Source organism: Lepus europaeus, chromosome 5 (assembly GCF_033115175.1).
Source record: "Lepus europaeus isolate LE1 chromosome 5, mLepTim1.pri, whole genome shotgun sequence".
Classification (NCBI taxonomy): Eukaryota; Metazoa; Chordata; class Mammalia; order Lagomorpha; family Leporidae; genus Lepus; species Lepus europaeus.
The window spans coordinates 113,175,369-113,247,457 of NC_084831.1; the positions used below are offsets into that span (position 1 = coordinate 113,175,369).

Consider the following 72,089-nt stretch of genomic DNA (forward strand, 5'->3'; position numbering starts at 1 on the left):
TCCTTTCTTTCTCGTCCCTTCCCATTTCTCTCTCACTCTACCTTCCAATAAATAAATAATTTTTTAAAAAAAATCAAAGTGATTGTGTACTGACCACTTCAAACCTTGCCTTGGTAAATCCAAACAGCATTGGATTCACACACGCCCACACATACTGAATCCCCTGATATTCCCCTGCAATCCTTTTCTGTCACAGGCCCTCCCATCCCCTTCAGCAGGGGACATTAGGGAATCAGTGAATATCAGGTGGAAGGAAAGCAGCTCTCGTCTGAGCATCTCAGATTCCGTCAGTCCTGCTGCAGCTGCACACCTGGTACCAAGGCTTGGAACCGAACAGGAAGGACCATTGAACATGAGGAAGAGGCACCTCCCTGCCTCCTATGACTGCTCCATCACCCTAGTCTGAAAGGGAAATCTAGCTTGAGGGCTGGTCAGGCAGACAGATTTCCGGCTCTGCCACATATTTCCAACATTACTTATCTGCCATGATTTACCATCTGTGACTTGACATGTTCTACACACATGGGCATGTTGTACACATTAAGACATGCTTCCTGCATTAGGAGATTTTCCCAGATTGAGGGCATTTTCCCGGTGCAGAAGTGCATGCTGAATTGAAGCATTCGGCCTGACCTCAACCTCCATAGGTCTGGAGGGACTCTGGGGCACTGTCTTGCCTTTGGAGGTCAGCCCCTGCTCTGAAGAGTAGCAGTCAGCATAATGTAGGCCCAGGCCAAGCCAGAGGAAGAGCTCTCTCCTGTCTCCCTGATCAACGATGGGCGACACCCTGGCCGAAGCCTGCCTCTCTCCACTCACTTCCACATGGGGAGAGGCTGTGGGCTGTAACGCACAGCTCACCTGGAGTGCCTCTGGTTGCTGAAGGGCTGCGTGGAGACTCTGAGACAAGCTGATGGATCATCTCATAAACAGAGCCCGCAGGAAGGAAAAGAAAATTATGCCAGCAGAATGCACTTATGAGAAATAGATACGTGCGGTGCAGGGAGAAATGCTTTGATATTAAAATTTTTTGTAACTTAAAAAGGCATGAAAAATGATACCGACCACTAACTAATCAACATTCCTTTGTGAATGCAGCTTCAGTTCCTAACCAAAAACACATCTCTGCTATTGTCTTGTCTGGATCCAGATGCAAACATGATTAATTAAGTTTCGGGCGAGGAGCGGGAGGGGGATGGTGGGGATGGATGGCTTGCTGAGGATCCTTTCTCTCCCAGGCCTGGGGAGAGTTCCTGAGCCGGAGTGCCTGTTTTCCTCCACATGGTGGGACACAAGGGGCAGGGAGTGGACTGCACACAGACGCACAGGGTCGGCTGGGGAGAGACCAGACAGGTCGTAAGAAGAGGCTGTTTCTACTTCCTGTGGCCACAGCCCAGCAGAGCAGGGCGGAGAAGCAAAAGCCCGGAAGACATCTTGGCAAGGGACCTGGTTTCTGCTCCCACACTGCTGCCAAGACGCCTGGGGACCTTGGGCAAGCTTCCTCGGTTTCTGCACTTGGATGACGTGTTCCTTAAACTCTCTTTGACGTCTGGCTTTTGGATTCAAGGTGCCTGAGTTTCCTCACACGTAGCAGGTGTTTATCAGTTGAGTGCCAGGTGTGGCAGCCAGTGTTGACCTTGGGGGAAGAGGGGGCCTGGTGATGGAGGAGTGAGCAGTGTGCTGGGTGAGTGTCTCTGGCACAGATGGTTGAACAGCACATCCCCACCTGACATGGCAGGGGCCAGCAGATCTCCTTATTGGTCCTTGCTTAGTGACCATGGCTGAGACCCCTGACTGCTGTACGCTCAGTGTTCCCATTAGAGAACAGAAATACTAGCTTATACCCCCAGAGAGGCAGGGACACAGGGCACAGAACAGTCTCTTCTCCAGGAGCCTGCTTCCCGAGTAGGAGTACTGTCACTGAAGTACACTGTAACTGAGTGGTTAAGGAGGGTGCATGCTGAATCAGACTGGCTGCATTCAGCTCGCCCAGTATCCTAACCATGAGGCGAGTTACAAACCTCCTTTGGGCCTCACTGACTTCATCTGTAAATTGGGAATAATAGTCACAGAGGGTTGTTGTAAAGGTTTAAGAAGTTAAAAGGTATAAAATGCAACTAATTGTACTGGCATGTTCAGCAAGGGCTAAATAAATATTGGTAGTGTTACTGGTAACCCCCTCCAGCTTTGGGTGGCCACTAAGTGTCTCTTTCATGTGCATAGGGTTGTGTCTTTGCACAGGAGAGCGTAAGGAGAGCTACAGGGCAACCACATGCATTCATTCGGTTGACAGATATCACTAGGTGGTCACAGTGTCCCAGGCCTTTAGCTACACTTTGGGAAGAAGACAACATTTCCTGGAGTTTCCAGTTTGGCTGAGCCCTGGACTCACCACAGGAGCCTGCAGTGGGGCCCTCCCTGCACACTCAGCAGGAACAGGTGCCTGGGTGCAGAGGGTCCCAGGGTGGTGCTGGGTATCACACCAAAAGCTTGCCTTAGTGCGAAGATTTAAGCAAGAGCAAGACGAGGGTGGAGTGAGCCATTTTATGTCGTTGGGAGTCCTATCACCTTCTTCTAAAGCCAGCTGATTCCAGTAGTGTTGACCTCTCCTTGACATGAACTGTGAATGGTGATTTTTTTAGATCACGGGCAATACCCCCTCAACCTGCAGAACAACGAATTGCCTAGTTCAAGTTCTGCATTTCTTCTCAATTCCTAAGCAAAGAAGATGACTTTTACATGTGTGCGATTTCATCCCTGGGAGCATCTAGGAAATATGCAGCATTCTCTTTCTTAGCTGGAAAACCACTTTTACAATGCCACTTCTAATCCATCTTCATGATTTCCAAGAGGGAGTTTGTTATTCCCATTTCCCAGGTGGAGTAACTGAGAGCAGAGTCAAGAGACAACTTGCTCAGGGACCCAGAACCGCAGAACGATTTGTTCGTGGGGCCAAGAACCAATCCATATTTCCTGCTTCATAATCCATTGCAACCCGGGAATGACCTTTGTGGATAAAGTTAGAAGCATGAATGGATGAAACAGAGGATTCTGATTGCAACCCCCTAGACCAAGTCCAGGACACTAAAATGTGTGTGCTGCTGCTGCCGTGAAACATAGGTTAAGGCTTGTTTACTGTTCTGGATGCCACTTAAGGTGAAGCCAATCTCCCATGGAGCAGGGCCCTCTTCTCCTTCTGGAGCTCACACGGCCCGATTTCAGGCTGCTTCTCCCACCCTAGACTTGGCCTTGGTCTTTGTGCTTTGCTTTCCTCTGCCTTTTGTTCTCAAAGCCTCGAGTTTGGACCCATCCCTCTGGCACACCCTCCTCTGCTCCACTCCCAGGAATCTGTGCCCTGTTTTCCTCCCTCATGACTCAAGTCCCAGCACTGAACCATGGGTCACAGGGAACAGACACAGGCTCTGGGGTACAGAGCTCTGAGAGAACCGGCCTGGCTCTCTGGCACATAAGGCCCTATGGAAGAACCAGATGAAAACCTCAGGCCCCTCCTCTTGTTTATGGCCCTGACTTGAATCCAGGTCCTGCTGGTCCTGAGACATCCTGGACACCTCTTGGCTGTTCTGAGCACATCTAGGTCTGGGTTTGAAAAGGCTCTGGGCCTCCCCAACCCTGGGAGAGTCCAATGACAGCTCTACAGCTGCACCGTCTGAGCCAGGCCCTCCCTGCTGTGGAGGCTCTGTTTCCTTCTAGGTGAATGAGAGATACCATCCCTTAGGTGGTGCACAGAGAATCAGCCACTGCTAAAGGCCTCCCCACACACCCCTGCATGCTCACAGCAACCCTGCACGGTTGGTACGTTTCCTATTTGGTGGATGGCTCAGAAGTTACGCAAAAACTCAACTCACGCAGCTGGTCAGTGACCGAATGGCAGGCAACAGAAAGCCTGGAATGAAAACCCCAGGCCTGTCTGATTCCAGATCCAAAGTTCTGGGAGCAAAGGTTGGAAACAGAGCCCTCCTTGGGGATGCCTGCAGTCTAAAGCAGGGTTGGCCAGCGCTGTCTATAAAAGGCCCTGCAGAAGGGATATGTTAAGCTTTGCAAGCTGCATCAGGTGTTTGTGGCATAGACGTTTTGTCAATGTTTCTTGCATCTCATTTTTGTGTGAAACACCTTTTAAGAAGGTAAAAGCCATGATTCCTTCTTGGACCATAGCTTGCTTGGCCCTAGTCTAGAGGAATGGACACAGGATTTGGACTTGGAGAAGAATTTGGGGTGAGGCTGGGACATCGGAATATTAATTGCAGGTCTTGCCACAGAGGCTGTGCTCATATGTCAGTGACTGCTGGGCCCTGGCCATCAGGATAGACTTCTGAACCGTTGCTTTTTGTTAAGCTTTGCAATAAGAAACCAATCAGCATATGTCTCTAATAAAAGTGCAGTCTTGTACTTTTAAAAAATCACTCATAAAGACCTTCACATACACTTATGAATGTGAATAGTTTGCGATATAATGAAGTTTAGTGATTTCAGCTTCAGTAAATAATGAGAATTCTATAAACTTTTCAAAGGGGCTTCAAAAAGTTAATGGAAAATCAACATTAGCTTTTAATTCCATTTCCCCACAGACTCCTTGGAGCTCTCTAGGGGTGTGTGTGTGTGCGCGCGTGTGTGTGTGACATAAATTCTGTCATATTTAGGGTATATGTCATAATGTGGTTTTTGAAGGCAAACATTTTTTAAAAATCATGAAAATTGTATCCCTACACCACACATCCCTAGAACAGAGATTAACAATCTGCATTATTGTTATTATGTGGGCATTTACGTAGCAGGAATGTAAGTCCTTATGCCTCCTAAATGAAAATTGCTAAGTCAGCTGGAGGATGCGTCCTTGGGGCAATAACAGAGATTCCCAATTCGTCTGTTTTTTCTTCACCCAGCCTAATCTTTGGTCCCTACACTAACTTTTCTTAAAATTCAGCATAGTTTAACAAGTGTGTGTTGGGTGTCAAAAACAAGAATTAGATTGGGGCTGTTTTCAAGGAATTTAAAACTCAGTAGAGAGGATAAAAAGAATTGACTGAATTTCTCTCAAAAATATGGAGGAAAATATTCCACCTGCATATTAGAATACTGGCAGAGACTTGCCCAAATTCTTTCTAGAAAGAACTGAATTGGTTGAAGGTGGATTTAAAAGAGGGTAAAGGTGTGGTAAGCATTTGACAGATTTTACTTCCAAGAGAATAAAAATGTTTACAGATGTTGATACATTTGTTTGCCTTTTCCATGTAAGAGAGAGAAAGCTCTATAAATAGATTTTGCCTGGGGCAGAAGAGAGAGGCCAAATGGAGACAGGAAAGATTTGCAAGAGTATTGTATTCATCACCCTGGGCTGTCATAGCCAATATCGTAGACCGGTCGCCTAAACCACTACATGTATTTTCACACAGTTGTAGAGGCTGAGAGCCCAGGAGCAAGGGCCAGCATGGTCTCTCTTCCGGTGAGAGCTCTTCTCTGATTTGTAAATTGATCACGTTTTCTCTGTGTCATCACAAGGCAGGGAGAAAAGTAAATTCACTGCTGTTTCTTCTTGTCAGGTCATGGAGCCCATCCTGAGTCCCACCCTTATGGCCTCCTCTAGATCAAAGTCTCTCCCAGAGAGTCCATCTGCAAACACCATCACAATGGGACTCAGGGACCCATTTCAGAGGGACACAATTCAGCCTATAGCAGGTATATATAACCACTTTGCCAAATGTCAGTTCAAAGCTAAGTTTGTGTTAGATTGTATTTCTTGACCTGAAATTAAATGAGTTAATACATGTTAAGCACTCACAACAGTGTCAGATCCTTTATATGCACTGCATCATGGTGTGTTATGATCATTGTAATACTATTTCCTATAGCTTTAAACACTGGAAATTCATAGGACTATTTACCTGGTAAATTATCTATTTATCTGGGCAACATTGCCAGCTTTTGTTTCAGCTTCTATAATCCTATAATCATCTGAGGCATCTTACCAAGATGTTTTCAGAAACAATTCTCTCTTTCCATTTTATTTGCCTGATCTTTGATAACAAAATAATTAGTTATGTTGGGGGTGGGGGGTGGGAACTATGCCTAAGATTTTAATGGCTTTTGCTGTGGTTTAATCACTTTCACAAACATTACTTGGCTTAATTTTTGTAGCAACCTTGAGATAAAGGTATTATTGTGACCCTTTTCCTTAATTCCAAGTAAGAAAATCTTGTCTCAAAGGGAATAAGTGCTCAAAATCACTTAGAAATGAAATAGCAATGTCTCGACTCTGCCCAGGTCATTTTGCATCAAGGCCAAAGCTCCTCTTAATCTGTCATTGCCTTATTAAACTGAACCAAAGCTCTCCTCTAAGGATTCTGGACATACACTGCCTACTGGACAGAGACCAAACAGATGCACAGGTAGTGATAATAAACTGGGTATGGGGTGGAGTGCAGCATTAATGGCCATGTTCTCCACATGTATCCTCACATACATCGGTCACTTGTGCCCTTAGGAGCTGCCGTATCCAAACAATGTATGAACATTGAATAAGGATGGCAGACTGCTTGGTTTCAGAAGGCATTAGCCATAAATGGGACAGAAAACAGAAAAGAAACTGTAAGCAGGAGGTTGTGTCCTACCCTCCCTCCATCTGTATCCTCCTCAATTCCAAGCTAACAGATGAGCCCCTAAGCTGTGTAAAGAGAAGATAGTTGAAGAGGAAATAGAGGGTCAGGTGGTACAGGGTGGAACTTGGGCATCTTTCCAATGCCCCCTGCAGTGAAATGAGATACAGGTATGTCTGGTGGGAGCATATAAGACTGGAGAGGACCTGTGTCTTGCTGCCTGCATAATGTCCAGAGATGCAAGTCTGGCCAATTGTTATGTATCAACAGTGGAATAGAAACGTTGGCATGATCTAATGGAGCCAGGGGGGTTATATGAAGTTTCCTGTGTTTTAAAGGAAAAAATGTTTCTTGAAGCATCATCAGTGTGTCGGAGGAATCTGGAGTGGACACAGGATGGGATGCATCTGAAGAAGCAGGTCAACACAGCACCAGGGCTGAGAAGTGGGGGGTCCAGTCCTTACCCTCTCACACCATCCAACACTACGTGGCTAAGTGTGGGATTAACCACGTGGAAGTGCTGAACAGCACTCTCCCTACAGGAACAAAGACCAACCAAGCACAAAGAAAAGACGGGAGAAGAAAATCTTGACTGTGACTTGGTTATCATAATGGTAATGATAACTTCCCACAATGACTGGGAAATTAAGGAGTTTAACTGGGGCCTGGCACTGTGGTACAGCACTGTGGCACTGTGCCACAGCCCGCAGCACTGGCATCCAGTATAGGCCGGTTCAAGTCCTGGCTGCTCCACTTCTGGCCCAGGTCCCTGCTAATATGCATGGGAAAGGAGTAGAAGATGGTCCCTGCACCCACATGGGAGACCCAGAAGAATCTTTTGGCTCCTGGCTTCGGACTGGCACAGCTCCAGTCATTGCAACCATTTGAGGAGTGAACCAGTGGCTGGAAGATTCTCTCTTTCTCTCTCTCTCTTTGTAACTGTAACTTTCAAATAAATAAATAAATAAATCTTTAAATAAAAGGTGTTTAACTGGGTTTACCCAAAAGTAATTGGATTAATTTCTCTGTATCAGATCAAATGAAGACTCCAGATAGAAAGTAAAGTCAGACAGAAAGATAAAAGAAGAGCTTTCTTCACCCATCTGTCTGTTTTGTGGAACAGAAAGTTTTGCACTATCTACTGTTTTAAGTGACAACTCTATGCCGAGTACTGTATTCATATACAATCTCATTTAATCATGTTAACTTTACGATGTATATATTCCTGTTCCCACAGTACAAAACCAGGGAGAATAAGTTACCTACTCAAGGTGACTCTGCTAATCATCATTATAGCCAGAATTTGTATCTGACTCTAAAACATACATTGTTGGCATGGGAGGGAAGAATTTATCCACTACATCATTTGTACCTATGACTTCTATTTTTTTTTAAAGATCAATTAATTTATTTGAAAGGATGAGTGACAGAGAGGAAGAGAGACAGAAAGAGAAAGACATTTTCCACCCACTGGTTCATTCCCCAAACAGCCTTAACAGCTGGGATTGGGCCAAGCTGAAGCCAGTAGCCTGGAACTTCAGCCAGTTTGCCTGTGTGGGTGGTGGGGGCCCAAGCACTCGGGCTATCTTCTGCTGTTTTCCTAGGCACAGGAGCAGGCAGCTGGATCAGAGAGGGCAGTCAGGGCTTGAACCAGCTCTGCAACATGGGATGCCACTGTCACAGGCGCCAGCTCACCCTGCTGCACCCAAACGCCAGCCCCTATGCCTATGACTTATAAACTATACAACTATGTTGTCACTTACACAGCAATAAATATAATTAAAATAGCAAAAATACAGCTCATTTTCTGACACGCTGTCCAAATTCTCCCTTGACAAAACCAGCAGATTCCTTTCCTATGTCCTGTTTACTGGAGTCCATAAAGCGCTGGGCCCTGAGAACTAGACGTCAGCTGAGGAACAGAGCTGCCCTTTCCTTTAATAAGCAGGAACGGGCAGTGGAGGCTGAGATGCTTTGTGCCCTGGTGAGCAGCAAGGATTCTGCAGCTGAAGGCTTGGGTCCCTCAAAATGTCTGAAGTATCTGTAGTCTTTCCTTGCTCATTGTCTATGTCACTCCACACTTTGCATGGGTGGGGACACAGAAGTGGCACTGGCAGACCCCCTGTACTGGGATGAAAAAGGGAAAAAGCGAAGTCAAGGCCACAGGATATTCTTTGTGAGGCCAGCGCTGCAGTGCAGCAGAGTTAGCTTCGGTCTGCAGTGCCGGCATCTCATGTGGGTGTCAGGCCAAGCCCCGGCTGCACCACTTGCAATCCAGCTTCCTGCTAATGTGCCTGGGAAAGCAATAGAAGATGGCCCAAAGGCTCGGGCCCCTGCACCCAAGGGGGAGACCCAGAAGAAACTCCTGGCTCCTGGTTTTGGCCTGGCCCAGTCCCAACCGTGACAGCCATTTGGGGAGTGAAGCAGAGGATGGAAGCTCACTTGCTCTCTCTCTCTCTCTCTCTCTCTCTCTCTCTCTCTTTCTCTCTCCCTCCATCCCTCTCTGTAACTCTGACTTTCAAATAAATAAATACATTCTTAAAAATAAATAAAAAATAGAAAGAATATTCTTTGCTTTCAGATCTCTGCTCTCCTGTTCACAGCCAGTACCACAGGTTTCTTATCAGATTCCCTATGGGCTTGTAGGAGAAAGGGATTCTCCAACTGAACAAGAGACAGGAAAAATATCCGTATCCTGATTATACAAACCCCCGAGGGTTAGATTTTTCATTTCATATCCAATCATAGGAAGTAGGGGAGCAAGTATATTCCAAAACTGATTTTCAAGGAGGGAAGAAATAGAAAGATATTTCTAATCCCTGTGATCCAAAACACTGACCTCTTTCCAAATAGAAATCCTGAGGGTCTGGTGCTGTGGTGTAGCGGGTAAAGCCACTGCCTGCAGTGCTGCTATCCTGTATGGTCACCGGTTCGAGTCCCAGCCGCTCCACTTCCTATTCAGCTCCCTACTATGGCCTGGGAAAGCAGTGGAAGATGGCCCAAGTCCTTGGGCCTCTGCACCCCTGTGGGAGATGCGAAGGAAGCTCCAGGCTCCTGGATTCAGATCAGCACAGTTCCAGCCATTACAGCCAATTGGAGAGTGAACCGGTGGTTAGAAGGCCTCTCTCTCTCTCTTTGCTTCTCCTTCTCTTTCTGTGTAACTTTGACTTTCAAATAAATAAATAAATAAATCTTTTTTTTTTAAAGAAAGAAATCATGACCCTTTTCTCATTATCTTTAATTATAAACTTTAAAAATTAGGAAAAGAAAGAAGAAGGAGAATGAAAGGAGGAAAAAGAGAATGGCAACCAAAAATGAGGTGAGTGATTTTCAACTGACCATGAAGTTATTTGTGTTATCAACTCAAGGTGCACATAAGACTATACCTCTGTTAATTTTCTAATTGCATTCTATCCCACGTATGTTTTGTTCTCAAGGTCACCCAGAATCTCATTTTGGAATCCTTCCAGCATCTCGGCCACTGGTCTGAGAGTTCCAGGAGCTTACATAGTGCAATAAGGTTTACAATGAACTTCCAGGAGGGGACTGAGCGCCCACCACAATCCCTGCAGGCCTTGTGTGAATTGACAACTGCTCTTGATTTCTGATGTTATTATGGCCTCAGCTGGTTCATCATAGCCCTCCTTGCAAAGATTATAACTTGTTTTTTCAGTATCCTTCCTTCCTCCCTTCCTCCCTTCCTCCCTTCCTTCCTTCCTCCCTCCCTCCTTCCTTCCTTCCTTCTTTCCTTCCTTCCTTCCTTCTCCCTATTCCTCTCTTTTTCTCCCCCCTCCCCCATTGTCACAACCGATAGGGCTTTGCCAAGCCAAGGAACTCCATCTAGATCTCCCGTGTGAGTGGCAGAAACTCTAGTACCTGAGCCATCATCCCCTTCCTACCCAGGCACATTAGCAGGGCTCTGGACTGGAAGTGCAAGGAGTTGAATTGGTACTCCAATGTGGGATGCCAGTGTTGCAAACAATGGCTTAACCCACCACACCACAACATGAGCCCCAAGATTATAATTCTTTTGAGTTCACATTTCCTTAATAGCCATCATTCTCCAGAACACAAAAATTAGGCCTAGATACTTACATCTGGAGCTGCTCCCACCATACTGTGCATCCCCAGACCTACCCTCCCTCACTCTCATATATTGCATCTTTAGCCCAGTTCTTTCCTCTGTATATCCATGCCCTTTACCATGTGACTTTGGAGTTTCCCCTCTAAAGGGGCAGAGTATATTTCCTTACCCCTTAAATTCAGATGAGCAATATGACTTGCATTGATCAAAAGAAACAGGAAGAAATGACAACGTGTCGGTTTCTTTTTTCTAATAATATTAGCTATGTTTAAAAAAAGGATTTATTGGCTGGCGCTGCAGCTCAATAAGCTAATCCTCCACCTGCGGTGCCGGCACCCTGGGTTCTAATCCCGGTCCGGGTGCCAGATTCTGTCCCGGTTGCCCCTCTTCTAGTCCAGCTCTCTGCTGTAGCCCGGGAGTGCAGTGGAGGATGGCCCAAGTGCTTGGGCCCTGCACCCCATGGGAGACCAGGAGGAAGCACCTGGCTCCTGGCTTCAGATCAGCATGGTGCACCAGCCACAGCGGCCATTGAGGGGTGAACCAACGGCAAAGGAAGACCTTTCTCTCTGTCTCTATCTCTCACTGTCCACTCTGCCTGTCAAAAAAAAAAGGATTTATTGTATTTTTATTTGAAAAGGCAGAGTTAGAGAGAGAGAAGAAGAGGCAGAGACAGAGACAGAGACAGAGACAGAGAGAGACTGTAAGATCTTCCATCTGCTTATTCATCCCCCCAAATTGCCACAAAGGCTAGAATAGGGTGCAACCAGGATCCAGGTGCTTCATCAGGGTCTCCTATGTTGGTTCAGGGGCCCAAGTACTTGGATCATACTCGGCTACTTTCTCAGGCACATCATCAGGGAGCTGGATTGGAAGTGGAGCAGCTGGGATTCAACCAGTGCCTATTTGGAATGGCGGCATTGCAGGTCATGGTTTACCCAGCTGCACTACAACACTGGTCCCAGCGTGTCTGTTCTAAGGCTGCATTTTAAGAAGCCTTTTGTAGGGCTGGCATTATGGCATAGTGGGTAAAGCTGCTGCCTTCAGTGCCGGCATCCCATATGGGCACCAGTTCATGTCCCAGCTGCTCCACTTCCGATCCAACGCTCTGCCATGGCCTGAAAAAGCAGTGGAAGTTGGCCCAAGTCCTTGGTCCCTGCACCCACATGGGAGACCTGGAGGAAGCTCCTGGCTCCTGGCTTTGGATTGGCACACCTCTGGCCGTTGCAGCCATCTGGGGAATGAACCATCGGAGGGAAGACCTCTCTCTCTCTCTCTCTCTCTCTCTCTCTCTCTCTCTCTCTCTCTCTCTGCCTCTCATCTCTCTGTGTAACTTTGACTTTCAAACAAATAAATCTTTTTTAAAAATGAAGCTTTTTGCATCTTTGGAGAACAGTGTTGAGCCACCCCCCTCGCCAAGGTCAGTCTAGATAAGCTGAACTCCAGCAGACCCACATCCAGCAGCTTCAGCAAGCCTACTGGAAGCCAGCAGATTCATGCGCTGAGCCCAGCATAGATCAGCCAGTCCTCAGTCATCCAGCAGATTCCTGAACTAAATAGTGCTTACAGGTTTTTCCACTGAAATCTCATGGTTCCTTGTTCTGCAGAATTCTCATGGTCATTGCTAACTCATCCAGGGACTCTCAGCCCTGCATTGACCTCAGGCCATCAGCCTTGATTTCCTTTTTCCTCCAGATGCTGTCATTTTCAGACTTTTATAGATGTGCCCACCCATGGCTTTGGTTTAGAGCTACCCTGTTCTACCTCCAATGGCTCACTGTAAGTGATCTTTGTGACAAAGGTTGAGATCTCAGCTCGTGTTTTTCCAGAAGGCCCCTGGAATCCTTTAGTTTAAAAAAAAAAATCATAGCCCATTGCCAGAGCTTCCCTTCCCAAGAAATAGGCAAGTTTGTGAGGAAATCCACCCATATCCTTCTCCCAGAAAATCATAACCTAATCAGCCAACTCTTGTGTAACAGATTTTTCTGAGAACTTCTTTGGCTAGAAAAAAACCTTTTGACATTACACTGTATTATATAAGTCTTGGTGTGGTGCCCAATTATGCCTATACAACTAGGGCTAGAATTCATTTTATGAACTAATTTAATTTTTAAAAAACTGAAGTGTCGAAAGGTTATGTGCTTCCCCCAAGATTCAAACATCTAAGGGAATACATAGTCAAGATCAGAACCAAGATATTTAAGTCCTCCATTCAATGTTCTTGACACTTAAGAATTTGATGTCTGAGGAAACACAAAATTCAGCTCCCCTCTTTGCCCATGTTCTGTAAAAATTGACAAGTCAGACAAAGGACTCAGGGATGGAGTATAAAAATACCCTTTATTTTTGATAGAGGCCAGGGTAGAGCATGTGGCCATTAGCCAAGTGGATCTGCCAACACTGGACCCCAATGAGAAAAAAAAGAACCCTACCCAAAGCTGAAAAGAAGAAAATAAAATGTTTTCTCTCTGTGGGCAACTCACTCCCAAGAGGAGAAATAGTGGAGCTAAGCTCAGCATGCCACATGTATCACCCAGTATGATGCCCCATCCTACACTTGGTAAGAGGCCAGGAGTTACTCTGAGTTCCCTCTACCAGGAGGAAACATCATGAGATGGATAAAACTATTCCCACCATATACTAGATTTATTTAATATCAACCTAAGTTAGGTTCCATTAGAAAAGTCCACATCTCAGCAGCTGGCACTGTGGTGCAGCAGGTAAAGCCGCCACCTGTGACACCAGCATCCCGTATGGGCACCGGTTCATGTCCCAGCTGCTCCACTTCTGATCCAGATCCCTGCTAATAGCTTAGGAAAAGCAGCAGATGACCCACCTGTGAGACCCAGATGAAGCTCCTGGCTCCTGGCTCCTGGCTTTGGCCTGGCCCAGTCCTGGTCATTGCAGCTTCTGAGGAGTGAATCAGTAGTTGGAAGATCTCTCTATCTCTCTGTGTAACTCTGCCTTTCAAATAAATAAGTAAATCTTTTAAAAAAATCCACATCTCACTTATTCCACATGTGCAAAGCCAGATATATAAGTGTTCAGTGTCTCCATTGACAAAGACTATAGCAATTTGTCAAGCCTTACATCCTGAGTGCTTGAGATGGAGTAGGACAGGGGGTATATGTGGAACTATCCTGAAGTCACACCTTCATGTTCAGCCATCAATTCTGCCTCTGTACAAAGCTGATCAGGCTGAACCTGACACAAAAGAAAACTCTGCATTTGATCAATTTGTTAACTAACAAGAGACTATGTTAATTCAAATACATTTGTCATTTCCCACCCCACTCCCACCTTGAGATGTAGTGATTTCTTTTAGGCTCAAATGTAGTCATCGTTTTTCTCAAAAAATCATCTGTTAAAGAGAATCTGGATCTTGCAGATTGCCATTTAGCATATTCCCAGCCTATTACCAAGTCCAGCTGCTTATTAGCTTCTTACAGCCTGTGCACAATGAACATTTAAAGAATAAGAATTGATAGATGGATTCCCCCAAACCATGGCAGCAAAGATTACTGATTGCCAGAGCCTTTTATAAAGTAGGTGGAAAGCAGGAATGGTTCTCATCATATCCTGTCTCCACCATCTTGATTCATCTACAGTGAAAAAGAGGGAGGGTGTGGGTGTGGAAATGTGTGTGCATGAGTATGCATGTGTGTGTGTGTGTGTGTGTTTCAAATTGCATTTTTTGGCTACATCTCCAGCAAGATGATTAAAGAACTTTAGCTCTTTGCAACCAGCTCAGCCAAAAGTTTGACTATGCTTCGCTTTCCCAATATGGTTCTCATTTGCTTTCAACCTCATTCATTTCTTATTATTTGTCTTTCAGAGAAAAAGGCAGCAAGAAAAATCAACCTTGGGCTTCCTTAATTAAGGCCTGCATTCTTGCTTGTATATTTCAGGAAGACAATCGTGCTTTTGCCCCACTCTCTGGAGAACCTTGCAATGTGGTTCTCTTCGTTCATCAGGGCTCCATGCAGCTTTGGGGCCCACATCTCAGATTGGTGATACTTGAATTTGTTTTCATATGGAATTGTGGACATCACTTTAGTTTGTAAAACTAGTATTTCTCATTGCAGAGCTCCAATAAGCAACCAATGAGTTAACCTCATAGATCGTCACTGGGAAGAAAGAAGCAAGGGTTTTCTGACTTTGTGTTTTCGTAATTAAAAAAAGACGAAAGGTAAGCACTAGCGCTCTCATTCCTATCAGTCCCATATATCAAGAATCCTAATTGTGATTTTCTGTTTACTTGGTATATGACAGCCTGACCCATCTTAAGCTCAGTCTCATTTTTCAGGATTAAAAAAGTAAATCCAGGGAACTTTGGTGTTATTTACACAAATGTGGAACCAGATAGAGTGGAGAGCAGAAGCCATCTGTCCGCTCTGCCTTCTGGCCTCCCTCCCTCTTCGTGTTCATGCCTCTGGAAAGAAGGCTGTTCCGTTTAGTCACTCTACCCAAGACCCTGTTGCCATTGCCACCAAAATAAAACACTCCAGTTGAGATTCCTTAGGTAGGAATGGACTCTTACCAAAAGTTATCCAGCTATGTACTCACTGTCCTGCTCAAGTCATTAGCATGGCTATTGAAGATATTTAGCGATAAACTCACAACGCATATAACAGGAGTCCCATATACAAGACAGATATAAAGCAGAAAACGGAGAAGTAAAAAGAGATATGGAAGAGAGGTCATTAAATACAGTCCTCTGGCAACATTGATGTTACTGTTCCTGACTTCAGTTGACTCTTTCTGTGTACACCATCATAATTCTCAACCATTTTTCCTGTAGTACTGTAGCCAGGTGCAGTGCCATCAGGATGAACAGCCACAAACAAGTTCCATGCAACTTGAGAGCACATATAGGACAGGGTCAACTCCTCTTGCTTTCACTGGGTGTTGGGACGGGCCTGATGAAAGTGTTCTGAACAACTGGGAACAGAAAATGTCCATCTGATGAAGAAATAAGCAGGGTTGAGTTCTGAGGCATGGTAATGTTTGGAAAAAGCTGATGGATCAGCAGGGGAGACTGAGAAAGAGCAGCAGGTGATGCAAGAGGAAAACCAGTGGAGAATTACATCTTAAAGGTGGGCTGCAGAAAGAATTTAGGACAGACAATGATCTGATATATAAGATGTTACTGACAACTCCAGAAGAAATCTGTGAATCAAACCCTGGTCTTGGCAGTGACTTTGAGCCACAAGTATAGAAATGAAAGCCTGATTGTAGTAGAAAAAGAGGAGACAATGACTGTAGACATTACTTATCTTAAAAATATTGAAAAAGTCTTTGAAAATAAAATCAAAGAAGGCTTTCAGTATTGAAAAAGTTAAATTCTTGGTCCTATGGGCATTTGAATGCTACAGAAGCATAGCCTCCCTCCACTGCTATCGGTTTCCAGTTTTCTGGAACAATAACCAACACTGATGAAGCTCCAATTCATTGTCAGTCATTCATGTAATCTTGTAGACATATCTGTCATTTATTTAGTCTTCATAAAAATCTTTAAGGTGGTTGCTATCATTAAACCCATTCCACAGACAAGGAAACTGAAGCACAAAGAGCTTCCATAATGTAGCCAAGATACTACAGCCATACTAGGAGTTGGAAGCACAATCAGCTACTGAGACTAGTTTTAGAGCCCAAAGCTCTCATCCCTATGACACTCTGTCCATGAGTCTCAGTTCTCTGGCAGCACCAGCTTTTGAAACTACAGGGCTGTTCCCTCTAATGGTTGTCATTGTAGCAATGGAGGGTAAATAAATCAGGAAGTTCATCAAAGCTCTGATTTATTCTTTCTCAACACTCCTGTGAATTTTCATGCACAGGTCTTCTGCTGTCTGCTCTCTCCTTTCTGGTAGCCATGGCTACCAGAGATTTGATAAAACTGGATCCATGATGTGGGCAAGGCCATGAGGGCCAGGACAGGCCTAAGGTAATGTTAGGTTGCTGGGAGAGGAAATTCATAGTGCCCTTTGAACCTTGTTGGAACCAGGGAAACCATTCCTCTCCTTCCTGCTTTACTCTTACCAAGAAAACACAGAACCAGAGACCAGCATTATGGTGTAGCAGGTAAAGTTACCACCTGTACTGCCAGCATCCCATATGGGCACCAGTTCCAGTCCCAGGTGCTTCACTTCCAATCCAGCTCTCTTGCTATGACCTAGGAAAGCAGTAGAAGATGGCCCAAGTGCTTGAGTCCTTGCACCCATGTGGGAGACCTGGAAGAAGCTCCTGGCTTCAGATTAGCTCAGCTCTGGCCATTGCGGCCATCGGGGAGTGAATCAGTGGATGGAAGACCTCTCTCTCTCTCCCCCCCCCTCCCTCTTTCTCTCTCTGCCTCTGTCTCTCCATAACTCTGCCTTTCAAATAAATAAATAAATCTTCAAAAAAGAAAAAGAAAACAGAACCAGGAAGAGAAGATCTTAGCCAAGGGGGTAGGTGCTTGGAGAACAGAGCATGGATTTAGAGTGACTTGGCAGGAACAAAATCTGCCTTCCCTCTACCTTGCTCCAACTGCCCCACCACTGGCTACATGCCACATTCAGAGCATGAAGACCCACACTACGGTGCCATTGCTTCACTTGTCAGAAAGCTCACTAATTTTCAATGGACTTAATACACCTATGATTAATTCTATTATAAATGAAGAGTTCAACCAATAGTATTAAGTAGAAAAAAAGAATAAAAAAATAAAACGAAATGAAATAATAAACTGTTCCTCGACAGTCAAGACAAAGGCTGTTCAATTGAAAATAGATCTGAGTTAAAAATAAGAGTGGAAATGAGAGAGGGAGGAGCTGTATAGATTGGCACACCTTCCCACAGACTTAACCCTAAGAGTGAAGCTAAAAACTTGCCATGGGACTCCAAATCCTATTAAGCTGAGTGGCACTAATCCCATCTTATGTGATTAAATGATCATATTAAGTGTGGAATTGATCATATAGATAGGACCAAAAGTCAAAGGGATCACATAAATAAGACCAAGTGTCTGCTAATAACAATAGATGGAATTACAAAGGAGATGAAGTTCCAACATGGGAAGCAGTCCACACAGCAGACTCAGAATGACGAATGCCCTAAACAGCAGTCTGACCTTAAGGCATTTGGATCTGGCTGAAAATCCCATGAGAGCATTTCAGGCATGGAAAGCCAAGACATAGTAGCAAAAATTGTTCTGCATGAGAGATCTCTATGAGAGAGACCCCAGTGGAAAGAAGGGGCCATCCAAGAAGGATGTACTTTTCTCTGAAGGGAGGAGAGAACTTCCACTTTGCTTTTGACATTGTCTAAATACTGACAGAGACTGTGGACTCAAAAGGTTTCCATAGCCTTGTCAGCTCATGTCAAGAGCATTGGATGGTCACTGACTTCAAAAATAAGAATATTAATTGTTAAATCAACAACAGGAGTCACTGTGCACTTAATCCCCATGTTGGACCTCTGTCCTTAATGAGGTATACTATGAGAATTAACAGTAAAACTTGTCTTCAAACTGTATTTTATATTTTGTGTGTCTGTGTGGGTGCAAACTGTTGAAATCGCTACTTAGTATGGAGTTGATCTTCTGAATATAAAGTCAATTAAAAATGAATCTTAATGAAAAACGGAATGGGAGAGGGAGTAGCAGAGGGTATGAGTGGGCAGGAATGGGGGTAATAAACACTATATTCCTAAAAGCAGTACATATGATATTTGTATTCATTAAATAAAAACCTTAAAAAAAGAAAGCTCACTAAGCTGTGTCACTTTGGAAAGAAAGATGATGGGTCTGCATGTTCTTTCTGTGACTGAATTATATCCACCTCAACTCTGTCTGCTCCCATTCTACTTTTCCATCCTTTTATTTCAACACTTCTCAAAATCTTTTTTAAAGATTTATTTATATATTTGAAAGGCACAATGACTCATTAGAGGGAGAGACCCAGAGAGAGACACAGAGATCATCCATCTGCCGCTTCACTCCCACAATGGCCAGGGATGGGCCAAGCTGAAGCCAGGAGCCTGGAACTTCATCTGGGTCTTCCACTTGGGTGGCAAGGGTCCAAGCACTCAGGCCATCTATCGTTACCTTCCCAGGCACATTAGCAGGAAATTAGGTCAGAAGTAGAGCAGCTGGGAATAGAAACGGCACTCTTATGAGATGCTGGTGTAACAGGTGGCAGCTTAACCCACTGACCTTCTCAGAGTTTTTAAAAAGCATTCTCTGCTTTTTATGTAGATTTTATACTCACTAGGAACCAATATTCTGTTATGTCCATCTGTTTCACACCTAACCTGTATCAGCCAGGAGGTATCTAGCCAAACTACAGAAAATCTGGCTCAAATAGATGGAAAGGACTCTTTATTTCCTTCAATAGAATTTTTATTAAAAAAAAAAAGTCCCAACTTACAGTGTCTCCAGGATCACCTAACAGCCCTTCAATGACATCATAGAGGGCCCAGGTCTCTATGTATTTTTCTTCTGCCATTCTCAGTTTGTTCTTGACTGAGCCAGCTTTCCTCACAGTCACAAGATTGCTGCTTCTTACACACGTGCAATGGCAGCTCTTTGTAAGAGTGGGAAACCTTCTATGGAAGCTCCAGGCACACCTCCCTTCAACTTCCTTGACTGCAACAGAAGAACATGACCATCTTAGACCAAGCACTGGTGTGGAAAATGGGCTTCCCAGGATTAAACCAATCAGCTTTTCCCCTGAGTAAAGGGATTGGCTTGTCGAAGCACTGGGTCACATCAAGAGGAAAGACTTCTGAACAAAATCAGAGCTCTGCTTGCAAAAAAGCAGTGGACAGAGCAGGGATGAATTTGGTGAGCGCAGCCTACAGTGTATGCAACCTCTAGTGCCGTGAGTGCCGGCAGCAGGGTGTGTACCATAGAACACGGGAGCAGTGTTTGTTGAATTTCACCTCACCCTAGCGTGGATCATTTCATCAGTTCTGGGTACAGAGCTGTGAGGAGATGAGACCCAGCTCAGAAAGGCTTTGATAAGGAGAGGAAGGAGAACACTTAGGAAAGGTTGGAAGCGTGATGCCTTGTCCTGCTGAAGAGCACCTTGGGTCAAGTCTGGGGCAGGGGGCAGGAAGAGGGAGCCAGCCTGAAGGGCTGCTACATGGCAAGCACCACACCCTGCACACATGATCCTACTTAGTCCTCAAAATCCTTCAACAAACCGCTGTTCTCCTATTAAAGATGAAGACATAAGGCTCAGAGGCTTTGGGTAATTTGGCGAGGGCCACATGGCTAGTGAGTAGCAGAGAACTGCTGGCAACCATCCCCTGAGATATGAACCTTCAAGGAAGGGGCAGGTTTGGCTTAGTGGTTAAGGCACCAGTTAAGATGCCCTTGTCTCACGTTGGAGTGCTTGGATTTGACACTGGGCTCTGGCTTCTGAGTCCAGCTTCCTGAAAGGTATACCTGGGGAGGCAGCAGTGGTGCCTCTAGTGGTAGTTTCCTTCACCTACGTGGGAGATCCGGATTGAGTTCCTGGCTCCCAACTTTGACTCTGCCTTCCCCAGCCTAGCCTGGCCACAGCCACTGCGACCATTTAGTGAGTGAACCAGAAGATGATATCTCTCTCTCCATCTCTTTCTCTCTCTGTGTCCTCTCTCTCTCTCCATCTCTCTTTCTCTCTCTCTTTCCCTCTCTAATAAATAATTAAGTTTTTAAGAAATAAATAAGGGGCCAGGGCTGTGGTGCAGCAGGTTCATGTCCTGGCCTGAAGTGCCAGCATCCCATATGGGCACTGGTTTGAGTCCCGGCTGCTCCTCTTCCCATCCAGCTCTCTGCTGTGGCCTGGGAAAGCAGTAGAAGATGGCCCAAGTCCTTGGGCCTCTGCACCCATGTGGGAGACCTGGAAGAAGCTCCCAGCTCCTGGCTTCAGATAGGCGCAGCTCCAGCCGTTGTGGCCATCTGGGGAGTGAACCAGTGGATGAAAGATCTCTCTCTCTGTCTCTACCTCTCTCTGTAACTCTGCCTGTCAAATAAATAAAATAAATCTTAAAAAAAAAAGATATAAATAAAAGACATGTTTATTTTGGTGCAAAACTTTTTAAAATATATGCATAAATTTCCACCATTTGTATTTTTCATAAGCTTTTTTAAGAACTTTCATAAGCATAGACTTAAAACTGTTTACACCAAAATATACTTAGCTTCTAATTCTTCTTTCTACAGACTCTTTGAAATGCCCTCCTACATCCAGCACCAACACTTGACCTTGGAGGACCTTGACTGGTGCTTTTTTTCTCCTACTCTACATCTGCCTGTTGAACACAGTCACCATCAGCCACCTGTGGCTATTTACATCTAAATTTAAATAAAATTTGTAATTCAGTTCGTCAACCACACTAGCCACATTTCGGTAGCCATGTGCAGCTAGTGGCTTTTGCATTCCCTGGGAACTTCACTAAAGTTTTATTAAGCAGCACCGCACTATATTATTTGTGGTGACTTTCTGCATCTCTGTATTATTGTCAAATCCTCGGAAACCCAGAGAAGACCTATTTTTACTTCTAGAAAGTGCTAGTTCTGTTTCCACTCTGTTTAGCGAAGCCAAGTTGCAGAGCCTCAGCACAGACGAGGCTTCTCGGGGTCTCTGGACAGGGCAGCACTGGAAAACGCTGTTTTCCAGGAGTTAGAAGAAACCACGGGTTCACTGTTTCCCTGTCGCCTGAGCTCCAGCCCTTGGCTTCTGTGTGGGCGCTCTTGGGACTGAGTGAATGACAGTGATGACATGTTTAATGAAAGGTAAATATTTACGGTCAGTCTCTAGCAGATGTACTCTGTGGGTGGGTGGGTGGGTGAGTAGGTGGGTGAGTGCAAGAGCTAAGATCTCCTGGTTATGCTCTGGATCTCACCTGATAGGTTGCTGTGTTCCTAAACCTTACCATGCTGTTCTGAAACCAGGAGAGGTGGGGATCCAAGGATGGAGAGGCTATCAGCAGCCCTCTAGATCCAGAGCTGCAGTGTGCCTGTAGCTGGAACTCCCACAGAGACACCCGAGAGTGTCCTGGGCCACTGCTGGCATCTAGTGTAGAAACAGGGGAATGGCTGGCATGGAACTGCTCGGTGCTCACAAAAGGGAGGTCCCAGCCAGACCTTGCTCCGCACTGCCGGGCTCCCGTTGGACACCTCCTGATCCAGCAAGGGTGGTTGCCAGCAAAGAGAGAAACCACGGGAATGAGAAGATGTTTCCCAATTCACCCTCAATACCATAACTCTGCTTCTCTGTGTGATCAGACTCAATGCTTTCTTTTTATATATTTAGGTATGGCTCCTGTACCATCCTAAAATCAATTAAAGTTTTACTTTAAAAATCAATATAAACTTTCTAAAAAAATAAAAAAAAACCCAAATCAATATAGTATGCTCACTGTAATAGAAAGGTGAAAATATAGAATTATATGGTAAATAAATGTATTTCAATATGTACATATTGAGCACACGAGCACACATGAGCAGACGAGAACACTTAACCACATGCTTGCACCTACAGAAAACAATTAAGCTTGAATGAAAGAAAAGAAAATCAGAAGCTAATCTATACAAAAAGTTCAGGAAAATAAAAAATATACTGTAGACACTAGAATAAAAACTTATATTCAAAATAAATAATAATACTAGCCTGATTATTTCTATGTGATAAGAAGTAACAGGAAATAACTTTCATGCAAGAGAAATTATGTGGACTTTTTTAAAGATTTATCTATTTATTTGAAAGGCAGAGTTACAGAGAGGTAGAGGCAAAGACAGAGATGGAAGTCTTCCACCCGCTGGTTCACTCCCCAGATGACTGCAATGGCTAGACTGCACCAATCCGCAGCCAGGAGCCAGGAGCTTCTTCTGGGTCTCCCATATGAGTGCAGGGTCCCAAGGACTTGGGCCATCTTCTGCTGCTTTCCCAACCACAGCAGAGAGCTGGATCAGAAGTTGAGCAGCCGGGACTCAAACCAGCGCCCATAAGGGATGCTGACACTGCAGGCTGCAGCTTTACTCACTACACCACAGTGCTGGGCCCCGGATGATGTGTTTTACATTTGGGTCAATGGCAAGTGGAGAAACAAGAACAGCCACAGAGAGTAAGATATAAAGTTAAATCAGAAATCCAACAGAAGCAGGAACTTAAGGAGTGTCTAGAAGAAATGCAGGCCCTCTGAGAATCTAGCTATGTATGGGGATGGAAGGAGGGATGGGAATTTCCCACTCTATATGAGATGGGAGCTAGAATCCATTTATTGGCATTTAATATTGAAGAGAGGCATGGCCCCATGTGACTGGAGGCCCAGGGACATCTGGGAGGCTGCCACTCAGGTAATAAATTGCAGCCCATGAAGTGTTGCTGTCACCCTGTGAGCTTAATTAGCAGGATAAACTGTGTGCCCAGCAGGTAGTACATGTCCCTCAAAGGTTGGCTACCCACTGAGTGAACCACTTAACAGAGCCTTTCATTTCCAAGCATTCATCGTGATGGTGCTCTATATGCATTACCTAATTTAATTCTTACAACAACTCTGCAAGGTACTTATTATTATCTTCACTTCAAGATGGAAATCCAGATGTGGCAAGTTAAACCCAGATTTGGACAAGATCATGGTAGCATGTGGCAGAGTCAGGATTTGAATGCAACTCTACCATATTGGAATCTCATGCCCCCACATCCTGTGAATGGGAAGAGAAATCATCCTGCTGACTTTGGCTTTGAATCACCAGAGGCCAAAGGCCAGATGCTGAGCGACTGGTGTGCAATGTCCCTCTCCTGACTGCTGTCCCTATCTTTTCAGAATTGACATCATATCTTGTGATATTTACTTCATATTTTGTTTTATGGACTTCCAAAATCATCTACAATCTTAAGAAAATTAAATTAACCTCAAGTGGCAGGATATGAGTGAGGCAGTTTATCAACTGTTTCATAATAGAGACCAGAAATTTCAATGTCACTTAGGGCACTGAGGTATGATCTGAACTCAGTATGGGAACAATTAGCTAACAGACGGCAAATAAATTCACTGATTACTCTCAGGGATGGGAGAATGACTTGGTAAGTAACTCTTAGGTATGATGGGGATCTGGCTTGAAGATCTGTCATCAAACTATTGTTGGGTTTGATCCTGCATGGTGGGCTCTGCCTGCCTTCCTTGTTGCTCCTGGGATAACCTTCCTGAATTTGCACGCTGGGCTTAAGGTCCAACAAGGGAGAAATCCTTCTTCTGCCAAGGATGTTCAATGCAAACCATCTCCTGGGGACAGAATGCCTCGTGCAATCAGTTTATAAGAACAATTTTATGGTTATGGGATCTGTTCTCTCTAATTAGTGACTATGAGCTATTAGAATAATACCTAAGTGAAATGAAATAACTGAAGATCAGAGTGGGAGTGTAAAATAACACAACGACTCTTGAGAACTTAATCTTACAAAATAAAAAATATACTTACTCTGTTAGTGATTTTACTTTTAGGCATTTATTCATGAGAAATGAAAATATGTGTAAGAATGTTCATGGTAGTTTTATTAATAATAGCCCCCTAAACTGAAAATAACCCAAATGCACAGCAACAGGCAAATGGATAAACATTGTTATATTATATTTATACAATGGACTAGTAGTATGCATTAAAGAGAATGACCTATTCCCACAAGCATTTTCTGAATGCTTTTGAATCTCAAAAGCATTTTGTTGAGTGAAAGAAGCCAGACAGAAATATTTCACAGATTCCAATCATTTTAAGTTTCAGAACAGGCATAACGAAGCTATGGTGGTGGAAACCAGAATAGTGATCACCCCTGTATATGAGAGAGCATTGACTGGAAAGAGACAAGGAAATTTTCTGGACTGATGAAAATGTCAAAACTCATCAAATTATACATTAAAAATGGGCTTGTTTCTCATGTTTAAGTTATATGCCAAGTTAAAAAGGGAAATTAACAATCATTTAAGCTACTGGGAGACCATAATTATGTTCTGTTTCCATTCCTGCCTTATCTTCTACTTCTTTAGTTCTTTAGGCCTTAAATGATCAGTAGCCATGCATTCTCCCTTAGTGGGCTTGGGGTAATGATGTCAGCTATAACTTCATGCATAAGATGATACTTAAACCATGACTCTGGGAAGTGGATTAAGCAGTAAGCAGCCTATGGATCAAACAGACTTGAAGCATGATCAATGGTTGCTGCCACTTCCCACCAAAGTAGAAGAAGAGCAGCTAAGGTAACACAGGGCGGTGGGATTCAAGGATGCAGGGCAGTGGGATTCAAGGATGAATGAGGGGCCAGTGCTGTGGCACAGCAGGTTAATGCCCTGGCCTGAAGCGCCAGCATCCCATATGGGCACCGGTTCGAGACCTGGCTGCTCCATTTCCAATCCAGCTCTCTGCTATGGCCTGGGAAAGCAGTAGAGGATGACCCAAGTCCTTGGGCCCCTGTACCCACATGGGAGTCACGGAAAAAGCTCCTGGCTCCTGGCTTCAGATCGGCGAGGCTCCGGCTGCTGTGGCCAATTGAGGAGTGAACCATCAGGTGGAAGACTTCTCTCTCTCTCTCTCTTCCTCTCTCTCTCTCTCTCTCTTCCTCTCTCTCTCTCTCTGCCTCTCTTCTCTCTGTGTAACTCTGACTTGCAAATAATTAATCTTTTTTTTTTTAAAAAAAAGAATGAATGAAACCCAGTTCCTAGCCTCAAGGAACTCAGTGTCTAAAGTCACCACCATAATAGAGCAACTGAAATACAGTGTGACAGGCTTCACACACACAGCCAGCTGTGCCCAACACTGTGGAAGGCTTCATGGGCAGAAAGGCACATCCACTCAACCTGAAGCAGATGTAGGATGTGTAAAGTGATAAGAATATTCCAGGAAGAAAGAATAGCTGGTACAAGGCACAGAGACCTGAAAACAAAGTGTATTGATGCAAGCAGAGGCTAAACTCAGCATATCATATGGTTTGGGTATGGTTTGAGTGACCTCCAAGACTCCATCATGGAATAAGTGAGTGGAAACAATTCAACTATAGTGTTTAGAGGTGGGATTCCTAGTTAGGTTTAGATCAGATCATCAGCTCTGAGCTCCCACCACTGGGTAAGAAAAGGAAGACAGATGGGAAGACATACATAGACAATCCCTGGCTCGTGATAAGTAGTGTCCTGCAATGCCTTGGGACTCTGTGAGCAAGAAGGGAATCTCCAGGTATGGCCCCTTGACCTTAAACAAGAGCCATAAATCCAAATCAACATCCTTTCGTGGTTAAGTTCCCCAGCAGAGTGCACTGGTATCCTGTATCAAGGCGCTGGCTTACGTCCTGGCTGCTCTGCTTCTGTTCCAGCTCCCTGCAAATGTGCCTGGGAACACAGTGGAAGATGGCCCAAGTATTTGGGCCATTACCTCCCATGCGGGAGAACCAGATGGAACTCCTGGCTTTGGCCTGGCCCAGCCCCAGTCTTTGAAGTCATTTGGAGAGTGAACCAGTGGAGGAAAGATCTTTTCTCTATCTCTTTGTCTCTCCCCAACCTTCTCTATCACTCTGCCTTTCAAATAAATAAAATAAACCTTTTTAAATAAAGTTACCAAACCTCAAGTATTTCATTTGTTGTTGTTATTCTTTTTTCTATCTTCTTTTTAAAATTTCTTTGTTTGTTTAAAAGGCAGAGACAGAGAGAGGCAGACAGATCTTCCACCACTGGTTCACTCCCCAAATGATTACAATCTTGGAACTTGGCCAGGCCAAAGCTAGGAGCTGGGAATTCAATCTGGGCTTCCCACATGGGCAAGGCTTCAACTACTTCAACCATCAGCTGTGCCCACCAGAGTGTGCCTCAGCTGGGAGTTGAAATTGAGACTAGAGCCAGTACTTGAACATAAGCACTCTAATATGGAATGTGGGTATTCCAAGTAGTGTCTTAACCATTGTGCCAAATGCCTGTCCCAGCCTCATGTATCCATTATAGAAATACAAAATTAAATAATATAGTCAGTGAGCTACTAGACCTCTCCTGAAGACATGGGCAGTCGCTAAGAGTTCCTCACGAGCTCAGCCACTGGTCACCCACTCTCTGCAGGTCCCCAGCTCAGCAGGACTGAGACCCCTGCTGAACACTTGTACCCCAGGTCATGTTGGTATAGGACTGTGGACTCAGTCACTGAAGGATCAGGCATGGGAGTAGACAAAGGAGTTTGATTTATGGTAGAGGCCAGGGAATCAGCTGCTTTTTTGGGCATCTTCCATAGCCATGCCAGCCAGAAGTGCTCTCTCACTTCTCCAGGGTCTCTCCTTGGTATTATTTGAAAAGATAGTTAGGACCAGAGTGCCTGGCTTTTGATTCAAGCTCTACTACTTATTAGCTATGAGATCTTGGACAACTTATTCTTTGTACACCTCAGTTTCCTCATCTATAAAAGGGGGATAAGCTCCTAGAATATGCCTGACAAAGAGTAAATGCACTTTAAATGTTATTACCTGTTTTTACTGAGGATAGTACCACCTACCACTTACTTTGGGTTTGTTGGTACTTAGCACAACACCGGCTCTTTTGCACACCTTACCATTGCTCATCTGTGAGCACCTTAGTGCCTGAATACAGTATATACTCAATACAGTAATACAATATTATGTGACTAAGGGAGCATGCTGCTGCTTCTTCAATAGAAAGAACTGCGTCTCCGGCTCCAGCTGTCCATCCCCTGCCATCTAACTCACATATAAGTTATGCTTGACAGTTCAGGCATGGAGAACCAAGACACTGTGGCAAAAAAAGGTCTTACCTGAAAGATTTCTGTGAGTAAAACTCCAGGGGAAAGAAGTGGCCATCAAAGAAGGATGTACTTTTCTCTGAAGGGAGGAGAGAACTTCCACTTTGCTTATGGCCTTGTCTAAATAATGATGGAGATGTGGACTCAAAAGGCTTCCATTGCCTTGGCAGCTCATGTCAAGAGCCTCAGGTGATCACTGACATCATACATAAGAGTGTTAATTGTTAAATTAACAACAGGAGTCACTGTGCACTTACTTCCCATGAAGGACTGAGTTGTACTGTGAGAATTAACTGTAAAACTTGTTCTAAAACCATTTTCTTTTTGTGCATGTGTGTGCAAATAGTTGAAATCTTTATTTAGTATAGAGTTGGTCTGTGTACAAAGATAATTGAAAATGAATCTTAATGGAGAATGAGACTGGGAAGGGGAGAGGGAGGAGGTAGAGGTGTAGCAGTGGGTGTGAGAGGGCAAGTATAATGGGAAGACTCACTGTTTTCCTAAAGTTGTACTTATGAAACATGTACTCATTAAATAAAAGATTTCTTGGGAAAAAATAATAAGGGAAATGGGGTGTGGGTATATGGAAACTCTGTCTTATCTTTGTAACTTTTCTTAAATCTATTTCAAAATAAAAAACTATTTTTTTAAAAAAATAAGTGATGCTTGATCTTAGATCAGCACAAACATTTCCAAGACTACTAAGCATCTGTGCGACACTGCTGACTCACATCAACAGGCTCTTGATGGTGGGCCCCACAACACCTCACACGAGGACAACCATTGCTGGTGAGCTCAGCACCCAGGGGATCCTGGCATGCCGATCTCTAGCTCTGCACCTAGCACTTGACTTTCTCCATGGTCCTGGGAAGATTCACAGTCCCAGTTCTTGCTACCTGCTTTGCCTCCAGGTCCAGAAACTTCAACCATTTCTGCTAGAGGACACATGACCCATCTGTAAAGACTCAGACAAACCCTAAAAACAGGACAAGCAACACAACCCGTGACAAAAGTCACTGGCCCAATAACAAGGCCTCCAAAAGGCTTTTCTTTTTTCCTTCTCCCCATCGCTCCTCATGACTCACTCCTTACAGCTTCCTGCCCATGGAACAGCCACCCCAGAGGGGCTAGGGGGCTGCAGAAAGATGCAGACTGCTCCCGTTTTGTCTTAGCTTTGTCCATGGCTGGTTTGTCCTCAGATTTAAGCAACTCACAGTTAATATTAACCTGCTCATGGATCAAAAGAGTCAGGTAGGACTTTAACCCTGATGGACTTGATTCAGACCCCAAAGTCCATGATTCAACCTGAGTACCTCAAGTGATGTGAATGCCCAGGTGAGGGCAGGACGGCAGGCCCCAGGAGGGACACAGTGCCCTCCACCTCCTCCATCATGGTGGATCTGGGCATCCTCTCCTGCTCGTGGAACTACCCATGCTCTCCAGGAGACTACTAGGTTCGGACTACCAGTTATGATCCATCATTCATCCTCACCAAAGTTAAGCAGGTGTAGTGTTCAACAGGCACTCCATGGCCACCTGTATAAAGCCTGCATCTCTTCACAACCTCATCCTAAAACATCCTCCAAGTTGGTGGCACTGTGCTATTGAACTCAGTGCCAGGACCATGGCTGGTTCATCTTTCCCATGAGATGTCAAAGTCCCTAAAATAGCTCTGCTTGTGGCCCTGTATCCTTCCATTGAGATTAACTCAGACTAAGCCACTGAAGGCTAACACTACAGCGAAGAAAGAATATTCCTTAGCTCATAGCAATGATCAGATTCAGAAAGCCCTCAGGATGGGAATTCATTCAAACCTGAGACCTCCACTGTCCTGTCGACTGCCAGTACCTTATAGGTATTAACTCGCCTCCTTCTCATGACTGTGGGAGATGCTTGGAGAAAATTCATCCATAGAGAAATGATAGAGTAATATAGAACAAGGAAGTGACTTCAGAGTGGAGCTCTGGCTTTGTGTTCTGTGTCTCTTCTTCGTCAGCACACTGTACTGTCCTCTGGAAGAGAGGGTTATGGTCCAAACTTGGAAGCCAGCAATGGAAGATCTGCACCCAGGGCAGGCCAGGAGCAGGCTGGGTGATGTCAGAGCTGAGTGTGGACATGGCCTGGAGGCTGATGGCTGTGGAAAAGGAAATTTCCTGATTATGGTCTTTTGTAAAGCAACTTTGAGGTAATTCTGCCATCTAGTGTCAAGACTACAGGTAGCAGTGACTCCAAGCCCGGAGTGGGGAAGCTATGACAAATCAGGGGGAGTTATTCTCACTCCAGTGACGGCTCTAAAAGGCAGGCAAATCCTGCTGCCATGGTCACCAAGCAGCCTGAGAGCCATAAGCGAGGTTCTAATGCCAATTCTGCTCATTACTGTTAAAGGGCTTTTGACAACTTTGGTCACTGCATTTTCTCTTAAGAGGAGAAAATTTCATCTCGCCATTTGTCTGTTGAGAGGATCAAATGAAATAATGTACATAATGTGCCTTGTATGTGATAAACACTTAATAAACACTCGCTGCTGTTGTAACATGGACAGGTGGCCAGTGCTGGGCTAGGAGAAGAGAGCAAAGGGTCTGGTCAAATTCACTTGTGACCATCTTAATGAACCCCCACAGGACTCTTCTTGCAGAATCAAATCTGTGTACTTTTTTTCATGTGCTTTTACGTCTGCTTTTCTCAGGGTTCATCCTACATTGCTAAACCATTTCTCCACTGTGCCTACTGTATCATCATGGATTGCCTGGTCAGGCACAGGCAGGGTGGTGCTGGCCTGAGTCCCCACTGCTCCCCTGCCTGTGGGCTCACAGGCTGTGGCTGCCCTCCTCCCACCCTGTACCAGCTCCAAGACAAGCCCTTGAAGTTCCAACACTGGGGCTTTGGTCATTCACCTGCTCCCAGCCCTCTTTAATGGACAGTAGCTAAGATACTGTTGGGGAGAGAATGAGAAACTCGCTTATTTAGATGTGTAATTTTGTAATGAACCTCACTTTGAGGTAGATTTGAAAGCCAAAAAGTCCATTTCAAAGTTAACCTTGCTCTGGCCTGGTTGTCCATTTACTACCCTACCGCATATTCTCATGAAAAGATTAACTTTTAGTCTTGAACTTCTCATTTACTCCTAAGCTCTGAGTAGTCACCTGCTGTTTCCTAGCCCATCCAGCAGCGACCCAGGCCTTTAAGGAGCTGTCTGTAGACGCCTGAAGACGTTAGATTCAGGTTTGTTGTTGGGTGTCTTCTGGGTGCCTGGGGCTGGGCAAGGAGACAGAGCAGTAGACAAGGGAGAAGAGAGAAACTTGAGACTGAGCAAGGCATTATGGGAGCTGAGTGTGAGTTTACAGGTGAGAACATTGGCAAAGAGGGGTCACATAGAGACCAGCAGCAGGGGACACTCAGGCACTGGCAAAGAAATATTTGGTGTCAGAAAGACCACAGACAGTGCGGTCTAGTGAAGTTAAGTCATGGAACCAGCCAGAGGAATGTCAGCAGACTTCAAAATGTTCATGGACGGATAGAATGAAAAGATAAACATGAATTGTTTGAAGAGTCCTGCTCATATTTCTGAGTATGCTTAGGAGGGAGAAATGGGTCAAAATGTGTTCACTAGAAAGGATTCTGAAAATCTAAAAGGCAAAATCCTGTATTTGAAAATTGTGTTTAGTACTTTGACCAATGCTCCCTGGTCACAGGGAGAGGAAAACAGTGGCAGGGCTGCAGCTTCTAAAGAGCAAAGAAGTTAATATTTCTCAAACAATTGGACTGCTGCAGTTTATTTGGAGAAAAAGCTTCTTAGTAAAAATTCCTTCAAACAAGAGTCTCCTGGGATTGTGACTGAGTCACGTTGAATCTATAGATCCAGTTGGGAAGCACTACCCTAGAGCAGTGATCAAGACAAGGTAGTATTGGTATAAACAATAGAACCATTGTACAGAATAGAGAATGTGAAAATAAGATCAAAGGAGAAATGCCTTTTTAAGATCTACCTCCTAACAGGAAGCAAAACTCGCAAATCCTTCACTCTTCACTCACTGGTATTGTTCAATTTATAAGAACCTTTGATTCTTAGAGATAAAAGAGAATTTGGACTTAACTAGAATAGAAGAAGCGGACATCATCTATGGAATATTATTTGAGAGGCAATTGGAATATTCCCAATTATACTTAGTATAAAGTTAATTGAAAATAAATCTTAGTAAAAGTTAAGACTGGGAATAAGAGAGGGAGGAGGAAGAGGGGTGTGACTGTGAGTGGGAGGGCAGGTATGGTGGGAAGAATCACTATATTCCTGAAGTTGTATTTATGAAATGCATGAAGTTTGTATTCCTTAAATAAAAGGTTTCTTTGGGAAAGAAAATAATTAAGTTAGATATCCTATAATAGAGTTAAATTAGATGTCAATAACAGGAAGATATCTGGAAAATCCCCAAATATTTAGAAGTTAGGCAATTTCTTTTTAAATAACCTCTGGTTCAAAGAAAAAAAAAATCACTAGAGAATATTTTGAGTTGAATTAAAATAAAAATATAACACATCAAAAAAAAAAAAAGAGGTGGTGTGAGAGAACTTTCTCTCTCTCTCTCTCTCTCTCTCTCTCTTTCTTTCTCCCGTTTTAAGGTTTATTTATTTGGAAGGCTGTGACCAAGAGAGAAGGAGAGACAGAAACAGAGATCTCTCATCTGATGGTTTACACCCAAACAGCTGCCAAGATCCAGGCCCGGGTCAGGCTGAACCCAGTTAAGCTACTGCTTGGCATCCCCTCTATCCCATAGCAGAGTGCAACTCCAAGTCCCAGTGGCTCTGCTTCAGATCCACACACTCCTACAAAGGGAATGGTACAACGGTAGTCAAACAGTTCCCCAAGGAAGCTGTAGGTGGCAGCACAGGAGCAGCCAGTGAACGCCCAGCTCTTCAGGGCTCACAGAGAAGCCTGAAAGGACGGGCTGGCTCCCTGCTCTCCGCTTTCTCAGGATGAAGTTCTACTGCGCTGGAATGTTACTGCAATCAGAAATCTTTGTATTTATGGTCAAGCGAAATGGATTAAGAGGACCTAGAGATGTAGCTCAGCTCCATCTGATTTCTGGTGGCTTCAAATCTACTGTGGATTCAAATGAAACAGACAAAATACTTTGGTGTTTCAAACAAGCAAACTGAGGCCCATAGAGAAGCAGTTTGCTTCTTTTCTCGTCATAAAGATCTCCCTGAAGACCTTCTCCCTGAAGCAGGCTGCCTTCCATTGCTGCAAACACTACTCCACCAATGTGACGAAGCAAGCGTTTATTCTGTGCTTACAATGTCAAGAGCAGCCCCCTTGGGCGATACTGGCTAAGCAGGATCAGAAGAGTGGGGACAATGAAACCTGGTGTGAGTGAGTTGAGTCACCAGAAATTTTCGGTCTATGCTGCAAAGCTAACTCTCAAGTCAGGAGGGACCAATTCGAGGTTGTGCTGTCAGGTTACTCAGCAAGAGTCATGTAATACAGAGAGAACACCGAATGTAGATGCTGGAGGCCAGCGTTCATTTTTGAATTTCTGCTGTGGAACTCATGCTTCTCTCTCCATCTCTCCAAGGTCCCTCTCAGCTCCAACAAGTGCAACTGTTCTAATTGCCTTCCAGTCCCAGACAGGCAGCATTTCTGGTTGTTATGGCCTAGGGAGGTAGCTAATGGCCTACTTAGGTTATGGAGCTCCAGGATGAGCAGGTCCCTGATGCAAATGTACCTGCACCCCAAACCTCAAGAACTCTTTCAGCAACCCCTAAAGTTCCAAGAGGGAAACAGAGATAGGAGTCATGCCCCCATCACAACCAAGGGGGCAGACCTGAGGCAATGTTATGTTCCTTGGGATGTGTGGACATGTCCACAGATCAAGAGGGAAAGAATCCTTTCTGGGAAAGAAAACAGGCCCATGAGAGTGGTTGAGGGGCTGGTGGGCTGAAGAAGAGAGATTGTTATTACACACAAGAGAATAAGACAAACCTGGCCATAATAGCTTTGGAAAGGGCCTGAGTCTTTTACTCACTGATCCTATGCAGACATAAACTGCAATTATGTGAACAACTGAACCTGCCAGACCCCACCTTGGCCCCCTTTCTCCCTCACTCCCATTCAGACAGGATCCTTGGATCCTCAGGCCACTCCTGGGCTAGGAACAGGCTGGTCCCATGTTTACTCTGTGGCTTAAACCTGTTACTTGGAGTCCTTTCCCCTTACATTGGGGTGGCTCTGGAGGCTCATGTGCCTCAGCCGTTCCTGGACCTGGCACCACTGTCACTTGTGGGCTTACACTGGGCTTCTTCTCCCTCTGCCACCATTCCTGTTGCTGGGAAAGCCTATACTTGCTCCAGGCTCTCCCTGGACATGGTCAGTTGCTACGGTGATGCCTCTACCCTTTGTATCCACATTCCTTGAGGCTAGGGAAGTCAGCAACATACAGTGAATAAAGTGTTTTCAGCCAACCTTAAAGAGTTCCACCTGTCAATCCAGGCCCCGAAAGTGTAGCCTTGGATGTTATCTCTGCCATTCTGTTGGGAAACTTGGCATAAGTTCCTAGGGAACCCAGGCCAGAAGAACTTGAAGGACACCACCCTGTGGCACCAAGCAGGTGCAGCCTAAAGGAGTCAGGAGAAGCAGACTTGTTTACTCCTTATTTTCCACAGCCCACTGTGAGATTTTACCCCAAGACTGCCTGCAGAATGGGTAGGCAGTTTTCCATACAAGCATATGCTCTGATAACCCAGAGAGTTCCTACCATGACACCAACATGAATCATATGACAAACAGGAAATCTTCAGAGGAAAACATCACCTTATTGACACTAACTGAATCAACTTGGATTGCGATATTGGAGAAAGCAAAGTCTTCCTCAAAGTGCCTACCAGCTCTAGTCTGTGCCCTTCCCTTTCCCTCCTGGGTCAGAGGAGAGAATTTGGGCTCTGGATTGTGAGCAACAGGTTCTTCTGAATAGCCTTGCTCTTAGATTTTCACCTCCTTGTCACTGGTGTGCCAATTGTATCTCACCATTTTTTTTTCATTTATTAAACTTTTATTTAATGAATATAAATTTCCAAAGTACAGCTTATGGGTTACAATGGCTTCCCCCCTCCCGTAACTTCCCTCCCGCCCGCAACCCTCCCCTTTCCCGCTCCCTCTCCCCTTCCATTCACATAAAGATTCATTTTCAATTCTCTTTATATACAGAAGATCAGTTTAGTATATATTAGGTAAAGATTTCAACAGTTTGCCCCCATATAGCAACATAAAGTGAAAAAACTACCATTGTAGTACTAATTATAGCATTAAATAACAATGTACAGCACATTAAAGACAGAGATCCTACATAATATTTTTTTAATTAATTAATTTTCTATGCCATTTCCAATTTAACACCAGGTTGTTTTTTTTCATTTCCAATTCTCTTTATATACAGAAGATCAATTCAGTATATAATTAGTAAAGACCTCATCAGTTTGTACCCACACAGAAACACAAAGTATAAAATGGACACTATAAGAAACAATGAACTGATCAGCTCTTGTCCTGAATTTAGATGTACAATGTAATACTTTATCCTTTTTAGTATTTGTTGTTGTTGTTGTTGTTCTAGTACTAGTGGTGTATCTCACCATTTTTAACCAAGGGACGAGAGCTGTGACTACAATGCACAGTAGTGTGTTATAGACTGGTTAGTTGGAAGGCTCCAAACACAAGGTAAGGATAACAAGAATGACAGGCTGGTTGTCAGGCTTGATTGGTTTATGCTGTCTGTATGCAGAGAGGTACTGCATTGTACCCCATGGAAATATACAAGTGTTAGATGTTAGTCCGGAATTTTAAATAGCAAAAAGTCTAATGAGGTTAAAAGAGCTGAAGTTTTTAGAACAATATCTAGCACTTGAACAGCGTAAAATAGAGTTTCATTATTTTATCTCTGTCTCCTCCTCTAGGGCAATTGGAGCAGAAGAGACAGGAGAAAAATATTGTCATAGAGATAAAATAAAATGGGAATATAGGGTGAGCACCTAGCAGAGTGGTTAAGATGCTGCCTGGAACACCTGCATCTCCTATCAGAATACCTGGGTTGGAGTCTGAGCGCCCCAGTTCCTCTTTTGAGTTCAGCATCCTGCAAATGTGTATCCTGGGAGGCAGCAGATAATGGTGCAACAACTTGGGTACTGCTCCAGTGTAGGAGACTGAGATTGAAGTACAGGCCCCTGCTTGGCCTGGCCTGTGTCTAGGTTGTTATAGACATTTGGGGAGTGAACAGTGATGGAATCTCTTTCTCTTTCTTTCTCTCTCTCTGTTTTTCAAATAAATAAATATAAAGAAAAATTGTAAAGAAAAATGGAAATAGAAGAAAACCACTAGATAACTTGAATGCACCTTTTATTTTCAGGTGGCTTCAAGTATGGTGTGGATCAAACTGAAATATACAAAAAGATATTGTGCTAAATTCTTCTCACCCAAATTGGGGGGGAGCTTTGAACAAAAAGTCATCCTTCTCTTCTACTCTGAGTCTTATATTGACCCTCTAATAAAAATAACGCATTGGATACCCCACTAAGCTTTATATAACTGTACTTTTAACCATACATAGTTCTTTTAAATTTAATATAACATGTCATTAATGTGTACCAAATCTTTTGCTCTTTTCTATGAAATTGAACGTGGAGAATATCTGTGTTCAAAGGATACCAGGAGCTGGCGCTGCGGCTCAATAGCCTAATCCTCTGTCTAGCGGCGCCGGCACACCGGGTTCTAGTCCCAGTCAGGGCGCCAGATTCTGTCCCGGTTGCCCCTCTTCCAGGCCAGCTCTCTGCTATGGCCCGGGAGTGCAGTGGAGGATGGCCCAAGTGCTTGGGCCCTGCACCCCATGGGAGACCAGGATAAGCACCTGGCTCCTGCCTTCGGGTCAGCGCCGTGCGCCGGCCACAGCAGCCACTGGGGGCTAACCAACGGCAAAGGAAGACCTTTCTTTTTTTTTTTATCTTTTATTTAATGAATATAAATTTCTAAAGTACAGCTTATGGATTACAATGGCTTCTCCCCCATAACTTCCCTCCCACCCGCAACCCTCCCCTTTCCCGCTCCCTCTCCCCTTCCATTCACATCAAGATTCATTTTCAATTCTCTTTATATACAGAAAATCAGTTTAGTATATAAAAGATTTCAACAGTTTGCCCTCACATAGCAACACAAAGTGAAAAAATACTGTTGGAGTACTAGTTATAGCATTAAATAACATTGTACAGCACATTAATGACAGAGATCCTACATGATATTTTTTTAAAAAATTGATTAATTTTCTATGTAATTTCCAATTTAACATCAAGTTTTTTTTTCATTTTCAATTATCTTTATATACAGAAGATCGATTCAGTATATACTAAGTAAAGATTTCATCAGTTTGCACCCACACGTAAACACGAAGTGTAAAAATACTGTTTCAGTACTAGCTATAGCATTACTTCACATTGGACAACCCATTAAGGATAGATCTCACATGAGACATAAGTACACAGTGACTCTTGATGTTGATTTAACAATTTGACACTCTTGTTTATGGCGTCAGTAATCTCCCTAGGCTCTATTCATGAGTTGCCGAGGCTATGGAAGCCTTTAGTGTTCGCCAACTTCGATCTTATTCCGACAGGGTCATAGTCAAAGTGGAAGTTCTCTTCTCCCTTCAGAGAAAGGCACCTCCTACCTTGATGGCCCCATTCTTTCCACTGGGATCACACTCGCTGAGATCCTTCATTTAGGTCTTCTTCTTCTTCTTCTTCTTTTTTTCCAGAGTTCTTGGCTTTCCATGAAAGGAAGACCTTTCCCTCTGTCTCTCTCTCACTGTCCACTCTGCCTGTAAAAAATCAATCAATCAATCAATCAATCAAAGGATACCAGGAAACTCAATTCAAGAGCCCTCCCGTATAATAACTTAACTATCTCATCTTTCACAATTTTCTCATTCCTAGGCCTTCTCTTCAATGAACAATGGAGAGAATAAGACTTTCTCTGCCTGCTTCACAAGGAAATTGAGAGGAACTAGTAGATAGAAGAGAGGCTAAGGAAAAACTAGAAGATATATAGAAATGTGATACAATTATGTTTGTTCTATATTAGAGTGCTAAGGTTATATAAAGGGTTTGTTATATAAAGCCATATGGTTATTTCCAAGTAGCTTTGTTGCATAATTCTCACTATTCTAGGCAAGTTATTCTGAGTAAGTCTGAGCCACTTCTGTCATACCAGACATAAGCTTCACATAATTTCTTTTTTTTAAGATTTATTTATTTATTTGAAAGGTGAAGTTAGAGAGAGGGAGAGGCAGAGGTGGAGAGAGAGAAGTCTTCCATCTGCTGGTTCACTCTCCAAATGCTTGCAACAGCCAGGGCTTGGCCAGGCCAAAGCCAGGAGCCAGGAGTTTCATTCACATCTCCCATGTGAGTGCAGGGGCCTAAGGAGTTGGGCCATCTTCCACTGATTTCCCAGGTATATTAGCAGGGAGCTGGTTCAGAAGTGGAGCAGCCAGGACTTGAACCCATGCCCATATAGGATGCTGGCACTGCAGGCGGTGACTTCACCCACTGTACCACAGTACCTGCCCCTTCATATAGTTTCTATGCCAGAAATCTGTAGAAGAGCATTTCTATATATATATGCTGTATAGGATATGTAGATTTGTTGAGATATCAGGATTTGAAACCTGGCAGAGAGTTCTCATCCAATAAGGCAGACAGACAGATGACTGATGCAGGAATGTTGAATTTATAAACAACATCTCAGTGTCATGTGCTATCCTAATGCCTGGGGATATAGAGTGTGTTGGGAGTACGGGGCTCATGGCTCATTAGGAGGAATCACAGGACTCAGCACACAGTTGAGGCTATGACTTTTTTTTTTTTTTTGACAGGCAGAGTGGACAGTGAGAGAGAGAGAGATAGAGAGAAAGGTCTTCCTTTGCTGTTGGTTCACCCTCCAATGGCCACTGTGGCCAGCACACTGTGGTCAGCACACCGCGCTGAACTGAAGCCAGGAGCCAGGTGCTTCTCCTGGTCTCCCATGCGGGTGCAGGGCCCAAGGACTTGGGCCATCCTCCACTGCACTCCCGGGCCATAGCAGAGAGCTGGCCTGGAAGAGGAGCAACCGGGACAGAATCCGGTGCCCCGACCGGGACTAGAACTCGGTGTGCCAGCGCCGCAGGTGAAGGATTAGCTTATTGAGCCGCAGTGCCAGCCAAGGCTATGACTTCTTGTGGTGAAAGGATACAACACCAAGCTGGCAAAGGGAAAAGACTCATGATACAAAATTTGGAGGAAGCCAAGTATAAGCTTCTGGGAGTCCAGTGGACTCATGCAGCCTGCACTTAATTCTCACAGCACCAAGATGTGAGAACACGCCTCTTCTATTATCTACCAAGGAAACTCACTGAGACTCATGGCCCAGAGGTTTACGTTGAGAGCTGGACATAAAGTCACCCCTTGTCTCCCTCTACCAAAATTCTAGACTCCCAGAGGGATAGCAGATGTTCAGCAAAAACTGCATTGTTTGTGCAAAGTTAAGATAGAGTGAGTCATTCTTATCAGGGAATACTGGAAACCCCACTCAAATCCAAGTTCCCAAGGTCCAATCTTGCAAACAGGCCTTTCAAAGAATAGTATCCTCAGACCCGCTGTATTAACTCTTTTATGTACACAGAGTTATACATAATTTTTGCAATATAATTTAATAAATGTGATGATTAATTCATTGACTAAAGTTTATGACCTCTCACAGGGCCAAGTGGGAATGTGCTAAGTTAGATATAACTGCTGTACTTTGTCAGATCCAGCTCTGTGCTCAATAGCTCCCCGCTCCTCCGTGATGAGGCTGCCTGTAAACAGCTCTGGGATTGTGTTCCAAATTCCTCCTCCTCCTCCTCCTCCTCCTCCTCCTCCTCCTCCTCCTCAGGTCCATCCAAAACACACTACACATCCGAGGGGCTCTGTTTTGCATCATATGACTTCTTCCTACTTAGCTCCTTAAGAAGGCAATGTGTGCTAATTCTCTGTGTGACTTGGCTCGATTTTGGCTTAGCTCCAGAAGCTCTCAGGCCACCTCTGTCCCATTCCTACCCCAGCCAAGATATGCATCACCAGCAGGCATTGTGGTATTGGGGGTTAAGCTGCAGCCTGCAATGCTGCCATCCCACATGGGCTCTGGTTCAAGTCCCAGCTGCTCCACTTTCAATCCAGCTCCCTGCTAATGGCCTGGGAAAAGCAGACGAATATGGCCCAAGGTCTTGGGTGTCTGCACCCAGGTGGGAGATCCAGAAGAAGCTCCTGGCTCCTGGCTTTGGCCTGGCCCAGCCACAGCCTTTGTGGCCATCTGGGGCAGTGAACTAGCAGATGGAAAATCTCTCTCTCTCTCTCTAACTCTGCCTTTCAAATAAATTAATTAAAATCAATAAAAAAGAAAAATGACAAGCAACACTCCACATTACATGTGGACTCTTTGCTCTCCTTGTAAACTAGAGGAGCTATCCCATCCCTGGTTGAAACCCTGGTTCCTGGAATCCATCCTGTTCCCCCAGTTGGTGACTTAAAAGCCATTCAAGTTTCTACTCATAGCCTTTGGCTAATTTTCACACAGCTGCTAACCACCCAGAAGTTGGAAGAATCTTTGAACTTCTGGTTTCCCTGCCTTCCCTTCTAAAATCCTCTCTCATGACTTAGCTTTATGTGATGTGATCTATTCAGCCAGTTTCTTCCGCATTTCTGTAGCTACAGCTCCCATCTGAGAAATTTACTGGTGACATCCCCTCCCCTACACCACACAAAATTTCAACTCCCTCGTATGTGGGAGTTAAAATTTAAAAAGAAAAAAAGAGAGAGAAAGAAAAGCCTGTGGATATCACTATTGTTGCAAATATATTTTTGTCAAACTTTTTTTTTTATCTTTGTCAAACCAATGTTTAACAATGATATATGTGTGGATTGCTGGCCCAGCGACCACCATGGGTCCCTCCAAAGGCAAAGAAAATGACTTTCCCAATCAGACTTTCAGGGTGTTCCTATGGAATTAATGAACATGATGTGTAAGCCTTCTTGGACTTGGGGCTTCCATGGCAAGTAGGCCTTGTTTTTTATTCTTTGGCTATATGCAATGTGGGCCAGCTTTTTGCCTGAACTCATCCATGGAGATTTTGATTCAAGTAGCCCTGCAGGCAGAGAGCACTACACTGTTAAGCTGCTCTTTCACAAATGAAAGAAGGGTGTTTCCACTTTGAAATACCTCCTCACTCCAACCTGGGCTGGGTTTTAATGAAGCTGAAAACAGGCTGAAGTGAAGAAGTGAACCAAATAAACAATCTTACATGCCAGAAGTTGGTGAAAATCCTGAAGTGAATTGTACAGCCAACATTCAAGCTTACAGAGTTTTGAATTTTGCATATGATGTGGAAAACCCTTAGTTTACGCAAGAAAGGTTTCCTTTTCAGGAACCTGTAAAATCTGTGGCCTTCCCCTTTTTGCCTATTTGTCTTGGACCTTTACCTGCCTAATTTACTAATATTGATTCAGAACGAGGAATCTCCCATATGGATTACCCCATGTATTTTGTTGTTTTAATTTTTCTGGGTCAGTCAGTGCTTCTTTGATTCAAGGCTAGGGTCACGCATTTCAGTCTTCTTATTTCACCAATCCTGCCTCCATGCATTTCAGGCGTCTGAAGGCTTTAGAGAAACAACACACTCTCATGGATTTTATGATACTCTTCTTTTAAAAAAATATTTATTTATTTATTTGAAAGTCAGAGAAATTCAACCAATTCTTTTCATCCTTTCTATTGAGTTTTAAATTCCTTGAGAACAGCCCCAATATAATTTTTGTTTTTTATTTTTAATTTTCTTTTTATTTGACAGGTAGAGTTATAGACAGTGAGAGAGAGACAGAAAGGTCTTCCTTCCTTTGGTTCACTCCCCAAATGGCTGCAACAGCCGGAGCTGCACTGATTTGAAGCCAGGAGCCAGCTGCTTCCTCCTGGTCTCCCTTGCAGGTGCAGGGGCCCAAGCACTTGGGCCATCCTCCACTGCCTCCCTGGGCCACAACAGAGAGCTGGACTGGAAGAGAAGCAACCAGGACTAGAACCCGGCGCCCATATGGGATGCTGGTGCCACAGGCAGAGGATTAACCAAGCCACAGCGCCAGCCCCTATTTATTTTATTTTTTTAAAAGATTTATTTATTTATTTGAAAGTCAGGGCTACACAGAGAGAGAAGGAGAGGCAGACACAAATAGAGGTCTTCAATCCTCTGGCCTACTCCCCAACTGGCTGCAATGGCCGGAGCTACACCCATCCGAAGCCAGGAGCCTGGAGTTTCCTTCAGGTCTCCCATAAGGGTGCAGTGGCCCAAGGACTTGGGCCATCTTCCACTGCTTTCCTAGGCCATAACCAAGAGCTGGACAGGGAAGCGGAGCAGCTGGGACTCAAACCAGCTCCCATATGCGATGCCAGCCCTGAAGGCAGCGGCTTTACCTGCTACACCACAGTACCAGCCCCCTGATAGTCTTTCATTGTTATATACTGTGTTTGCTTTTCACTGAATATAGGAAAAGACATTTTACAGGGTGTTTCCTTAATACTTGGTGGGTTAAAGAACTAATTGCAGTATTTAGTTAATGCCTTAAAAAAGTTACAGAATAACAAGGCTTATTCACACATGTAGGTATATAAGATAGAAAGTTGAAAATGTTGCATATGAAGTAATTGAAATGGTATTAAAATAGTTAAACAATATGCTCTAGCTCAGTTTCCTGTTGGGTAAACTGAGGCCTAGAAGGCTTTTAAATGACTTGAACAAAATGGCAGAGGCAGTCAGAGACAGTTCTAGGACCAACATCCATGCTTTCTACAAAAAGTATTTTGGCAGAACTGGTGCTTAATAGGTAATAACTTTGTGGGAAGGTAGTAGTTGTTCCTTGCACGGGACATTGAGCATCCCAGAGAATGAACAATAGAATGAAGTTCTATTGTCAACATAACTGAGAGTGTGATAACTGCCAAAGTGATAAACACTCTGCCTCCACATTTTCAACAGGCCCTCCTTGCCCCCAGTTTTGAGCCATCAACAGTGCAGTAGAAAACTTTTTAAAAAATGATATATTACTCCAGCTTTAATGATCTGTGATTATTTTAAAATTTACTGTATATGAGTGAAATGGTCATCTTTCTATTTGAATATTGTTTATAGCACTTTCCTATATCTCCAATGAACTATAATCTTTACACTTTTTACTTGCTGGACTCTTTATTTGGTGGAGCATTAAGCCTTTGACTACAATGCAAATTAAAAATATCTTATTTCAAAGCTGAAAAGAACAGGGAGAGGGAAAGATGGAGAGAGGATGGAGGGACAGGGAGGGAGGAAAGAAAGAAGGAGGGAAAATATCATTACATTCTTAGAATTATATCTGTGAACTACATTGAATCTATTCTCTGTGTTAATATCACATTAACATGAGAACTGTGTTGTATTAATTATCATATATTTACTGTGGCCTAAGAATCTAATTTATTAATAAATTCCTTTAAAATGAAAGAAAATTTCTTTAAATATAAATATTATTTAAGTTATACAAGTTTCATATATTTCCTTTTTATCATTACAGGAAAATAGTGGCACTTGCCCCCACCCTTCTTCTCACCCATGCTCCAACCCTTCCTCCCCTTCCCTCTCATATTCCCACTCTTAATTTTTACAGTGATTTTTTTAGCACATTTAATGTTCATTTAGTTAATGCTATCCTAAGTAAAAGAGTTCAACAAACAGTATGTAGAGAAAACAAAATAAAGTAAAATAAAATACTGCTCCTCAATGAAAGAAACAAGGCTATAAACCATCATTGATTGTCAAAATGTCTACTTCACTTCAATGCATTATATTTCATGTACTCTATTCATTACCTTTGATCAGGGAAAAATTCAGCCTTCATTCCTCTTTCAGAAGTAGGAATGCCACATCCCAGGTGACTGAGGTTCAGTTTGTGGATGGGAATAAGTGGAAGTGACACATGCCATTTTCTTGGTCTCAAAATTAGCAAGAAATAGTAATTATGTAGATGGTGATGCTTTGGCCTCCTGATGGCATTAAGCAATGTGTTCAAACACCCAGCCAAAGACTCACAAAAAGTCAACTGCCTCCTGCACAGTAGCCACAGTCCCAGGAAAATCAGATATCCAGAGGTTCCTGGAACTCACAAACACTAGTAATGGTTGAGCCCAATTTTCCCAGATAATGACTCCAATGACAAGTTAGTGGAAGAGCCACCAAGAAACAAAGCTGGTGAGGCATTTAGGAGCAGGTGTTAAAAGTTGTGATGCCTTATTATGAGCACTCTGAAAGCCAAGAGACATAGTCAGGCTTGTGTTGTAGACAGATCCAGGAAACTGGAGGGAGACAACATGGAGTGTGAACCTAGATGCAAGAGACAGAAATAAGAACTTCCTGTGATAATCTTTTAAGAGATGCTTGGGTCTCACTAGATCTGAGGTAGTATGTGGGATGCAGGGGCCAGATATAAAAGGTACATAAAAGACTAAATAATCATGACCTTGGAAGGAAGTTGGGAGAAAGCAGCAGTGTGCTCTCTGACTTAGGATCAGTGCCTGTGGTGGTAACTCCACTAAAATAAAAAATGCAGAAGGATCAGTATTGAATCTAAACAAATTCATACTATAGCTCCATCTTTACCCTCTCCTCTACACTGAAGTGCTCTTACTGGTTTTGTTTGGTTTTGCTTATTCCTATGAAGGTGCAGAAATGCCCTTGGCATGTTTGACAGACTTCGAGGCACATGCACGAGAGCGGCTGTCTAAGTCATCGTGGGATTATATTGAAGGAGGAGCTGATGAAGGCATCACACGGGATGACAACGTGGCTGCATTTAAAAAGTTTGGTCTTCTATGTCTTTTCTTTTCTTTTTTTAATTTTAAGGATTTATTTATTTGAGAAGCAGGTTTATAGACAGAGAGAGGGTGAGATGGAGAGAAATGTGTTCCATCTGCTGGTTTGCTCCCCAAATGGCCACATGAGGGCAAGGGCCCAAGTGCTTCAGCCATCTTCTACTGCTTACCCAGGCCATAGCAGAAAGAAAGATCAAAAGTGGAGCAGCCAGGACTTGAACTGATGCCCAAATGGGATACCAACATTGCAGGTGGCAGCTTTACCTGCTACACCACAGTGTCAGTCCCATTATAGATAGAATTAAAAAGGACTGAGTGCTCCAACATTGGAAGAAGCCCACACAGCAGACTCATAGAATAACAACCACTTTAAATAGCACTCTGACCTCAGAATCAGCCCTTAAGGCATTCTGATCTGGCTGAAAAGCCTACAAGAGCTTTTCAGGCATGGAAAGCCAAGAGACTGAGGCAAAAAATGTCCTACATGAAGGATTTCTGTGGGTGAGAGCCCAGTAGTAAGAAGTGGTTATCAAAGAAGGAAGTACTTTCTTCCCAAGGGAGGATAGAACTTCCACTTTGCTTATGGTTTGTCTAAATACTGACAGAGTTTGTGGATTCAAGAGGCTTCAACAGCCTAAGTAGCTCATGTCCAGTGCTTCGGGTGATCACTGACATCATACATAAGAGTGTTAATTGTTAAATTAACAGCAGGAGTCACTATGCACCAACATCCCTTGCAGGCCTTCTGTCCTTAAAGAACTATGTTATAACCACGTCTAAGAGCTCCAAAAAAATGTATCATTCTTGGGTGCTTTGTTAAAGTTAATTAACTTTCCAAAAAAAAAAAAAAAGAAGTGAAATTAACTTCAAGATGCAATGACTTTGATTAGCCCTTTTCTTTACTGTTGAGGAGCAGGGTTTTGTTTTGTTTTGTTTTTTGGTGGTTTTTTTTTTGGGGGGGGTGTTGCTATGCAAATTGTTGAACTCTTTACTTAGTATAGCGTTGGTCAGCTGTGTATAAAGTTAATCAAGAATGGATCTTAGTGGAGAATAGGACTGGGAATGGGAGAGGGAGGAAGAGGAGGAGGGGTGGGAGAGTGGGATAGAGGGTGAGTATGGTGGGAAGAATCACTATATTCCTAAACTTGTACTTATGAAATGCATGAAGTTTGTATCTCTTAAATAGAGATACAAGGATTCTTTGGGGGGGGAATAAATAATAGATAAGTAAATAATGTGTTTTCATTATTTCTTTGGTTTGTTCTTTGGGGACAAAGCCTGGGGGCTGGAGAGAGGATAGATGCAAAGGAATTTAGCAGTGAGTCACAGTCCTTCTGCATCCCAGCAGCACTGCGATGTGCAAGACAGGACAGGAGTCCCAGGAGCACCAGTCACCCAGGTAGTCTCCCAAGTTTGCAAACTCCTGGACTAGAGGAGAAAATGCAAGACAGGAGAGAGGATGAAGGTTTGGGGGAAATAAGAAGATTCAAGAAGTCTTAAAGATGATGGGAGATGGACACAAAGGAGATGCGGGATTTCAGAAGTAGGGAAGGTATATGGGTCAGTGAGTGCAGCCCACAGGCCGAGTCTGGCTTACCACCCATCTTCACATAGTCCACAAGTAAAGATGACTTTTATTATTATTATTTAAATGATTGAGGGATAAAATCAAATGAAAAATAATTACTGGTGACACATACATATTATATGACATTCAAATGTCTGTGTCCACAAATAAAGTCTTATTGAAACATAGCCATGCTCGGCCTTTGCCTGTTGTTAAAGGCTGTTTTTGTGCTGCGACAATGGAGCTGAATAGTGACAGAGACAGTATGCCCTGCAAAGGCCTAAAATGCTTCCTATCTGGTCCTGTATGGAAAGGTTTCTGTTCTTGTGATGGATAAAACTGAAAAAGGAGATCCAAGTGAGAACTACATTCTGTAGATTGATACTCAATCAGCACTAGATCGGACTCTTCAAATGATTTTTCTTTTTTATCTTCACCAAACAATTAGGAAACTTGAATTCATACTCCTGCTTCACAGAGGAAGTAATTAAGACTAACTTAATCTCATTTACATAATTGCTATATCCAGAAAGTGTCCCTATTCGTGTACAAAAATAATGATATTTTGGGAAAAACAAAAGCTGTGGGACCCTGATGCTGGGTACTCATTTGTCATAAAAGTGTGGTTCTCCTCTCCACTACCGTGAACGCCTCATCATTTTTAAAGCAGTATTTGAGGCAAATCCAAACAGCGATGGTACAATCCCTCCTGGAATTTATGCTTTCAGTGGTTTTCTCACTTCCTGGGGAATCGTTTCTAACCTGAGCAGAAAAGAGCTGGGACTCCTTCCTACCTATTTTTTTCTTCGTTTTTAGACTTTCTTAGGAGGACTCCATCAAACTGGCCAAGGGCTGAAATGCAGGAAAGGGAGGCACAGTTCAGAGACTCAGACACCTGAATGAACAAGGCAGAAAGAATGGTGTGCACCATGCATGCACTAGCGGATCAGGGAAGGGCAGGTTCATGGGGAGTCGGGTGTTAGCAGCAACTTCCTGGAGGTCAGCCTTCTGCTGGACCCACACTGCTTCCCATTCCAAGAGCCAGGTGAACTCACCAAGGTTTCACAGAACCTGGTCTGCTGTAGACCTGCACCAGGACTCGGAGGTCCAAGCCCCAAACAGAGGGAGCCCACCAACAGGAAATTTCTTTTCTGTCCAGCACAGGATTCGCCTGCGTCCCCGGTACCTGAGAGACGTGTCAGAGGTGGACCTCAGAACCACAATCCAAGGGGAGGAGATCAGCGCCCCCATCTGCATTGCACCCACAGGCTTCCACTGCCTGGCCTGGCCTGATGGAGAGATGAGCACGGCCCGAGGTATGAACCAGCCACCATGAGGCCCCTGCCAGAGGCTAGAAGCCTGCAAGGGGCCTCCCTTAGAGCAGTGGCAGAAAGTGCCTGGCGTGCTCAGGAAAGGCCTTGGGAACAGCAATCCGGTTGGAATTAAGGAAGGTGGGAAAGGGAATGCTTCCAGCTATGTTGTGCAACATTTCACCCAAGATGGAGAAAGCAGCATGTCCCACAATGAAGAATTGCTAGAGTGGGAGGAAGATTCCTGCTGAATAGGAGGGGCTGCAGTCCCCTCAAGCATCCCCAGGAGAAGAGGCAGGGCACTCTGGCTCACACTCCCTGTGGGAAAAGGGGTGGTTACTGTGGCTCCACAGGTAGAGCTCTTTACAGCCCCTTAGGGGTCAGGGCGGGAGCTGAGTGGTGAAAATCTGACTTCAGGATAGGGAGAGAACCATGGCCTTAGGTCCTAACCCCAGGCTCTGGAAGTTGCTGTTCTCCAGGTATTCTGCTTCCCTTCCCTGCCGTCAACTTGGTCCTCTTGTTTAACCCAGTTTCTTGTAAACTGCCTGGGAACCTTCATTCTCTCTGACAATCCCTTACCACCAATAATCAGAGCACAGGAGAAGACATGGGCTGATAGCACTCCTGTGACTCCTTTAGGTCCAATCTTGTTTTGTACATTTCCCAGGGCTTTCCTGGGGTCTTTTCCTTTAACTCCCTGATGCAGGAGGCAATGAATCCAAGGACTCTATGGTTGAAAGTGATATCCTTCTTGATGGGGCTAGGAATCAGATCTGTCTCAGCTGTCACAAGACTATCCTATATGAATGTGAGCAGTTTACTAAATTTCACCATTGAATGTGCTGATTTGGGGTAGGGTAAAACAATGGGCCATGCCAATGAGGAATTGAAAATATAAATTTTTGACTAGGCCCAATTCTTTGCTCAGGGATTGTGGCATGATCATGAAATTAACCTGTTAGAGACACCCACTGAAATGATTTGTGGGAAGTTAGAAATACACTATTTAACAGCAGTAGTGGTGTCAACATCACCACCATGATCCTTAATCTCATTATCGGTAGCGTTCATGCAGCATATCACTTTGCAATTTAAAGAATGTTTCCTTGTCTAGTACCTTATTTAATCTCATAACACCTAAAGGAAAGGTACTATTGGTTCTCTCATTTTACAGATAAAAAAAGAGACTCAAGGTCACATAGCAAAGTGATATAACTAGCATTCCTCTCATTTCAGATATCATGTTTTTTACCACTACAGAGCTCAGGCTTCTGCACTGGAATTCTACTCTCTCATCTTCTGTCATCTCTAATTTCGTTCTTCTGCATTAAGGAGTTCATAAGAAGCCCGCTTTCCCATCTGAAGGCCATAAGACACTGAACATCATTCTGGGGGTAACATGGCATACATCCCCAGTTAGAAATATTTTATTAGGAGCTACAGGGCCTACAAAACAGAATACACAGAGGTGACTAGGACACCCTTAGGACTGTCAGGCTGAACTACCCACCATTCCTGCCAAGTGGAATGAAGTCAAGCTTCATCTTCACACACAGGGCTAGCTGGCCGGAGGTGACAGGGCTGACCCTGTCCCCCTGACACCCCTAGGGCTTCTCACCTCATCTAGAATGGTTCTGCCCCCTAACTGGAGTCATGTCATTTGCTTTGCAGCTGCACAAGCAGCTGGCATCTGCTACATCACCAGCTCATATGCCAGCTGTAGCCTAGAAGACATTGTCACTACTGCCCCCAGAGGCCTGCGATGGTTCCAACTCTATGTGCACCCAGAACGGCAGCTCAACAAACAACTGATCCAAAGGGTAGAATCCCTTGGTTTCAGAGCTCTGGTGATCACGGTGGATGTACCTGTACTTGGCAACAGGCGGCAGGACATTCGAAACCAACTGAATCTGAGGATGAATCTAATGCAAACCAGTATTCATTCAACTAAAGAGGTAGGAAAGACAGAAGAGTCAATGGGCAAGCCTTACAGAAGGCAAATTCCTTTCCTTCTTTCCTCTTTCCTCTCAATTTTCTGTCAACAGTGTTTATTGAATGACTGTGCTGTACCAGACACAGGGAAGCAGCAGTTCAAAAAGAAAATCTGGTTCCTGCTCCACAGAGTTTCCAGATAAGCAAAACAGGAGACCAGACATTCTCACCATGGGAGCTGCCCAATCTGTCACCAGAAGTGTTCTGGCCAGGCCTGGATGCTGAGCAATAGAACAATCATGGAAAGGATGCTGGCATGGAATAGAAGAACACACTCAAGAAATTCACCCAACATTTTCTACACTATGACGTACTTAGAAACTGATAATTTTGGTTTCACGTGTAGATCAACTGATTGTCTAAAAAAGTTGTTCACAGGAAAGGTAACTGGCTAGCTGTCTAGCCAGCCCGGGCTCCCACCCTTTGCCACCTTAAAAAATGAGTCAAGATCTCTGCACACCTAGAACTCATCCGTGGAACCCCAGGGTGCTAAAGCACCCATCCTTGGATTTTTAAGCTAGGTGACTACAGAGTGTATTTCCCCCATTAAAATTCTGCAACTGATGGGAATGGAGTGTCCAAGAGAGAGGAATCCATGGCAAGGTTGAAAGCCCATGGCCACGGGGAGATAGTGATCATGGCTATTTCAGCCAGTATGTAGCTCTGACACCTAATCAAGTGTCTGAGTACTACTCACTCACCACAAATTGGCCTTGAGGTGCTCTGGAACCTTTAACTCAGATACCAGAGGCACACTGAGATTTATGGATATTGGATGCACATGATGAGCCAGTGGTAACTATTGCATATTATCTGAGTTAAGATGATTCAAGTATTGCTTAGTTTTCATTATCCTGTGCATATCAACTGTAACATGTCAAAGTGACCTACACATTCTTTTGTTTATCTACATCAAAAAACTATGAGTTTTTTAAGAAGTAGAGGCTGCATTGTATTTGCTATTATGTCCCTATACCTTATCATAACTATGAAGCAGGGACATGATCAATGGTTAATCAATAAGCAATGGAAGTAAAAATTCTTTTGAATAGATTCTGTAAGAAAAGGGAGAAGATGGTTGGATTTGGTGCTACTGTTTTCAAACTTATAAATGGCAGATTTCCAAAAGTGTCTCATCTTTGGAAAGAGTCAAGCAGTCCTATAGGAGTTCATAACCAAGACTTTCTTTTTGTTCTCCACAGAGAAATTCAATACCATATCACCAAGTGTCTCCCATCAGTGCATCATTCTGTTGGAATGACCTCTCATGGTTTCAGAGCATAACTCGATTGCCCATCATCCTTAAAGGGATTTTGACAAAAGAGGATGCAGAGTTAGCTGTGAAGCACAATGTCCACGGCATCATCGTTTCCAACCATGGTGGGAGACAGCTTGATGGAGTGCCTGCTTCAGTGAGTAGGATACCTCCGGAGGAATGTGTGTGTGAGTGCTGTGAATTCACACATCCACATCCAAGTACCCTGTGCAAGCTGCTACAGTCCCCTCCTCCTTTACCACACGCACTGAATTTTAAGGACTTTTAGTTATCAACAGAGGCCTAGTATTTGCAGACTCTTTACACAATTTTCTTATCCGTAACTCTCTTGACAGTGCTGCAAGGTGGCTATTATGATCCCTGTTTCACAGGTGGGGATGGTGGAGTTTAGAAATAGCAAGTAACTTGTCCAAATCTACTAGGATAATAAGCTGTTAGGTGGAATCTGATAACATTTCTGTTGCAAAGGTACTGAGGTCACCTGCCTTCTGTCAGAAGGGTTTGGCTTGAAGTTTTCAGCTTGTATGAATTGTAAACTCACATTTCGCCATCTGCTACATCCCTTGAGGGAATATTACTTCACTTAAACTAATAAATAACCATGTTGCACAGTAAATAAACCTGGAAAATGTCCCCCCAATGAATGCTTCACTAAAATCTATGACCACTTGTAATTTTTTTTCTAACTCATGAATTTATGTTCATTATTGATGAAGTTTGGAGGAAGAGGAAGGCAGGGAAATATTCTTCAAATGGAAATTAATTCTTGGTTTAGCTTCATGGAGATATATATGTTATGTTTTTTCAAAAAGTTCTTTTATTGCTGTCTGACTTGCTTTAAGAAAGGGAAATGAGACTTTTTCTTCATAAATTTTATTCTTTTATTATGTAAATTAAACATGTCCCCTGAAGATAAATCATTAACTATAAATAAGCAGAAAGAAAAAAAAATGAAAATCATCCAAAATTCCATCACTAACACTAATGTCAACATTTTATGTCAATATTTTGGTAACTATTGCTAACAATGTCAATATTTTGACAATGTCAATATTTTGATAACAATTGATAATGCTAATATTTTAGAAACATCAACTAATAATAATGTCAATATTTTGGTAACTGTTGTCATCAATAGCTGCATTCTTAATGAAAATATAACTGCTTAAAAAGCATTATAACATTTTATCACTTCTTTTCCCTCAGCAATGTATTAAGAGCTTCTTTTGGTTTTGATATACTTGCCCCTCCTATTTTTAATGCTGTTCAGTGTGGATGAACAATGGATATAACCCATCTCCTATTGTAGAACATCTGTGTTGCTTCCGTTCTTTCACTATTTGAAACAATGCACCAGCAACCATCATTAAAGCTAAAATCTTTAACACCTTCTCAATTACTTCTGTAAGAAAAATTTCAGTTGAACATCCAAACCCAAGGTCATCTGAAGACAGTGCTTAGTGTCAGATTGGTGAAGTATCTATCTGGAGCTCAAAATTTAAGAAAGCATCAAAAAACTTAGTAAGATAAGTAATATTGTGTTCCACTATGTAAAAATTCAAAACTAATGCCCCCAAATCCATGGTGAGTCAAGTTCCAAAATTTTAAATGGAGACAGGATCCAATCCTGTACTCATAAAACCCTGTCGTGCTCAACTCACTTTAATTCTGAGTCTGACTCCAGTAAAACCTAATTTATAAAAGCAAACCTTCAGTTCACAGGTCAAAACTTGTTCTTTGATTATTTGAAATCTTGCATTCAAATATCATGTATCTGAGTTTTTTTGGGGGGGCTCCCTCTTAAATTTCATTCCTTAAGTAAGTGTCTCACTCCTCCCTTCGGGCTGGTACCAGCCCTATGAGGGATAAAACTCTCTAACTTTTTATGAGGTTCCATATCTGACATTGTCCTGGGAGACCCAGACAGAGTTCCAGGCCGCCTGGTCCAGCCCTGGCTGTTGTGGGCATTTGGGGAGTGAAGAAGCAGACAGATGCCCCCCACCCCGTTCTCCCAACACATCCCCTTCCCTTCCCTCCCCTCCCTCTCCAGTAGATAACTTAAACAAGTGAAAACTAAGGAAAGGATGACTCAGCAGTTGTCCCCAAAGACTCTACTGATGGTCCTGCCCTATTAAAAATTAGCTCCAAAGCCAGACTACACCCTAGGCTGAAATTCACTTCCTATTCTGGTTTGGACAGTAATGTCAATTTCATGTCTGGAAGAGTCTCTACAAATATATTTATTTCTTTTCTCATAACATCGTAGAACAATTCCAAATAATACTATACTGGGACTAAGAAATCCCATTAGGACTGGCATTCTCTCCGGTGATTACATTCAAGTCCAAAACATATGGAATTGCTCCCTCCACCTGTAAGTGAAAGTTCAAAAGTCTTTTTTCCCTGCTTTCTTGCTTTGCTTACTTTTCACTGAAGAATCTCAATCAGATAGACATTGGATGGATTCCATCAGCAACAGAAGCCCTTCTCGGAAAAGCACAGACAGTTCCAGAACTCCCTCTCCAAGGACCCTCCCCCTCAAGCACCTAAGGGACCCGCTGTCCCTCTCCCTACAGGCTTGGAGGTGTCCCAGAGCATGACTTGGCCTGGGGCACCTTGAGTCTTCAAGGACAATTGGCCTGTGCACTTGGACTTAAAGAAGCAAGATAAGGAACAAAGAGAAATTTTTGTTTTGTCTTCCCAAGGCTTAAAGATCACAATGTTGCTGCTACATTCGTAACCCATTTCTCACATGAACTATAAGGGAGAGAGGGACAAGTTGTTTGAAAGGTACTGAGAAGCTGAGTAGTCCCAGGAGTCCTAAGGCAGACTACAATGTAGAGACTCACCATGGCCCAGCATACATGTTCAGTTGTAAAGAATTACTGCCTTAGCAACAGAGACCTAGATTTCTAGTTCTGCCACCCAAGAAACAAAGACAGTAGCAGAAAATCCACAGTCACAATGTTCTTTACAGAGAAGAATGCTAATGTGCACATCGTAAGTGGAAAATACCTGCTTTAGGGGCCAGTGCTGTGGCAAAGTAGGTAAAGCCACCACTTGCAGTACCAGCATCCCTTATGGTCATAGGTTCCAGTCCTGGCTGCTCCACTCCCAATCCAGCTCCCTGCTAATGTACCTGGGAAAACAGAAGCAAATGGCCCAAGTGCTTGGGTCCCTGCACCCACATGCAAGACCCCGAGGAAGCTCCTGGCTTCTGGCTTCAGCCTGGCTGAGCCCTGGCTGTTGCAGCCATTTGGGGAGTGAACCAACAGATGGAATATCTCTCCATCTCTCTCTCTCTCTCTCTCTCTCTCTCTCTCTCTCTCTCTCTCATTCTACCTTTCAAATAAAAGTCTGCTTTAACATGTGAGGAGGAACCGGGCATTTCTTTCAATCTGTAGAGGATTAAACAAGTGATTCAGGGAGAAGATGGATTCCAGGGGAGGCATAAAATGACTGGAGGAAGAACCTGTGGAAAGGCCCAGGGCCTCAGGAGGGGCTGCAGCTGTAGCCCTGGCAGATAAGCACCAGCTGCCAGAGCACGGGGAGGGAAGGCGTTGTAAAGGGCACGACCCATTCCTAATCCGCATTCAGAGCGCACCTGTCCCACTGCCCCTTCAGAGTCAATGCCACGTGCCATGTCTGCTTTTCAGATTGATGCTTTGACAGAAGTGGTGGCTGCTGTGAAAGGAAAAACTGAAGTGTACCTGGATGGTGGGGTCCGAACCGGCAACGACGTGCTGAAGGCTCTGGCCCTTGGGGCCAAGTGCGTTTTCCTCGGGAGACCCATCCTGTGGGGTCTCGCCTACAAGGTGAGAGCAGAAATGCCAGGACAGAGATCAGAGCTTCTCGTTCTTGTCCACACTTTCCTGTGGCGTCCACTCCCGCTGAGCTTCCTGCAGGTGCCTGATCCTGAAGACTACTCCACAGCAAGCCCGCACTTCCTCTGAGGCAGGAAGTGCACCTGCAGCCGCTCCCAGCCCTGTCCTCTTCTCCTTCAGGCCCCTTATTTCCCACCTGACTCTAATTTCATGGCTACCTCTTCCTCCCCACGGCTCTGACTGCAGCTGGAACTTGTACTCAGTGGAGGCTCAGAATGCTCCCTGATGGCTCTTTTTGTCTCCTCCTCCCCCTGGTCTTGGGAACAGGGCGAACATGGTGTCGAGGAAGTTCTGAACATTTTAAAAAATGAGTTCCACACCTCCATGGCCCTAACAGGTAAGTTTTTTATTTTTCTCCTGATTTGGAACCTGAAGGAGAAAGCCTAAAGGACGAAGCAGCAGCCCTTCCTCTCGCTAACCCCTTCCTAGCTTGGCAGCTGACCAGAAGATGGATTAGGGACGACTGGTGCTAGACAAAGATCAAGCACCATCATCTGCCCAGAGGGAACCCAGAGCTTTCGTCAAGATCAACGACAGTTCCAGGGAGACGCTCTGGCTCTGAACTCCTGCTTCTGCTCAAAAGCAGTCTACCATGCTGCCATAGCTGCTGCTCCCATCCCCTCCAATCAACCCAGACGTGAAACCCAACCCTTCCCTGCATTTCTATTTGCAGGAAAAGATCCTCTTATTATTTATATTCTTGTAATACATTTTGCTAAAGTTCTGTTTGCAGAGGTGAAGGGGCATACACTGAGGACAAAGGAAGAGCTTTGAGGTTAAATTCTTTCCGCCTTTCCAAAACCAGGGACGTCTCACTGCCAGCCGCACTCATGCTGGCTCCTCTTTCTCCTTTCTCTGTTTCTTATCTGGAGTTGTTCTCTTCAATCTGTGTCTAATCTCATCTAGAGTTCTCATTTTTGCATGCTAATTAAAAGCTTTGACAGAGTTTCCTTTGGAGGGCAGTTTCACAGGGAATATTGATTCATCTATCTCTTAACATGAATCCTGAATCTTCTTCCCCCTTCCCTTCTTCTCCCCTCCACCCCTGGCCTTGCAGATACATCCTATATCCCTGAGCCTTATCAGAACTGAGTTAAATGTCAAGGGTATTTATTGCAGAAAGGAGTTGATAAAAAATCTAAAATAAGGTTTCCCTGACATTTTGACATACTGTTAAGACATCATTGACACAGGCTCATAAAATAACTCCTGATGCAATCAGAATTGCGTTATTCATTCTGTATGTGTAATACTGTATCAGGGAAGACAAAGAAGTCAAGTCTGTTCCCAGTGGATTATCCCATACCCATGATGCATTGGGTTACTAGTGTTCTAGAGAAATGAGCTATAACTTCATTGTTCTTTCAGGTTGCCGGTCAGTCACTGAGATCAGTCAGGACCTGATTCAGTTCTCCAGATTGTAAGAGGAAATGCTAATAATGAGACTGCACAACAGGAAGTCAGATTCATGCCATGGGGTACAGCGCTGTCCTGCCTGGGCCCCATCCTTTCCAACAGCTCATGCCCTGTACCCCAAAACCTGCCATCCCCTGTGTTTCCAAGTCCTTTGTTTTCAAATGTCCAATGCCCTTCTTTGCCTCACTGCTTAAAGTCCTCCTCTGAAATAAAGATCTTAAAATGGCAGAATAGCCATGACTGAAATGCCTAGTGGGTTGTATTTTTCTGAATGTCCTATACATGTATAGCTGCAAAATAGCGATAGAACTTTACACTCTGGCCAGAAGAGCCATACACAGAAAACATTTGCCAAAAAAAATCACATTCTTATCCATAGATAATGAGGGAAATCATACCCCTAAGGACATGGGCTTTGGATCAATAGAGACATGGGTTTGATAGGCAGGGCTGCTGCTGACTAATTTTGTCTCTGAATTTCAGTCTCTGCTTCCTTGTCCTGGTCTAGATACCATGGGGATTATATTACCTAGCCTAGTAATTCAGGAGAAGGATTAAGTACTATAATGGATGTAAAGTTCAGAGCGCAATGCTTAGCATTCAGTAAGGGCTTAAGAAATAATAACTGTGGTTATCAATATTGTTTGGAAAATCCCTACTAATCCTTCAAGACTTTGCTCAATTGACACAGAATCTTACCCTATTTGCTCTGTGCTCCCTATTGTACTTTGCACATTCCATGATTATAACCCTTGTCATAATATGTCTCTCTCCACAAATAGGTTATAATTGGCTCCATACAAGAAACTGCATGTCTGATATGGTGTGCGACGCATAGTGGCATCTCAGTGAACATTTGTGGGATGGTTGGATACGTGGAGAGAAAGGGAATAATGAATGCTAATGCTATGGTTTGGATAATAGCTTGGGTGCCTCCCAAAGGCCCATGTGTTAATGGCTTGATTAAGGGTAGATATTAATCCCATTGTGCTGACCCAAGGTGGGGCATTGGAAAGTGATTAGATTGTATTAGGCTGCTGGGATGGGCCCACGATGAGTGGCTCATGTAGCTCCCTAGGGAAAGAACCATGGAGGACCAGCATGTTCCCTGCCTGCCTGCTTCTTGGTTCAGCATGTCATCCAACTCCCACCCTCATCAGATGTCAGACTAACAGGAAACTTATCTTGGAGCTGAAATCAACCATCTTCCTTCATGAGCAGATTCTCTGGTTATTTTAGTTGTAATAAGGAAAAGTTGAATAACACAATGCCCTACCAGAATAAAATCTCCCCAAAGCACTAGCTAACTAGAATAATTTCTAGAGCAGGGCTCCTGGTTGAATAACATTTGATACTTGGAAACATCAAGAAAGTTAGGGATGAAAAAATCTATGTCCCAAATCATGGACTTATAATTGGTTTCCCCAGGTTCTTTCTTGATGCTTTGTTATATTCTTTTCTTCCAATAGTAGCTTGAGAGGAGCTCTGTGAGAGAGATCCCAGTGGAAAGAAGGGGCCATCAAAGAAGGAGGTACTTTTCTCTGAAGGGACGAGAGAACTTCCACTTTGCTATGGCCTTGTCTAAATACTGATGGAGATTGTGGATTCAAAAGGCTTCCATAACTTTGACAGCTCATGTCAAGAGCCTCAGATGATCATTGATGTCCAACATAAGAGTCTTCATTATTAAATTAATAACAGGAGTCACTGTGCACTTATTTCCCACATAGGACTTCTGTCCTCAGTGAGTTGTATTTTGAGAATTAACTGTAAAACTTGTTATCAAACAGGATTTTGTGTGTGTGTGCATGCGTGTGTAAATTGTTAAAATCTTTACTTAGTATAGCTGGCACCGCAGCTCACTTGGCTAATCCTCTGCCTGCGGCGCCGGCACCCTGGGTTCTAGTCCCGGTTGGGGTGCCGGATTCTGTCCTGGTTGCTCCTCTTCCAGTCCAGCTCTCTGTTGTGGCCCAGGAAGGCAGTGGAGGATGGCCTAAGTGCTTGGGCCCAGAACCCACATGGGAGACCAGGAGGAAGCACCTGGCTCTTGGCTTTGGATCAGCGCAGCGCGCTGACTGTGGTGGCCATTTGTGGGGTGAACCAACGGAAAGGAAGACCTTTCTCTCTGTCTCTCTCTCTCACTGTCTAAATCTGCCTGTCCAAAAAAAAAAAAATCTTTACTTAGTATAGAGTTGGTCTTCTGTGTATGAATTTAATTGAAAATGAATCTTAATGGAGAATGGGACTGGGAATGATAGAGTGAGGAGGAGGTTAGGTGGGGTTGTGAGTGAGAGGATAGGTATGGTGAGAAGAATCATTATATTTCTAAAGTTGTACTTTTGAAATTTGTACTCATTAAATAAAAGGTTTCTTTAGGGGAAAAAACAATAGCTTGAGAGATCTTTTTTTAAAAAGTAAAATCAAGTCCTGTGTCTCTCCTTTTCAGAATTCATCTGTGGCTTCCCATTCCATTTAGTGTAAACTCTACGTGAATCACCAGCCCTCCAAGATGCTGCATGATCTGCTGATTTCTTTCATCTCCTGTCCTAATCACTCTCCCCTTGACTCATTATACTCTTGCCATATTAGCTTCCTTTCTAATGCTCAAACAAGCAAACCTCTTGTTTGCCTCTGGACCTATACTTTTATTGTTCCCTCTGCACAAAATGTTCTTCCCATGGTTGACTGTTTCTTGGCATTTATGTCCTAGCTGAAATATCACCTCCTCAATGAAGTAAGAGTTCCTTAATCATCCTGGCTGGTATAGGCTCCACTTTATTCATCATATCACCCTGTGTCCTCGTCTCCTAGTTCTTACTATAATCTGCAATTAACTTATCCTTATAATAAGTTAAATAATAAAACTTGCATTTATTTTCACCAGTACAAAACCTTGGTTTCACCAGTACAAGAATCTTGGCTCTCTACTACATTCTTATGTCAAATACCATGGAGAGCCTTGAGTAAATATTTTTCAGATGAATTAATCCAGGAAGGCAAAGATGAATCAAACTATACTGTCACATTGGGAACTTTTCCTTCTCCCCTCCCCTCCCCTCCCCTCCCCTCCCCTTCCCTTTTTCATGTCAGTCTCAGAGGAAGAACAATGAGTTAGAACAGCACCAAGTGGAACACTTCAGTATCTAAGCCAGCAGGCATGAAACTCAGCTGAATAGTTTTCTGCATGGACTCATGCCATAACATTGTTCTACCTCTGCCCACATATCCTATATGATCAAGGATCATTAGCAGGGAAAACACTAAAAATAAAAATAGTCCCACAGTAGTCTCCCTGATCACAACTAACCTGATCATAACCCCCCAAATATACGCATAGTGCTAAACTCACCCCAGATATTTAGAAACACGATAAATTGTGGCAGTATTAGACAGCCCTGCTTGACTATAATAGGGTTGTACTCAGAACACAGGGAAAAAGAAAACCCAGATTCCCAAATTGCTAATTCCCTGTAGTATTTTCAGAAAAAAATAAATCTTAAAAGAGCAAGTCAGTAATGATTGAAACAGTCAGTGAATTATAATTTGTGTGTATCCTATGTATCACTACAAAAGAATTATGGAACTTGGCCCTCTGGACAGAAGAGGTACACATCTGAGCTATTCCCCAGCAAAACCATCCTCTATCGAACAGCAGAGAACAGATCAACCAAACGAAAGGAAAGCACAGCCATGGTCATTAAAATAGAAGCCTAATACATACTTTGTAGAAGCATTGTCTTTGAAAAGAGAATCAGGAGGCTAAGTTACTTTAATTTGATTCCAAGGATAGACTGCTCATGCTAAAAGTTTAACACACACTAGGAAAGGGCCATGTCAAGGGACACCTGTCTGGCTGACACAGCAATCACAATTGCATTGTGGAATTGGAGGCCTCAATGACCATGGTCTTCAAGATGGCCTTCAATACATTGACCGGAGTGGGCACATGTTCCTTTGAACAGATAAAACTTCCATGGGTAATTTATAAACAACAGAAATTATTTCTCACACTTCTGGAGGCTAGGAAGTCCATGATCAAGGTGCTAGCAGATTCAATGTTTAGGGAGAGCTGGGTCTCTCCTTCCAAGATGACAGCTTGTTGCTGTGTTCTCTGGGGGGCACAGGCACTGTCTCCAGGTGGCACAAAGATTGGAAGGGGCTGGCTATTTCTGCTGAGTCCTCATGTAAAATCACAAACTCTACTCATGGGCGCTCTGCCCTCACAATTTAATCACTTCCTAAAACTCCCCCCCCAATACTATCACAATGATAACATACAAATTTAGGGAGACATGTATACAGTTCCATAAGATTGAAAAAGAATATGGGACAAGGATGACTTTTGTGGGTAATAATTCATTCGATGCTGCAAGAAGCCTTGAGAATTATTTTACTTTGATTCACAGAGCCAAGGTCAAAGATGCCAAATAATAAAGAGGCAAATGAAAATCTAAATTATTTGTGGTCATGACCCAGAATGACAGAATCTTATGACCCATTAATTAATATATATTCAGTGTAGTACACTGACCTCCAACAAAAATGACAAAAACAAAACAAAACAAAACAAAAAACCGCAATGTTTGAGACAAGAGATTCAGGAACTCTGGCAACAAATTGAAATTGACTAGTCCTTCATCAATAAATGAGAAAAAAACAGTATCCTTTACTTTGGTTATATTGCACAGTTTCATCAAATAGATGGTTTTAAAATAAACACTAAAAAGCTAAACTAATGACCAAGATCGAAATCTGAGAAATGAAGTATTTCTCAGAGGCTCACAAGTATACAGAGTGGGATCGTGGGCAGATTCACATGAGAACTGTACCTCCCAGGCGCTCATATAGTTCATTTCCACACAGAGACAGAATCTGCTCTTCTCTGGCCTGTCCACCAGCTCCCATAGCCTTCTGACCCATCAGAAATCACTATCCATACAGTGGGGCTTGGTGCACTCTACAGAACTTCACTCTCTGCAATTACGCTTCTAAATCAAAGAACACTGTCTCACACACCAATTCTCTCAGCCTCTTTCCATTTGTGTGGAATCTACCACGTTAGTTACCTCCCATCAGAAATAAGAACATATCAGTACTAGGTTGCTCTTTGGGTTGAAAAAGAATTTTAAAACAACCTTGAAGATAAGGCTTGAAACCAGAGAAAGTACAAGCAGGATAACATTTATCCCTCCAGCCAACCTACCAGTCATATAAACAAAGTTTTTTATGTTCTTATACTGGCTAGAGACCATACTATAAAATTCTCCCTTGCTTCTATCTAAAAATTCTACTTGTTAAGGAGCATTCAAAGCAGGCATTGGTCACAGTGATAAAGACACCTCTTGGGATGCCCACGTCTTATATCAAAGTGCCTGAGATCAAGACCAGTTCCATTCCTTGTTTTAGCTTCCCACTAATGAGTACCTTGGGAAGCAGTAGGTGGTAACTCAAGTAGGTGGGATTCTTGTCAGCTATTATAGGAGACCTGACTTGGGTTCCCAGCTCCCAGCTTCAGCCTGGCTCAGCCTTGGCTACTGCAGACATTTGGAGATGAACCAGAAGATGGGAGATTCTCTCTCTCTCTCTCTCTCCCTTGCTCTCTCCCTCTCTCCTCTCTGTGTTTGTGTGTGTGTGTGTGTGATTTTGTGCCTTTCAGATAAACAAAGAAAAACAGCCTGGTGCTCCATCTAGATCTCTTTCATGGGGGGCAGGGTCCCAAGCACTTGGGCCATCTTCTGCTGCCTTCCCAGGTACAGATTGGAAGCAGGGCAGTTGGGATTCTAGCAAGTGCTCATATGGGATGTTGGCATCATACACAGCTTCTTAACCTACTGAACCACAATGCTGGCCCCATGTGTGTGACTTTTTTTAAAGGTTTATGTAGGCTTAATGCTTCACTAAATAAAGAGTTCAACAAGTAAAAAGTAAAACATTCTCCCTAGCTTGGTGAAAATATAGAAGAGGGCTAGAAAGAATATTCAAATGAAAACATGACCATTTCACACATATACAGAAAATTTTAAAATAATCACAGATCATTAGGACTATAGTAGTACGTCATTCTTTTTTTCCAGAGAAATATTTTATTTAATGGGTACAAATTTCATAAGTACAACTTTAGAAATATAGTTATTCTTCCCACCATACTTGCCCTTCCACCCCTCTTCCTCCTACTACTACCATTCCAAGTTCCATTCTCCATTAAGATTCATTTTCACTTAACTTTATATGCAGAAGACCAACTCTATACTAAGTAAAGATTTCAACTATTTGCACACCCCCCCCACACACAGAAAAACTGTTTGAGAACAAGTTTTATAGTTAATTCTCATAATACAACTCATTCAGAACACAAGTCCTGCATGGGAAGTGAGTGCACAGTGATTCCTGTTGTTAATTTAATAATTAACACTCTTATGTATGATCAGTGATCACCTGAGATTCTTGACATGAGTTGTCAAGGCTATGGAAGCCTTTTGAATCCACAACCTCCACCAGTATTTGGACAAAGCCATAAGCATAGTAGAAGTTCTCTCCTCTCTTCAGAGAAAAACACATCCCTCTTTGATGGCCACTTCTTTCCACTGTGGTCTCACTCACAGAGATCCTTCATATAGGACATTTTTTAATGACAATATATTGGATTTCCATGCCTGAAATGCTTTCATGGGCTTTTCAGACAGACAAGAATGCCCTAAGGGCTGATTCTGAGGTCAGGATGCTATTTAAAGTTATTGTCATTCTATTAGTCTGCTGTATGGACTGCTTCCCACGTAAGAACATTCTTTCCTTTTTAATTCCTTTTATTATTATTACCGGACATTTGTTCTTATTTATATTATCCCTTTAACACTTAATTCTATCTATATGATCACTTTAACTCTTAATATGGTCACTTTAACACTTAAGATGGCATTCTTTACCACCCAGCTTAATGGGATTTGGAGTTCCACAGCAAGTTTCAAAACTGTACACTTAGAAGTAAGTCCAAAGGAATGTATGCAGAACTGTACAGCTTTACAGTTATAAACTTCCTCCTCCCACTCTTATTCTCACTCTTATTTTTTAATGAGATCTATTTTCAATTAAATTTATATACATATGATTAACTCTGTTAAGTAAAGAGTTCAACCAATAATATGAAGAAAAGGAAAAAAACTGTTCCTTGACAGTCAAGACAAGGGCTTTTCAAGTAATTGCTTCTTTTTTTTTTTTTTTTTTTTTTTTTACAGGCAGAGTGGATAGTGAGAGACATTGAGAAAGGTCTTCCTTTCTGCCATTGGTTCACCCTCCAATGGCCGCTGCGGCCAGCACATCTCGCTGATCCGAAGCCAGGAGCCAGGTGCTTCTCCTGGTCTCCCATGCGAGTGCAGGGCCTAAGGACTTGGGCCATCCTCCACTGCACTCCCGGGCCATAGCAGAGAGCTGGCCTGGAAGAGGGGCAACCGGGATAGAATCCGGCGCCCCAACCGGGACTAGAACCCGCTGTGCCAGTGCCGCAAGATGGAGGATTAGCCTGTTAAGCCACAGAACCGGCCTCAAGTAATTGCTTCTCAAAGTGTCCATTTCACTTCTACAAATTTAATTTTAGGTGTTGTATTAGTTATCGCAGATCCGGTAGAACATATGGCATTTGTCCCTTTGAGATTGGCTTATTTCACTAAATATGATGTTTTCCAGACGAATCCATTTTGTTGCAAATTACTCGATTTCATTTTTTTACCCCTGTGTAGTATTCCATAGCGTACATAGCCCATAATTTCTTTATCCAGTCTTCAGTTGATGGACATTTAGGCTGATTCCACATCTTAGCTATTGTGAATTGAGCTGCAATAAACATGAAAGTGCTGATAACTCTTTCATATACTGATTTCATTTCCCTTGGGTAAACTCCCAGGAATGGGATGGCTGGGTCACATGGTAGGACTATATCCAGATTTCTGAGTTATCTCCAAACTGTATTCCATAGTGGTTTTATCAGTTTACATTCCTACCAAAAGTGGATTAGGGTACCTTTTTCCTCACATTCTTACCAGCATTCATTGGTTGTTGATTTCTGTATGAAGACATTCTAACTGGGGTGAGGCAAAACCTCATTGTGGTTTTTTTTTAAAGGTTTATTTATTTTATTTGAAAGTCAGAGTTACACAGAAAGAGAAGGAGAGGCAGAGAGAAAGAGAGAGAGAGAGAGAGGTCTTCCATCCAATGGCTCACACCCCAACTGGCTGCAATGGCCAGAGCTGTGCCAATCCAAAGCCAGGAGTCAGGAGTTTCCTCCAGGTCTCCCGTGCGGGTGCAGGGACCCAAAGACTTGGACCATCTTACACTGCTTTCCCAGGCCATAGTAGAGAGCTGGATCAGAAGTAAAGCAGCCAGGATTTGAGCTGGCACCCATATTGGATGCCAGCACCGCAGCAGAGGGCTTTACCTGCTATGCCACAGCACCTGCCCCTCATCGCGGTTTTGATTTGCATTTCCCTGATGGCTAGTGATCCTGAACATTTTTAATGTGTCTATTGGCCATTTGAATTTCCTCTTTTGAAAAATGTCTGTATTAGTCTTTTGCCCATTTTTCTCTGGGTTGTTTGTTTCCTTGTTGTGGAGTTTCTTGATCTCATATATATTCTGGTATTAATCCTTTAACAGTTGAATAGGTTGCAAATAATGTCTCCCATTCTGTCAGTTGCCTCTTCACTTTCCTGAGTGTTTCTTTTGCAGTACAGAAGATTCTCAATTTGACGTAATCCCATTTGTTAATTTTGGCTTTTATTGCCTGTGCCTCTGAGGTCTTTTCCAAGAACTCTTTGTGCCAATATCTTGCAGTGTTTCCCCAGTGTTTTCTAATAATTTGATGGTATCAGGTTGTAGATTTAGGTCTTTAATCCATTTTGAATGGATTTTGGTGTAAGGTGTAATGTAGGGGTCCTGCTTCATAGTTCTGCATGTGGAAACCCAGTTTTCCCAGCACCCTTTTTTGAAGAGACTGTCCTTGCTCCAGGGATTGGTTTTAGCTCCTTGATCAAATGTAAGTTGGTTGTAGATGCCTGAATTGGTTTCTGGTGTTTCTATTCTGTTCTGTTGGTCTATCCATCTGTTTTTGTACCAGTATCAGATTATTTGATTATAATCTTGAAACCTGATATTGTGATGCCCCCAGCTTTGTTTTTGTTGTATAAGATTGTTTTAACTATTCAAGATCTCTTGTGTTTCCATATTAATTTCAGCATCAATTTTTCTACATCTGAGAAGAATGTCCTTGGTATTTTGATTGGTATTGCATTGAATCTGCAAATTGCTTTTGGAAGAATGGACATTTTGATGATATTGATTCTTCCAATCCATGAACATGAAAGAGTTTCCATTTATTTATCTTCTTCTAGTTCTTTCTTTAATGTATTATAATTCTCGTCGTAGAGATCTTTTACATCCTTGGTTAAATTTATTCCAAGGTATTTTATTTTATTTATTTTTTTGGTAGCTATTGTGAATTGGATTGACCTTAGAAGTTCTTTCTCAGCCGTGTATACAAAGGCTGTAGATTTTTGTGTATTGATTTTATATCCTGCAACTTTACCAAACTCTTTTATGAGTTCCAGAAGTCTCTTGGTGGAGTCTTTTGGATCCCCAATATATAGAATCGTGTCATCTGCAAATAGGGATAGTTTGACTTCCTCTTTCCCAATTTGTATCCTTTGAATTTCTTTTTCTTGCCTAATGGCTCTGGCTAAAAGTTCCAGGTCTATATTGAATAGTAATGGTAACAGTAGGCATCCTTGTCTGGTTCCAGATGTCAGTGAGAATGCTTCCAACTTTTCCCCATTCAATAGGATGCTGGCCATGGGTTTGTCATAAATTGCCTTGATTGTGTTGAGGAATGTTTCTTCTATACCCAATTTGTTTAGAGTTTTCATCATGAAAAGGTGTTATATTTTATTAAATGCTTTATCTGCATCTATTGAGATAATCATATGGTTTTTGTGCTTCAGTTTCTTAATGAGATACATCACATTGATTTGTGAATGTTGAACCATCCCTACATACCAGGGATAAATCCCACTTGGTCTGGGTGGATGATCTTTCTGATGTGTTTTTGGATTCAATTGGCTAGAAGTTTGTTGAAGATTTTTTTAAATATCTTCAAGCAAAACTCAATTTTAATAATATAAAAAATTGATTTCACAGCCATAGAAAACTATATGAAGTATTATATCAAGAAACGTGACAAATAGCAATACATTCTACAGAGGAGCTTGTCTTATGGTCTGTCACAGAGGTCACTCTTTGCTTTCATCTGATTTAATATCCTGCTTAGCATTTTTTTAAAACTTTTATTAAATGAATATAAATTTCCAAAGTACAGCTTATGGATTACAATGGCTTCCCCCCCCATAACTTCCCTCCCACCCGCAACCCTCCCCTTTCCTGCTCGCTCTCCCCTTCCATTCACATCAAGATTCATTTTCAATTCTCTTTGTATACAGAAAATCATTTAGTATATATTAAGTAAAGATTTCAACAGTTTGCCCCCACATAGCAACACAAAGGGAAACATATTGTTGGAGTACTAGTTATAGCATTAAATCACAATGAACAGCACATTAAGGACAGAGATCCTACATGATATTTTTTTTAAAAAAATTGATTAATTTTCTATGCAATTTCCAATGTAACACCAAGTTTTTTTTTTCATTTTCAATTATCTTTATATACAGAAGATTGATTCAGTATATGCTAAGTAAAGAATTCAACAGTTTGCACCCACACAGAAACACAAAGTATAAAAATACTGTTTCAGTACTAGTTATAGCATTACTTCACATTGGACAACACATTAAGGACAGATCCCACATGAGACATAAGTACACAGTGACTCCTGTTGTTGATTTAACAATTTGACACTCTTGTTTATGGCGTCAGTAATCTCCCTAGGCTCTAGTCATAAGTTGCCAAGGCTATGGAAGCTTTTAGTGTTCGCCGACTTCAATCTTATTCTGACAGGGTCATAGTCAAAGTGGAAGTTCTCTCCTCCCTTCAGAGAAAGGTACCTCCTCCTTTGATGGCCCCGTTCTTTGCTGAAGATTTTTGTGTCTATGTTCATCAGGGAAATTGGTCTGTACTTCTTTCTCTGTTGCATCTTTTTCAGGCTTAGGATTCATGGTGATGCTGGCTTCGTAGAAAAAATTTGAGAGGATTCCCTCCCTTTCAATTGTTTTGAATAACTTGAGAAGAACTGGAGTTAGTTCTTTTTTAAATGTCTGATAGAATTCAGCAGTGAAGCCTTCCAGTAACGGGCTTTTCTTTGTTGGGAGGGTCTTTATTACTGATTCAGTTTCCATCTTGGTTATGGGTCTGCTTAGGTTTTCTATGTCTTCATGGCTCAATTTAGGTAGGTTGTTGTATCCAGGAATTTATCCATTTCTTCTAGGTTTCCCAATGTGTTGGCATACAGCTCTTGTAGTAATTTCTGATTATTCTTTTTATTTCTGTGGTGTCTGTTGTTTCATTTTCTTTTTCAGCTCTCATTTGATTGATTTGGGCCTACTCTCTCTCTTTTCTTTCTTTTTTTTTTTTTTGGTTAATTGGGCCAATGATGTGTAAACTTTGTTTATTTTTTCAAAAAATCAGATCTTTGTTTTGCTGATATTGTTTCTTGGTTTCAAAATTGTTAATTTCTTCTCTAATTTTATTTTTTAACTTTTATTTAGTAAATATAAATTTCCAAAGTACAGTTTATGGATTACAATGGCTTTTTCCCCCCATAACTTCCCTCCCACCCACACCCCTCCCATCTCCTGCTCCCTCTCCCATTCCATTCACATCAAGATTCATTTTCAATTCTCTTTATATACAGAAGATCAATTTAGTATATATTAAGTAAAGATTTCATCAGTTTGCACCCACACAGAACATAAAGTGTAAAATACTATTTCAGTACTAGCTATAGCATTACTTCACATTGAACAACACATTAAGGACAGAGATCCTACATGAGGAGTACATACACAGTGACTGCTGTTGTTGACTTAACAATTTGACACTTTTGTTTATGGCGTCAGTAATCTCCCTAGGCTCTAGTCATGAGTTGCCAAGGCTATGGAAGCCTTTTGAGTTTTCCAACTCTGATCTTATTTAGACAAGGTCATAGTCAAAGTGGAAGTTCTCTCCTCCCTTCAGAGAAAGGTACCTCCTTCTTTGATGGCCCATTCTTTCTACTGGGATCTCACTTGCAGAGACCTTTCATTTAGGTCTCTTTTTTTTTTTCCCCAGAGTGTCTTGGCTTTCCATGCCTAAAATACTCTCATGGGCTCTTCAGCCAGATCCAAATGCCTTAAGGGCTGATTCTGAGGCCAGAGCGCTATTTAGGACATCTGCCATTCTATGAGTCTGCTGTGTATCCCGCTTCCCATGTTGGATCATTCTCTCCCTTTTTTATTCTATCAGCTAGTATTAGCAGACACTAGTCTTGTTTATGTGAACCCTTTGACTCTTAGACCTATCAGTACGATCAATTGTGAGTTGAAATTGATCACTTGGACTAGTGAGATGGCATTGGGACATGCCACCTTGATGGGATTGTATTGAAATCCCCTGGCACATTTCTAACTCCACCATTTGGGGCAAGTCCGATTGAGCATGTCCCAAATTGTACATCTCCTCCCTCTCTTATTCTTACTCTTTTATTTAACAGGGATCATTTTTCAGTTAAATTTAAACACCTAAGAATAATTGTGTGTTAATTACAGAGTTCAACCAATAGTATTAAGTAGAACAAAAAAAATACTAAAAGAGATAAAGTATTAAATTGTAAATCAACAGTCAGGATAAGGGCTCTAATTTTAATTATGTCTTTACTCCTACTAGTTTTGGGTTTGGTTTGCTGTTGTTTCTCTAGATCCTTGGGATGCATTGATAGCTCAGTTATTTGGTGCCTCTTCAATTTCTTGATGTAGGCACTGATTACTATAAACTTTCCTCTTAAGAATGCTTTTGCTGCATCCCATAAGTTTTGATACTTTGTATTATCATCTTAATTTGTTTCCATAAATTTTTTGATTTCTCTTTTGATTTCTTCTATGGCCCACTGTTCATTCAGGAGCATGTTGTTCAGTCTCCGTGTGTTTGAATATGTTCTAGAGATTCCTGAGTTGCTGATTTCCAGCTTCATTCCATTCTGGTCCAAGAAGATGCATGATATGAATTCAAATATTTTGAATTTGCTGAGACTTGCTTTATGGCCTAGCATGTGGTCAATCCTAGAGAAAGTTCCATGCACTGCTGAGAAAAATGTCTATTCTGCAACTGTAGGATGGAAAGTTCTGTAGATACATGTAGGTCCATTTGGTCTATAGTGTTGATTAACTCTGCTGTTTCCTTGCTGATATTCTCTCTGGTTGATCTGTCCATTGCTGAAAATGGGGTATTGAATTCCCCCATTACTATTGTATTAGAATCTATGTCTCTCTTTAGATCACTTAACATTCATTTTAAATAGCCATGTGCCCTGTAATTAGGTGCATATACACTTATAATAGTTACAACTTCCTGTTGAATTAATTCCTTAATCATTACATAGTGCCCTTCTTTGTGTTTGTGTCTTTTAACAGATTTTGTGTTAAAATCAATTTTGTCTGATATTAGGATGGCTACACCAGCTCTTTTTTGGTTCCTGTTAGCATGGAATGTCTTTTTTATCCTTTCATTTTCAGTCTGTGTACATCTTTGTTGGTGAGATGTGTTTTCCTGGAGGCAGCAAATAGACGAGTTTTGTTTTTTAATCCATTCAGCCAGTCTGTGTCTTTTAACTGGGGAGTTGAGGCCATTTACATTCAAGGTGACTATTGATAAGTAATGACTTTGCCCTGCCATTTTTCCATAAATGTTCTTATTTTTTACTTTGGATTTCCCTTGTACGTTTACTGGGATATTTCCTTCCTTACCTTCTTTCATAGTGATTACCATGTTTCTGTGTTTCTGTGAGCAGCGCATCCTTAAGCATCTTCTGCAGGGCTGGATGGGTGGTGACAAATTCTTTTAATTTCTGTTTGTCATGGAGGGTCTTTATTTCACCTTCATTCATAAATAAGAGCTTTGTAGGGTGTAGTATTTTGGATTGACAGTTTTTTTTCCTCTTTAGACTTAGAATATATCTTGCCATTCTCTCCTAGCCTTTAGGTTTTCTAATGAGAAGTCCACTGTGGGTTCTACTGGAGTGCCTTTGAAAGTAATATGGCATTTCTCTTGTACACATTTTAAAATCTTTTCTTTGTGTTTTACTATCAAAAGTTTGATTACACTGTGTTGTGGTGAGGATCTTTTCAGGTCGTGTCTATTATGGGTTATATGTGCTTTCTGTCTTGGATGTCCTTTCATTCTCCATATTAGGGAAATTTTCTGTTATTATTTTACTGAAAAGGCCTTCTAATCCTTTCTCTCTTTCCACACACTCAGGAACTCCTAGAACCTGTATGATGGGTCATTTGCTAGTATCCTGTAGATCACCAATAGTGTTTTTAGTTTCCTAATGTCTTCTTGTGTTTAGTATGACTCTAAATTTTCCTGTGTTTTGTCTTCTAAGTTGGGTATTCTTTCTTCTGTTTCACTGATTCTGCTGTTAAAGCTTCCCACTGCCTTTTATATTTGTTCTATTTAATCCTCCATTTCTAAGATTTCATTTTGATTTCTCTTTAAGATCTCAATTTCATGGAAGAAATTTTCTTTCATGTCATTTATAGATTTCATTAGTTCATGCATTTGCTTTTGATTACTTCGAAGTAATCCTATGATCAGTTTTTTTAATTCCATTTCTGCTATTTCTTCAATCTCATCATCTTCACAATCTAGTATTAAGTGTTGTGTTATTTTAGGGGTATCATGTTGTCTTCCTTATTCTTGTTTCTTGCTGTGTTTGTTATTTAGCACTTGTGGAGATACTTGGTTTCTTCTTCTTCTTCTTCTTCTTCTTCTTCTTTTTTTTTTTTTTTTTTTTTTTTTTGATGTGGTGGCTTTTATCTTTGAACTATGTCTGTGTGGATTAATAGAGTGTCTTCTTTCAAGGACCACCTAGAGGCATGCAGTAAGTGTGGCCAGGGAGTTCTTTCAGTGTTCCAGGGTGAAGGTGAAGGGCATGTCTGAGGTGACACACTCAGTTTGGCTTAGTAAATATTTTTTTTATCAGATGGAAGGTTTGTTCTTTTTTGTTGGTGTAGACTCAGCTGAGCTCTTCTCAAAGGAGACCAGTGCCTGGGTGCTATCCCCAGTGGGTATATTATTCATCCACTCTGTCACAAGGACCACACAAAAGATTTGTGCATCCTCAGTGTAAGCTCAGATTCCCCAGCAATGTCCCTCACCAGAGAACAGGGATCCCTGATTGTGTGGAGCCTCCCACAGTGACTGCTCAAAGTCTCAGCCATGCCCTGAGTCCTCCCACACAGCCTCAGTGGTTTCACAGTCCTGACACACAAGCCTCCCACAGTCATGAGCACTCAGCCCCCTCTCAGTGCTCCCTGCCAGACTCAGGAGTCTCCACTCAGCTGGTTGCTGGGCATGGGCAGGAGCTGGAGCAGCTGGTACATATGTCCAAAATGGTACCCACTCTGTATCAGCTTGTTACAGGAACCATTGCAAGGTGATCAAGGAGAGGGAAATGTGGCCCTCACCTTGTTTTTTCTCCTCTAGTTTGGCAGGTACACTATCCCCCACAGGGCTCCAAGCCAGATTCCCTTTAGGTTCTTCCTGCAGCTTTTTTTGCCTATGGCTTGGGCTGCTGTGGTCTAGTCTTACTTCACTCTCCAGCACTGGTGTGGAGGCTTATAGTTGCTGGGTCCTGAGTTGTTTGTGTCCTCACCCTCTACATAGGTCCACTGTGTCCCTCCAGTTTGTAGAGTTTCCTCTGCTGTTTCTCCCTAACTCTTCCCCAAGACTGCACTCTTTCTATTTTTTAAAACTATCTTCTAGACTAGAGCAGCAAGCTCCCTCCCTATTCTGCCATTTTAATCCCCTTATGACTTTTTTTTAAAGATCTATTTATTTTAAAGACAGAGTTACAGAGAGAGAGAGAGAGAGAGAGAGAGAGAGATCTTCCATCTGTTGGGTCACTCCCTGGCCACAATGGCTGGGGCTGGGCCAGGCTGAAGCCAAGAGCTGGATTATAAGTGGAGCTTAACTCACTACAACACAGCACCAGCCACTCATTATTCTATGTTTAGCTGGACTTCATTTGACAAAGATGTGTCACTGCACATAATTGTAACAAATGTGCCACTGTGG

The 72,089-nt window shown here is 42.9% G+C and overlaps 1 protein-coding gene across 2 annotated transcripts; it reads left to right on the top strand.

Annotated features, from left to right (window-relative positions):
• The first annotated feature begins 30,571 nt into the window (after positions 1–30,571).
• Positions 30,572–56,060, top strand: HAO2 (hydroxyacid oxidase 2). 2 transcript variants are annotated; one of them, XM_062192067.1, is made up of 8 exons: positions 30,572–30,661; positions 44,225–44,363; positions 47,107–47,258; positions 48,924–49,207; positions 50,447–50,656; positions 54,177–54,335; positions 54,672–54,741; positions 55,773–56,060. In XM_062192067.1, the coding sequence occupies exons 2-8, from the start codon at positions 44,233–44,235 to the stop codon at positions 55,826–55,828; spliced, it is 1,062 nt and encodes a 353-aa protein (XP_062048051.1). In that variant the 5' UTR covers positions 30,572–30,661; positions 44,225–44,232; the 3' UTR covers positions 55,829–56,060. The 2 variants fall into 2 exon arrangements, with proteins under 2 accessions (XP_062048051.1, XP_062048052.1); XM_062192068.1 differs by lacking the exon at positions 54,672–54,741.
• The last annotated feature ends 16,029 nt before the right edge of the window (positions 56,061–72,089 follow it).

Coding starts and splice junctions, on each gene's coding strand:
- HAO2 (XM_062192067.1), top strand. CDS start 44,233: ATGCCCTTGGCATGTTTGACAGACTTCGAGGCACATGCACGAGAGCGG. Junction 47,259..48,923: donor AGAGATGAGCACGGCCCGAG/GTATGAACCAGC, acceptor TTTGCTTTGCAG/CTGCACAAGCAGCTGGCATC. Junction 50,657..54,176: donor TTGATGGAGTGCCTGCTTCA/GTGAGTAGGATA, acceptor TCTGCTTTTCAG/ATTGATGCTTTGACAGAAGT.